Source organism: Leptinotarsa decemlineata, unplaced genomic scaffold (assembly GCF_025532065.1).
Source record: "Leptinotarsa decemlineata unplaced genomic scaffold, Ldec_3_MD MMD2_tig00002974_RagTag_RagTag, whole genome shotgun sequence".
Lineage (NCBI taxonomy): Eukaryota > Metazoa > Arthropoda > Insecta > Coleoptera > Chrysomelidae > Leptinotarsa > Leptinotarsa decemlineata.
Window position 1 is genome coordinate 12,278,310 of NW_027412578.1, and position 72,089 is coordinate 12,350,398.

Here is a 72,089-nt window from a genome sequence, read left to right on the forward strand (position 1 = left end):
GCGACTGCGGTAGACTAAGATGTTGGAGACACCATCCTGGCAAGCCATGATGAACCCCTCAGTTTCCGACTTCAGCCCACTCGACCTGAGAAAAGCGAACGTCAGGCGCTTTGATAAGCCAAGGTCTCCAATGTTATTGAAGAAGACCCCATGCATTGGCTTATCCTTGTGTCTCCGCAGAAGTAAGGTGATATCTGCGGCTTTTATCTGAGCTTTTTGCTGAACGGGTTCCAACTCGGTGACAGAGTTGTAGTCACTTCGCTCAGAGTCGAAAACTACACCGAGTTCATCAGCTGCTCGGGCAGCTACCCTAAGGAGAAATGCTCCAATTCCTGCTCTCTCATGGTCACGGACCATGCAAAGAAGGGGATCCGAACCCCTGACGACTTTACAGGCTGTATCCAGTACCATTCTGTCATGTAGACACTCCAAACTCAAAAGTCCACGGCCTCCCTGTTGTCGGGGGAAGTACATCCGTGGAACGGACGATTTGGGATGCAAACTACTATAGAGATGCATCATTTTTCGGGTCTTTACGTCGAGTTGATACAGCTCCTCCCGAGTCCACTTCACTACTCCAAACGAGTAGAGTAAGATTGAAACGGCAAGCATATTTGTTGCAGCAACTTTGTTCTTCTCCGACAGTTCCGATGACCAGATCTGTCGAAGTTTGTGCTGATACTTGCTGCGGAGAGATTTTTTCACTGCAGTTACCTCTTGTGAGTGGCGTTGTTCCACCCCGAGGTAAGTATACGTCTCTCCGGCATCCGGATGGTGTAGGATGCTTCCATCTACGAGCTGCATATCCTCTCCGTAGTCCCCATATTATTATTATTATCATTATTATTATTAAATGGGTTAAGATATGCAACCTCCTGTTGCTGGTGAAAATGTGCATCCGCAACCAATGTCCCGGAATCCAGATGGAATCAGATTTTTGTAAATCAAAATAATTATTCATACCATTTCCATCGACTAGACCTCATCTCTATTCATTTTTCCAAGATATGATTGGACTGTATACTCGAAAATGTTTCTCTCGAAATTCGCAGCGCTCGCAGGAGTTCCAGGAATGACTATTTCTCTTATCGGACAATTTTACGATACTGTTTCGTTCATAAACGAGTGTTCATAGCGAAGCCGGTCAATTTTCCTGAAATATTATGTTCATTTTTATATGCATGTTGCTGTAATGTTTATTGCATCTTGAAAATTGGTATCTGTTACCTCGAGGTATGCGGTTATGGAAAAACTCAATGCGGTGTGGAAGATAGGGTTATCACTTTTATACTTACTGAGTGTTCCAGGTAGACATCAACCACTAGTTCGTCAATTATTTTTAGATTTGCAGTCACGAGCACTCGTATCTTATCAGAAAAGTGTTGTTTGTGGTCAATAATGGACCGTACACCAGAATATATGTGCCCATAATTCATAGTCACAGCTTGTCCATGAAGAAAATTTCCGTTTTCACCTAAAATACTTGCTTGTGAATATATGAGAGCTAGACATTTCGCCCTATATGCAGGGTGTTTCCTAACCACGGTACGAAACTTCTGAGGGTGATTCGTTAGGTCGTTTTGAGAAAAAAGTTCCCATGAAAGTAAGTCCGGAGTTACTTTGTTTCTGAGATACAGGGCGTTAAAGTTTGAAAACGGTATTTATGAAATATCTAAATATCCTTACACCGATTCGGTTGAAATTTGCTACAGTTATTTAAAGTAATGAGCCGTAATAATTTAGCCCTAACTGGAACAGCCAAGTACACGCTACTGACTTGCTGTTGTAGTTTTCAATTTTTTTTTATGTTGATCAACTGAAAATACAACTTTTTTGTCTCCTATATTTTCTTCATATCTAGGTTTGTTTTCGAGAAAAAATTGAATAATTTGATGGATGGAAATGCGAAAGAACGGACAGACAGGACAGATATTTCAACAGAGTAATTTCATGTGCGTAAACATGCAAGATAATGTGAAACTTTGAGTTTTAATGAAAATGCAGTTGGTGGAAGACCAGAAACTGTAACGAAGCCTGAAGCTATACTTGATGCAATAGAAAAAAGTCCTTCAAATAGTACCAAGAAGATTGCACTGCAGCTACATAAGTCAGCACAAAACCATATGGAGGGTTCTAAAAAGAAAGCTCCCATACCCATATCACATAGAGCGGCTCCAAGCTCTACTGTCTCAGGATTTCCACCCTAGATTAATGTTCTGCAGGTGGTTGATTCATAGAATAGCATACAATAATACTTTTTCACCAAATATTTCATTTATCATGCTATCATGAACTTTCACAATGACTATTTTTGGGCCGACGAAAATCCCCACGTTATCAGGGAAAGTCATTTTCAACAACAACATTTGCTGAACGTTTGGGTAAGAATTATGGTGACTATCTAATTGGCCCATTTTTGCTACCAGCAAGATTTACAGGTGAATCCTACACGAACTTTGTTCGAGATCATTCACCCATTTTGTTAGAAGAAGTACCGGTTCTTATATGAGGCAACATGTGGTTCATGCACGACGGAGATCCAGCTCATTCTATTTTGGTTTTTATTTTATGTTGTCCATGGATAGTTTTCAGAAATGATTTTTTTCTCTCGAAAACGAAGCTTGGTATGAAGAAAACACAAGCGACGAAAAAGTTGTATTTTTAGTTCCTCAATCTAACTACCAAAGGAGTCGGTGGCGTTTTTTTTCTCAATATTGTTGGTTGTGGTGCCAAATGAGACGCCACTGGACCTAATAATTTCAATCTAGTTCAGGCTAAATAAGCGCCTCATTACGTTCAATAACTGTAGCAAATTTCAACCAAATCGGTGTATGCATATTTATGATATTTTATAAATAAAATACCGTTTTTCTAAACTTCAATGCCCTGTATGTCAGAAACGAATCAACTCCTGACATATGATCATAGGAACTTTTTTTCTTGAAATAACTAAAAGAATCATCCTCAGAAGTTTAGTACCGTAATTAGGAAACACCATGTGGAGTTCTAGAACAAACAAGACACTCAAGAGTGCTCGAAAGAATTCGACATGTGTTGTGTTCCATCCATGAAAAGTTTTCTGTTTTAACTTGCGAAACGTGCTTTTGCAAATATAAGTGCTGGAATGTTCACTTCATGGAAATGTCTAGAATACTCCAGAATGTTGGAGCGTTCTAGACATTTCGTTGAGAGAATTTCACAACATTTTCGAATATCCGGAACACTCTTGAATAGTCGGAAATAGTCCGGTATTTTCCGGAACGAACAGCTCACATATTGTGGTGCCTTCTATCCCCCATCCAAGAAGAAGGTTTCGGTAATCAGTTTGTCATCAATTCATTCGTGATCAAGATCATGGGCTGAAGTGATGCCAAACTGAGCGTGTAACACCCGTCATAGTGCTTGCCGTTGAAAGTAATGGCCTGGCCAACGTTGTTCTCGAAGAAATATGGACCGATGACGCAGCCAGCCCAAAATCCACACCAAACAGTGACTTTTTGAGGATGCATTGGACGGTCTTGGATCCCATGTGGATTGGCATCGGCCCAAATTCGACAATGTTGTTTGGTCACATACCCATTCATCCGGAAATGGGCCCCATCGCTTACGATGATTTTTCGATGAAAATTAGAGCCAACTGCTTCAGAGCCCATTTAGCGAACACGCGTCATTGTCTATGGTCGTTTATCTTCAGTTCTTGGGTCAGTAGAATTCTATATGGGTGCAGGCCCAAGTCACGACGCAAAATTGACCAAGTTGTGGTCTGCGAAAGGCCGAGTTAATGTTAGCGAAGCGAAATCGACTGCCTCGGTTTCTCCTGCACACTCCCACAGGGCGGGTTGGCTGTCCTTGTTCATCTTTCACTGCCTGAACCACTGTGCATGCTGTTTTTGGCGAGTGCATTAGCTTGGGATGTGGGGGTTGAGCAAACCGGCCATCGGATGCCTGCTTCCACGTAGCCCCGCTGGATTCGGGAATGACAGAATCACTTGTGGTTCTGTTATTCCCTAACTGAATGGCATCCCAACGATAGCTTAATCCTAAGGTGTGGGTATCCGTGCTGAAAGGATGAATGACACTAAGGCTATCAGCTCTCTCTACGGAACCTTCGAGATACCGGGCGCCCTCCGTCGTAGCATCGCCTTGTCACGGTAATGCGGGGCTCCGCCGTGATTGACCTTCTTTCCCTAGCTACTCGTGGAACTTTTATGGACAGAGTAAACTTAAAAATTCTTTTTGACGCTGAGTCTATAGAGAAGATGGATGTCGAGCTTACCACTCCAACTGACCTCCCTGTAAATTTAGTTCAGGAGCGAGAGCTTCTTAATTCCCCAACTCCTGATCCAATTACTTTACCTGAAAAAAGGTTTGGTGATGCAGCCAGAAAATGACTGAGCCGTCTCCTCAAAAGCGGGGTAGCTCTTGCACCTCCTTGCACAAAATTCTTGAGCAGCGTACTCAGAATCTGTCTCCGGTGGAGGAACAAACCTCTCATGAGCAGGTTAGCAAACGTTTGCGTCCAAGTGATGATTCAACAAAACCAGAGGCGAAAAAGCTCATGCTCGATTGTATCTAAGGCATCGTCAGGTGTAGCTGACGTGCAAAAACCCTCATATGGGAAGGTTGTTGCGGGTATCAACCTGGGAATATTGCACTTGACTATCCGACTTCCTCATTAATAATTAAACAGCAGAGCATATACTTTGTGCCTGCTCCCTTGGGAACCGAATCAGGTTTTTAGAGTTCGGCAGAGCCGTATTCTTACCATTTGACCTGAAAGACCACTCACCATACAAACTAATCGGCTTCGTTAAGAAGCTGGGTTTATTTGGTCGAGTGTGAATAGGTGTGAGCCACAATACACCCTTGCGGGTTGCGGTGGAGGGTCGAATAGACCCACTTCCTTTGGACCTAACCTAACCTATGACTCTCACTGACATCAGCGATGTTTTTCAGAAAATCTTGCGTTTCGTCGACGTATGGGTGTACGAATAATCCTCTTGGTTGGACGATAATGGTGACCGTGAAATGGGATATGTCCATCCATGGTGATTTGGCAGAGCAGACTAAATAAATGGCAACTAATTTGACAGATGTAGCTTCAACAAGATGGAGATGGCCGTTATCAATTGTCAAAGTTCGGAAGTTACTGTGGGAAAGACCCCCTATACAAAAGCTATTTGTAGGTTAGACCCTTTAGAAATGATTATGAAACGTAGCAGGCAGTTAATCTACAGAATATTGCTTGCAATATCGAAGATTGGTTGCCTAAAGATCATAATCTGATTTTTATCCTGCTGGTGATATATGATGGTCTTCGTGAAATTGTTTCGCTTCCAGATAAATTACCATCTTCATCCACAACTTTTTTGGTGCCTATGTGTAGCGTGAATATACATAAATATATTTCATCCATATAAATAATAGGTCGATATTATTTTCTATAGGTCCGCATTTTCTTCAATGTTTCTATCCTAAGTAATCCATCAATATTTTTATGTTACTTTTCACCTTTCTCCAGCTGAATTCAAGGTTTCAAGGTTATTAATTTTTTCCTCAGACAATGCTACCTCGAATGATAGTTTCATGAATTTTCCTAAGCGTAGGAATATCATCCATCACAATTCTATTATTTTTGATACACCTCTTTTTATTCAGAGCTGAAAATGTTTTTCTCGCCATTTCCTATTTTTTCATCACTGATTTGATTTTTCGTACAATTCGCACGTAAACCCCTGTGGCCTCAGCTAAACGTTCTTGGTTTCAATTTTACTCATCATCACAATCACTAATTAACTTCTCGAAGGAAATTCTTATTCCGTCTACCGTTGCTTCCGCTTGCATAAATTTCAATACGTTGTTCACAGTTCCTCTGCTTTATCCACTAACCTTGTTTTTCAGTTTACCGTTCAATGGCATCTTAAAGATGACAAATAACCCACAGTTCCGCACCCAGAAAATTTCTCCACTCACTCTATCAACACGATGTTCACTACACGAGTTCATCGATGATAATGAGCTCTCGAACAACTCCGCCTCCACACCATAATATATTCCACATTTCCTGGTCTATTTCTATTGTGCAGCAAACGAAAAGAGCGTCGAGAATACGCCACAGGCAATTGAATACAGGTATACGCGCAATCCGAGCAGAATTAACACAGGTTAAAAATGTGCAAGCAAAGCGAGAATGGCTGCCACTTAATGCTCTAAGAGAGAGTGCGAACAAACGTTTAAACTCCGGCATCATAAATATATTATGGAACTAATTTGAAAGTCCTGAAGTAATTTTGAATGCCCACCTTCGGAATATAAATTCAAACACGAAGAAAACACGTACGTTGAGCCAAGTTTATCCGGATGTTTGCAGAAAGTTTGCACGTTTTCTCAAATTACTGTTGGAATAAGTTAGATCTGAGTTTTAATTACGGTGCTTGTTACATACGACTTTTACTGAAGCGATTCTTTATCGCCATCAATTAGATGTTGAGGTGATAATTGCACCCTGGGAAAACTCGTCTCTTTCTCAAAAGGAACTTATAACAATGTCGATTTCTGAAATTCGGACTTAGATTTTCATCACCACTTTTCTGTCTAGTACTTGTTTGTTGATAGAAATCCAATTAGCCGTTCTCAAGTAATTAGCAGTTTCGTTTGTTTGAAGGTGGTTGACAATGTTTCGTGGTGTATTTAGTAGAACGTTTCGAAGAAATAAGAAGAGAGACCTTGGAAGAGGATCATGGACCCAACTTTTCCAAGATTGAAAGCACTTGCTTGAAGATCCGACAAGACATGGAGAATACCCACAACAGAAAGTGGGGAAAGTTAGTAAGGAAACAATGCCCAAATGCAGAACGAGAACAGGACAACTATGAAGCCGCCACGTCATCAACATGAGTTCCCGCCCGCTCACGGACATAGAGAAATCATTGTTGAGAAAAGGTCTAAAGTTCGCCACTGCAACAACATCTGTGCCACTTTGGAAATAATAATAACTGCAGTAGAATCCACCAGTTCCCTTATTGATCAGATCGAGGCAGAAGAGTTCAGATAGAAAATCAGAGAACAGCTAGATCGAGAACCAGTTCCAACTTCTAACATCAGCAATGATGAACGAAGAGCTCTGAACTGGCTACGGAGAGACAACACCATCAAGATCTTACCTGCAGATAAGGGAAACGCTACTGTTGTGATGGATACTGATCTCTACGAACAGAAGATCGAAGAGGTGCTTCAGAAAGGAAAATACACGAAGATCGTAAGAGACCCTACTGCATCAATTGAAAGGAAGTTGTACCAGACTTTGAAAAAACACGAAGTCTATTTTAAGGAAAGAGAGAGATCATTGCTAACACCGCACCACAGTAAGCTCCCTCACCTGTATAGACTACCCAAAATCCACAAAAAGGATGTTCCGCTCATACCGATCATTAGCTCCAGAGATTCAGCCACTCATAAATTGTCCAGATTTTTACTATCAATAATTAAACCACTACAGGGTGAAACATCATCATTTGTGAAAAATTCAAGGCATTTCGTTGAACTACTAGGGGAAATCGAAGTCAAAAAGCAGGATCAACTGATCAGTTTCGACGTGGAAAGCCTCTACACCAACGTTCCTGTCGAAGAAGCACTTCAAATCATCCAGAAGAAGCTATCTGAACATGAGGCCTGAAAGATAGAACAAACTTACCGATACAAGTAATCATGGAATTACTAGGATGCTGTATTCGAAACTGCTACTTTCAACTGAAGGACGAATTCTTTACGCAAGGGACTGCCAATGGGATCGCCATTTTCACCTGTTATAGCCAATATATATATATATATATATATATATATATATATATATATATGTTGTTTTTCCGGGTGTTCATCCGTTGTGTACTATTCGATAGTTGACGTTTCGCCATCATCTCAGATGACATTATCAAGACGAGTCACTGCTTCGCTTCGAGAGGTGTGACTGATGTTAGGTTCTTCTTGTGGTGTTTTTATATGGTTTCACTTGCGTAAGTTGTATGGATTTGTTACCTGTTTTTCCACCTGAGGGTTGTTAATAAACATAAATATGAACGAAACAACTATTACAACAACGGTTTAAAGTGACGACACCCAACAGTGATGCAAGCTTCTGCTCTCCTCATCAAAGAATTCCGCACCCGTTGAAAAATGCCCGGAGTGTTTCTTATCGTTCCGCAGCAAGCTATGATGCGATCCCTCAACATTTCCTCGTTTTCAATGGGGCTAGCATAAACTAGTGATTTTAGGTGTCCCCAAAAGAAAAAATTGACGGGATTGAGGTCCGGTGACCTCGGGGGCCAATGCTCAAGTGCCTCCTCTTCCTATCCATCGTTGGGGATATGCTACATCTAAAAAATTTCTTGCTATCACACTAAAATGAGCAGGAGATCCATCGTGCATAAACCAAAAGTGATTTCGGAGACCAATGGGAACATCTTCCATGAGTTGGGGAAGCTCGTATTCCAAAAAATGTAGGTAAGCATCTCCATTCAAACGTAAAGGAAGAAAATAGGGCCCAAATAAATATGTCTTGGAAATGAGTTTGCGCTATCGCATGTGGGTTATCTTCTGCCCAGATGTGGTTGTTATGGAAGTTCATGATGCCATTTCTTGCTTGAAAAATTAGCCTCATCTGTGAAAAGAATTTTCGATAAAATTTGCGAATGTTGTTCGACTCTTCTTTGAAGCCATTGAGCAAATTCGATACGTGGTTGGAAATCACGTAGCGTAAGTGCCTGGACACGCTAAATATGATAAGGATATACTGTTCCTTTAACATTCTGTAAACTGTCATGTGACTCACATTTAAAGTTTGACTAATTTTTCTTGTACTTGTCTCTGTATGTTCACTAATTTCTTCGAGAACCGCCTCCTCCAATACTACGTTTCTTATAGTCCGTGGCCGTCCTACTGCAGAATTTGTTTCAGAACTTCCAGATTCGGAAAGTCGCCGGAAAGATTCGCAAATGTCGCTGCACAAGGAGTCACGCGTTGGGGATACCTTTCCTGATAGATGCGTCTGGCCTCGCTTGAATTTCCGTCAGCCAAGCCGTATGCAAAAACCATATCAGCCATTTCAGCATTCGTAAAGTCGGGCATGGTACCAAAAAATCACTTTATTAACTCCGAACTGTGAATTTGTCAATTAATAGTTAAAAATGTGAACTTCTATTTTTATAAACAAACTTTCATAGCCTACTCGATTTAATTAACTTAATTTGCAAGCGTTATCGAAAACGATCACCTCCAGCGTTGTTGAAGAGGTGTACCTTTTTTACTTGGAAAAGATGTGGGAATTAGGTTTTTTCTTGAAAAGTACCAAAAGTGTACTGTCAAAAAAGTTAGGGCAATTTGAAATAAATAATGAAATAAATACGCAGCGCCCTCTAGATGTTACATGAAAATCAATACGAAATTATGATTTCCCACGTCAAAAAAACCCCGATACCAAATTTCGTGCAAATAACTTATTTTTTGCAAGAGTTATTTTCAGAATGCGAACAAAAAAATTGAATTTCAACACCCCGTACACAAGTTCATATAGACTTTTTTTCTCAAAATTGTCTCAGGAATACGTCACTTGAATATTTAAACGTACTTATGTTTCCCCCTGTATATAGATTGCGGCAGATTGCAGAAATCAGTCTTGTTTCATTTTCATTAACCAATCCTTTTTAAGCTTTTCAGGTTTGCTGGTACTATATTTTCTCTTTCGAAGTTTTGAAATCCGTCTTTACGAGTCTTCCGAATTCCCGCATAAAGTCGAGCACTTTGAGGGGCTCGAGTATTCGCAAAATCTTCCTAGAACCGCCGACAACAAAGACCACACACGTCCCAACGTTGACCGTATCGCCAAACTCCGAAATGAGATTGTGGCGAGTCAGAAAAATTCCATCGAACGGAATGAAACTTTTCCGAATTCATTTAATTTAAAGGGTATCCGCGATAAGTTGGAAGTTTCTTTATTCGATTGAAATACCCGGAGCCTAGCTAAATTAAACAGAAGTTCTACCTCGAGTTTCACGGACCGTTTCCGTGTAACTTTTCGATGTTTTCCATTTGATGTCGACGTCAAAGTTCGTAGTTCGAAGCGAAAATATATTATTTTCGGTTCGGGACGTGATGTTTTCATCGCATACGACGAGACGTTTAGTTTAATTAAATTCTGATTATTGTCGAGAAAGCATTGGGTACAGGAAGAGATGCCACAATTGTTGGTCGTCAGTTGTATAGCTTGGCAAATCTAGCTGTGCCTCTAAGGTACAGGAACGATAAAGAGAGATGGTAACTGTCCACTAAAAACTTTTATCAAGAAGTACAATCGGGAAAAAAGTTTTGGCTTGAATGAATTCGGCAAGTGTTGACAACTACACATATACCACTAGGGAACGGGAACCCCAATTATTCCTTATGTGCAGCTGGAAAAAGATTGAAAGATCAGTGATATATAAATGTAAATACACACATCGGAAAAGTCTAGGGATATTTTTATAACATACTAAATATCATAAAAATAAATGCATGAGGTCGTTTAATTTCGATTAAATTGGTACACTCGACCACCCTGTAGATTTCTATGGGTTGAACAAAGCATACAAAAACGGTAACTGATCTTTTATCAAGTTTTTCACAAACTGTAGGTTTTCGGCTAAAATGAATAATCTGAAAGTGTCGAGTTTGTACATTCTATGCAGTTCTTGCTCAGCAATCAAACTGGAAGTATTGTGCTTTAACATGGAACGCCATCACTTACCATTGGCTGAGATGAATAGAGCTGTAGGGCTTCTTCAAGGGTGCATGCGACAAAATGATGTAGCTCTTCGTTTGGGGGTCTCCCAAAGTGGTATCAGTCGATTGTGGCGGCGTTTCCGTGAAACTAGCAGTCCAGCCGAACAACATCCAGGGCGAGGACGCGCTACAACTGCAGTTGGAAACCGATTGTTGGTCTTAACCGCAAGAAGACAACCGACAATCACAGCACCTGAGTTGGTTAACGTGTTGCAGCAGACACACCAGGTAACCATTGGTCGTGATACTGTCAGAAATCGACTGCATGAAGCAGATCTCCACAACAGAAGGCCACTTAGATGTCCACCTTTGTCGAGAGGCAATCGCGGTAGAAGATTAGAGTGGTGTCAAGAACATCAAAACTGGGATGCAAATGATTGGGCCACAGTTTTGTTTACAGACGAATCCAGATTTGGATTTCATCCAGATTCTCGTCGAGTAAGACTGTGGAGACGACCTGGAAATAATGAACGTTTGAGACACGTCCAGGAAGTCCACAGATACAGAGGTGGTACAGTAATGATATGGGGCGGAATCATGATCGGCGGCAGAACCGATCTTGTTTTTCCAAATCGCTTCCTCACAGCTCGACAGTACCTCGACACAATTCTTCTACCTATCGTCCGCCCGTTTGCTGGTGCTGTTGGTGAAAACCTCCACCTAATGCACGATAATGCTCGTCCACATGTCGCGCGTCTAGTGACTGACTGGCTCACCAACGAAGGAGTTGATGTATTGCCATGGCCAGCACAATCACCGGACCTGAATCCCATCGAGCATGTGTGGGACATGCTTCAACGAAGAATTACTCCTCATATGGGGAACATTCACAAAACCTTTCAATTGAGAGAGCTTTTAATCGCTGAATGGGCAAATGTACCTCAACAAGACATTGACAATCTCATTTTGTCGATGCACGATAGATGTAGGGCCGTAATAAACCAGCGTGGAGGCCACACTTTGTACTGATTCCAATTTTTTTTGTATTATGATTTTTTTTCGGGGTGCCAAAGAAGAGCAATATTTTTTTTTAGTTTTGCTTATATGCGCACTCAGTATTTTTGACCATTTAATAAATTTTGTTGTAAGTTACATTCGTTTAATAATCACCCGTCAACTTTTTTTTCCCTAAAGCGATCTAAAAAAAAAAATATTGCCATTTTTTAAAATATCCCTAGACTTTTCCGATGTGTATACATAATACTGCTACCCATCAAATATACGAAACACGAATAAAAAGTAAGATATTTATTGTACAACAATATACTCACAAAAATCATCACACATATCTGCCAAAAAAACTTAACTTTTCATATAACCTAACCAGCATCGCAGCACAAATCTGTTATTCGCCGTCACCTAAAAATTTCCTTTCATATGATTTTCTTGCAAAGGCTTTAAAGAGACGGTCCCTTTATAGACTTCAGCAGTAATCCGCCATCATGTGAGTGTCCCATCTCCCCTGATACCTCTCTTCCATCGTTTTGATATCTTGGTAAAAACGTTCCCCTTGTTCCTCAATAAGGTCATCAAGATTTTCTGGGAAACGGTCAAGTGGCTGTGGAGGTATGAATTTTAATACTCATATGACAACCGTGTTAAAATTGTTGAGCATTTCTTCCACTAAATCCCGGTAATTTTCCGATTTATTGTTTCCAAGAAAAATTTCCAAAACTTTCACAAAAGAGCACCATGCATTACACTCAATTTCAGTCATCGATTCTGTAAAATGCGAATCTTTTATAAGTTGTCGTATCTGAGGCCCATCAAATATTCCGGCTTTCAATTTTTATTTACTAAGTGCAGGGAATTTGCTGGACAAGTATTCAAAACAAGGACGATTCTGGTATAGGCCTTTACAAATTGTTTCATCAGCCCTAGTTTAATATGTAACGGAGGTAATATTATTTTCTCTCTGTCGACCAATTATTCGTTAACTACGTTAGCTTCTCCTTGAACTAAAGCATCTCTAGAACGCTATTTCTTCTACTACAGTGTTGGTCCTAAGCCCTGCTATCCCATAGACACAGGAAAAAAGGATATTTTGTATAGCCACCTTGTTGTCCCAGGAGAAAGTTTACAATCTCAAAATCAACACAGATCTTCCACTCTTGTTAGTCGTACTTGATGTTTTTAGCACCAGCGATATTGTTTCATATTCTTCTTTCAGTCAATTGGTGTACTTCCATATTTGTTGCCATTATGTAGAAGGAAACACTTTAAACTTCGTTTGGAAATGTCGATAAAAAGGCGCTAGTGATCTGGCGTATACTCCGATACACCCATTTTTTCTAACAGTGTTACAAAAAACCGTATCATCTTGCTGAGAAAAAAAAGGCAAAAGATCTTTTCTCTATTATGGTAGTATGTTATTTTAGTGTCTGGGTGAAGAAGTTTCGTTTCCTACAGTCTGGAGGCAAGCAACTCGGAAGAATCCTCTGGAAGGTTCAAATCTCTAATAAGATCGCTTAGCTCTTCCTGAGTAAAGCGCTCAGGACGTGTTGAATCCCCTTCAAAATCACTGTCGTCTTCCTCAACCCTATTAGTATGTAGTTCGCCAGATAACGTTTCGACATTATCCTCTGGTAACGTAGGTAGGCTGCTAAATATTGGAATGGGTATCTGCTCAAGCTGATGTGGAAGTGGTCTTATTGCTGGATCCAGGTTAGGATATGTCCGGGTATGTCGATTGTTACGATTAATGTCCTTTATATTCACAAGACAGAAATAGCAATCGTCAAAATGATTTTTTGGTTCCCTCCATACCATAGGAACACCAAACTTTAAACATTTTCGTTGTCCTTTCGTCCACTGTCGCAAGTTTTCAAGACAAGTTTTGCACACTACATATGGAGCCCAGGATTTATCTTGATCTCCTAAATGTACAGCAAAATTGGCTTGATAGGCCCTTTTTATAGAATCACAAACTTGTTTTCTACTTTCCTTCACAAGATACTCGCCACATATGTAGCAAAAACTTTCGGGTTATTCACATAACAACGCCTGCTTGTAGAAGCCATGGATTTCAGTTGTCACAAACTCTTGCAACGAAACTCAAGTTCAAACTAAATTTTACAATGAAATGCAGTCGACTTTATAGGAATTTATTAAGGCCATTTCCGAGAAAATATTATTCACTTATCGGACAATAGGTAAGAAGCAATTAGGGCTAATTTCATGTTATGGACATTTCCAATAAGTAGGTACACTTCAATTAGAAGTCATTAGTATGCATTTGTCTTAGAATTTGTTGTCTGTTTATAAACATATTGCAATTATAGTGGTGGAATATACAGAAATGTAAGAATATTCAAGTATTTGATAAGTATGTTTTATCTCGAAAACTAGAGCTGATACAAAGAAAGGAATCAGCACAGATGAATTAACCAAAATCAGTGGATTTTTTTCCGACAGCAAGACAAAAATTTTTTTTGGTGGGCTGTGTAATAGATACGTAGTCACTATTTTTCGGGTTCAAAGGCCGTCGACTTTTAGAATTTCTTCCTGACGTTTTGCTGGCGTGAATAGCTAGCTTTGTCAGACTTTTAAAAATATAGTAACAACGAAAACCTGGCCGGGAAAGGCTTAACCATTTTCTCAATATCCTCATTAGTGATGAATTAATTAAGAAAAAATGAATAAACTTACAAGCAATAATTGATAGACAATTGAATGCATAGTCACTATACATTCAATTATCTATCAAAAAAGTCCAAGAGCGTTGTAAGCGGGTGTGAGTTTGGATAGCATTGAAAGAATAGCTCATGAAATGAAAACAATTGAAAATGGCTATAATTGACCATCAATAAAAAACCAACTCTTATTGCTACTTGCGGCGAGGACTGTACTCACAGGCCATTCTGAAACCCAAATAGGCGCACTAAGTCGCACAGTAGATTTCATCCTTTTCTATCCTAATGCGTTCTCTGTCAGTAGTGTATGCAGGTGGTGATATGTAACAAGTCGTTTCCTAGATTGACAAGTTGTACTTACAAAAATGAAACTGATAATATAAAATTGAACTTACTTTTATGAAAGTGGATTTTTTCAAAAGTCATTATTGTTAGTTACTAGCTTTATCACCTAAATTCACTCAGGTAGTTGATTTTCTATGTGGTAGTCGGAAAAAAATATTAACTTTAAATTATTTGAGGTTGACGGATCCTGCTTTTTATATAGTCCAAGGGGCATAAAATCCTCTCAAATGTTTTATAAAAGCACGTCATTCATGTGAAAACCCCTCCATGTAACTGCCTCAATCGTTTCACAATGATCTGGAATGTTCAGGACTATTTTCGAAGATTCCAGAATGTTCAGAAATGTTCTCGAATACTTTCGAATGTTCTAGACTATTCTAGAGATTTATAGAAAGCGAAAGTTGTAGCCCCTGTGTCTGCAAAAGCATATATTTCATATAAAACATTGAAACCTTTTTCATGTATGGGATATAATGATCTGGGATGTTCCTGAATCTTCCAGATTATTCTCGAACATTCCACCACATTTCGAAATGTTCTGAAATGTTGCAGAATGCAGACGAATACTCTTGAATGTTCTGGACTGTTCTAGAACTTTTTAGAGGGCAAAACTTCAAAAGTACCTTCTACAGGTACAGAATAGAAACTTACATTAAATGAATTCAAACACTTTGGCTTCTGCTCACTGGATGTCTTCTGTAAAATTATTGATAATTATGAATTTCTGTTATTATTTTTACCCTTGGAAGATTACAGTGGAGAAATTTATTGAGAAGTCGTAATCGTTGTAAATCAATCGCATCAATTAATTGATAATAATAATAAATATACTTTATTGTCCAAAGTAATACAACCTCATTGACAAAGCTTGAAAATAATTGCCGAACTTTCAGGAAGACACGAGAATTTTCATCATGGATGGGGATAGAGGGTCTGAGTTGTGATATTGTGAGAGAGTAAGAAAATTATTGGCCCCAGGATTGAACCTTGCGCTACCCCAACATCAGCTATATAATTTGTCCGATATTTCCATATAACCATGTCCAATATTTCTAAATCGCCTGGAATAGTAACCTGATTCAATCAAGAACTTGCGTGCGTTCCAAAGCAATTTCATGTCTGGCCTCTGAGAAAGCGTGTTCTGCCACAGCCGATTTATCTGTTTTGCCATAGCGGCAACTTTTTTAATACTCAGTAAAACGTATTTAAACGTTTCTTATTCATGGTTCCGATGTAGAACGAACCACAACTACATGGTATTTGGTATATTCCTGGGATAGTTGGATTCCTCGGTGGACAGCACAATGAGAGACTCGCCCAATATATTGACTTTTAATGCACGATTGAAAGCCTATTTCATAAAAAAAAACTGCTATACCATCAATGAACTTTTTTCAAATCAATAATTCCATTTTTCTTCACTCTAGCCGGACAGCTATTATTGAACAATCTACCCTTTCATATGTATGTTAGACTATAAATGTTTTAAATTTGTATTGTATTATTTTTTAATTTGTATTGTATTATTTTTCAATTTGTATTGTATTATTTTTTTAATTTGTATTGTATTATGTTCATTGTGTTTTACACCCTATGGACGTCTTCCTTGTTACTGTGTACTATTTTGTGAAAGGAATTTTATACTTTTCAACAAGAGAAGTTAATGAACATTATTATTATTATTTTGCTGACCTGAGACTAAGACAAGTGTCATATTCCGAAACATCGATGTTCGCCATTGAGGACGACAGTGTGCAATATAAGTGAAATATTACTTCTTCCATTTACCATACTGTGTAGCAATACTGTGAATGATATCTGATTCAATTCCATAACAAATGTTTGGAGTACAAACTGAATAGGAAAAATTGTGTTTCCTTCGCGTAATTCAATGTTTATAAGAAAGTAGTTGTTTGAGAGGGCCTTTTTTTCAGTTTGTGTTTAAAAGTAACTTCTTTGCAGGATCTACGTATCTTTGCAGAGTTCATTTTGAAATTAAATTCTATATTACTTTCTTTGGAAGATTCCCACATTTGTTTGCATAAAGATAGGGGAGTAGAAAGGCCAAACCGTTCTTTCCCACAGTAACCTCCTTATATTATGTGCTCATGTGCCAGCCATTTCATAAAAGATTCATTTTCCTCTAAATTTTCAGGATATAGAATGAAATCACTTGCTTAGTACTTTTAGATTATTGTAAAGCCTTTGACGCTATAGATCACCAAGCATTATGTAAGAAGCTCTTATACTTCGGAATTGATAAAAAAAAAAGCACTTTGACTTTCAAAAAATTTCCCGCCCTATTTCAACCAATGTTCAAACCTTGATAGCTTTAGAACAAGTACGGTATGCAACAAGGCTCCATATTTGGTCCAACTCTTTTCAGGATGTACACATCAGATTTTCATCAAAGTATCTGCGTGTATGAACCGATATACTGCAATGGATCGGTCCGAATTTCTGAAATATTAAATATAAAGAGATTTTCAAAACTGCTCAGACAGTCCTACAACTGTTGGGGACCTGAAAGACAGGGTGACGGGAAAGCAAGTCTGTGATTAACCAAACGTACTGTGAGGATTGCAATCAAAAGAATGTTGGTCAAACTAAACGAACTATAGTAATGCGTTTCAAAGAACATGTTTCACATATTTGCTTTCATGGACCAGAGAAGTCTGGAGTCGCCCAACATGCCTTAGAGAGTGAGAAATACATGAAATTGTTGAGACAGGTATTTGACAAAAGGTTCCTAGATGCTATAAAGCAATGAAGGTTCCATTCCAAACAGTCTGTTGTACTCTCTTACATAAGTAAAAATATAAACCAAATGAATATAATGCATACAACACGTAGTCACTAGCTGTAAATTAGTAATCGAGATATTATTACAATACAATACCGGGAATTAATTGATTTAATGAACCTCATTTGTGACCATGATTACATGTGGGAATGATATACAGATAGGCCTACCTTAGATGTAAAATTCAATTACATCATTTCCTCTTGAAGCTAATCCGGTGAGAGAAAAGCGTTTCCTTCAGGAAGAAAATTACCTAAAACTTTCACCACAAAAATGAAAAAAAACTTCCTGCATTACATACGATTTTTTTAATAAAAATCATACAGTCTGTATAATTATTTTGATTTAAATAATATATAATAACCTTACGACTCCTAGAACGTGGATCGAGCCCGGTGGATTCGTCACCACGCGACACAAGAGACACAAAATCCATCTAATAGTCACATCCAACTATCATCTCAACATCAATGTTATGTGCTTACACATACAACTTATACATTAATAATAAAAAATTATCAATAAAAGCTTTTATATGTACAAAATTGTACATAACAACAAACTATGTACACGTACGACGTCGCCGAACAACCGGCAATCACTATATGCCTGCCCCCCAGATTGCCTTCTACACGCCTATACAGTTTATATACAATAACCGCTCTGTCGAATTCACATCCTGCCATCAGATCTTCTGATGGAATCGAAGCCACGAGCCATGATCCTCGGTTGGAGGGGGATCTCACATGACCCATCATTCGAGCTTTCGGCTTGCGTCGAAGACATGTCCGTCGTGTCGCCCCCGTCTTTGGAGAGCCCCCCGTCGCTAGAGTCAGGGGTGCTGTGCAGCGATAGCGGAATGTTGTTGGTGTGCTTCTCCACGTAGGAATTCACTTCGGGAATGTCAAACATTTCCGGGGGAGGTTCGCTCAGCGAACTACACATCTCACCTCCCAGCGTGAAGCGGCTCTCCTCCTCGAGAAAGGAGCCGTCTGAGTTGATGTCGTCCGAGTGCCTCGATTCTCTCTCCTTTCGCTCTCTGCCATGCTTCTTGGAGAGCTGCAGCGGTTGCTGAAAAAGACGCAGATCATCAGTTACTATTGGTAATGGTTCATAAAAGTCAATTTGAAAAATCACGTCATTTTCCTTTTTTTTCAGAATCCACTCATTTTATAGATGTGAAATCAGTTTATTAATTTAATAAGATTTGTCTATAAAATAAAACAATTTCATAAGTATTTTTATAAAAACGATAATAAAAACAAGCCAGTTATAAAACCGTGGCAAATTGGTTAATTTATTTCCTATAATAAATTTCATGAACATTTATGTCAAGTACATGTATAAAATTATTTGGAAAATATATTTTATCTTGCATAGATTCAAATTTCTCAAAATGAAATGTTTTCTCAAATTATGAATCATGATTTCATGAAAAATACTGGGTTTTATAAACTCCAAATCATGTCATAAAACTGCATTTTCAACATTTTTATAAATCTATAAATATGTATGTTATTAAAATTCCGTGTTTGAAACTCGACCATTTCCTCTCACAACTTTCATACTATTTTTTGAACACCATAATGGGGAATGTTATTCCTGGGAATTTAACTGGTGAGGTCTACCTGAACATGCTTGAAGATACAATTGATCCTCTCATAACAGAAATAATTGAAAATGACCTAAATCATAATGATGATCGGCTTCATTTCCAGCAAGATGGAGCACCTCCTCACATGTTGCTCCGGTAAGAGAGTTTTTAGATGACCGGTTTCATGGACGGTGGATTGGAAGGAGAGGCCCCATCGAATGGCCTGCCGGGTCACCTGATTTATCGCCTTTAGACTTTTTCCTTTGGAGACACTTGAAAAATTAATGTTTTGCTATGCAGCCCGAGTCCATAGAAGATCTTCGCCAACGAATTACAGCGGAGTGCAGAAGTATAACACCTGATATGCTACAGAATGTTAGGAATAGATTTGAACAAAATCTGTATTATTGTATAGAAGCAAATGGGTCACATTTTCAGCACTTGCTGAAGTAGGATTCTACCAAGTCAATTACACATTTCAAAGTACTGGGTTGTAGTTGTTTTTCTTCATAATACCTACATGTTTGAGTGAAATACAACAAATTAGGTATCATTGGAAAGATAATTTTGTGCCCTTTCATGATATATCAATCGACTCCACTTTGCATTTAAAATTTTAGGGTTGTTACTCACCCTCTCTAGGGGGTTGAAGGCACAGGTAGAAAAATACATCTAAAATGTGTCCCCCTCAAAAGCAAAATTGACCTGTCCGAGCATTTTTGCGTTAAGTTACAAAAAAAGGAGAAAAGCTAGGTGCATAATTTTCGTTGGACCACTCTGTATAAATTGTTAAAACCTAAAATATTAATGTTTTTCCATTGTGATTTAATATGTGTCATTGTTCTAAATTGTGTAAACAAGCTCCACATTTCTATTACAGCTTTTCAAGTTGGTAGTATGTTTAACAACCAGACCAAAAATGTACCTTTTTATAAAAACGTGTGTATTTTTATAAAATCAGTCGTTTTATACTATGAAAAGAGTTTAAGTAACATCCACTAATCAACAAACATTCTCAACCTTATTTATAAATATCAAACCTCAGCATCTTTCACATTTCTTTTTACTGAAATATCTACGAAATCAACATTTGACGTTTTTATAAAACGTGTGTCAGTTTATAAGTGTCACAATGTTTCTAACATCATTTTCATAAAATCTCAGTATTATCTATTAAAAAATCAACGCACCTGTGGCGGCTCTTCGATATCATCATTAAGCAAAGGCATGCTGCTGTTGAACGGTTTGTGGGTCATGTCGACTCCCTCGTCGAGCGTCGGCAGGCTGTAGCTATACCCGGGACTGGTCAATCCCACAGAAGAGCCCCCCTCCGACATCGGTAGGCTCAGCTCGAGGTTGGCGTGCAGTTCGTTCGGCATCAACGAAGCCACCTGTTGATTAGCCACGGTCTGCGCGATATTCGGGTCGGTTATAGTTATCGGGAGGTCTACGTTCTTCGGCACTTGCGACAAGATGTCCGCCTCGTCGGACACCTTCTTCGCGTTGGTGGAGGCGACCTCCAGGGGCGTCATTATCGGCGAGTTCAAAGTGATGGTTTCCAGAACGTTACCGACGTTCATGGGATAAAGGGCGGCGCTGGGGCTGAGCTGGGCGGCGATCTTAGGCTGCGCGGTGAAGACGTCGGTATCAGCCAAGGCGGCGGCCAGGATGTCGGTGTTTTTGTTGGGCTGCGTCGCGAAGATCGGGTTGCCACCCCCTTCGGTGTTCTCGCTCGCGTTCACGTTGTCGTTGTTAACGGAGAGCAGCATCTGGTTGTCTGCATTCGTGTTGATCAGGATCTGCTGGCCGTCCGCTTGGATGAGGATGCTCTTGCCCTCGGCGTTCGCTAATATGTTCGCCAGGTCAGTTGTACCTATAGCAATCAATATTCTTGGTGAAAATATTGAAATATCAGAAGAAATTGAATATTTAGTCATTGTTCGAGCTCCCAAACTTGCAATTTGTAGTTACCGAAACTAAAATGGAAGTAGCAAATCTATTCAACGAGTTTTTTGTGGACATTATCAAAACTATCTCTGATTCGTTTACTTCAGAGACTGAAAGGATTATTATCCGGTCAAATTAGACTAAAAAAATAAGAGTGAAGGTACAAAAATTTACAACAAGCTGCAAATGCGTGTGAATTTTCAAAACATAGTTGCCTGGAAAAAAATTTATTCGAGGTGAAAGGTCAAAAATCTCGAAAAAAATTGGTTTTTCGCGATTTTCAGGAAAACGGTAAGTTTTATCATAAAATAACCTCAGATAAAAACTGTAGATCATAAAATTCTCTACAATAAATGTATCTATACTTTTTTCTTAGAGCCACCGTTTCTGAGATACGACGAGTCAAAAAATTGTAAAAGTTGTAATCGTCAATATATGCATAAGTATGCCACGTATATACATCTCTGAAGATGAATTGGCTCCCTACCCTTTATCGTTGTTTGATGACTTTGGGATGTATAAAACACAGAAGTCTGCCATTTACGATTGTTTCCAACAGGTCAATATTAAAATTAACAATACTAATATGACATACATCACTGATGGTGGATACTTACTACATCGTGTTGTGTGGGATAGTGAATAAACGTTTAGCATTATTTTAGATAAATACGTTCAGTATGTACGTAGACATTTTGGTGCCAGAATTACGGTCGTATTTGATGGCTATGAGGATTGCACGAGAAATATTAAAGCTGCAGAACAACGTTGTCGAACTTTAGCAACATCTTCATCTTCTGATATTCTATTTGATGAACTTATGACAGTTCCTACCAGTCAACAGAAATTTCTTGCAAATACTCACAATAAATCTCGGTTCATTTCAATGTTGAAGGATAAGTTTATTGGCGAAAATATATTGGTTAAACAGGGTAATAACGATACCGACGTACTGATTATTGAAACAGCTATAGAGCAATTTAATTTGACAAATACAACTATTGTTGTAGGTGAAGATGTAGACTTACTCGTACTTCTTACTGCTCGAACTCCACCTGAAAAAACTATTTTCTTTCTAAAGCCAGAAAAAGCTCAAAGTCAAACCAAAATATATTCTTCAAAAAGTTTATCTACTTTTGCAAAGAGTCAAAATCATGTACTATTTTTACACGCAATAACTGGCTGTGATACGACGTCTGCATTTTACAGGAGAGGTAAAGCAACAGTCTTTAAAAATGTTTGGAAAACAAGATTTAGTTCAATGTGCTGAAGTTTTCAAAAAAAGTAATTCGACTCAACAAGAAATTATGACCAATGGGATTCATTTTCTTCTTTTTATGTTCAAAGCTCCGAAAAAAACCACCTGCTTAGATAAGTATTGATATGCATGTTTTGTAAAAAACACTAAAAATAAGAAACAGGTGCAATTAGCTTGTCTTCCTCCAACCGCAGTTGCTGCTCATCAACATCTTTTCCGGGTATATTACCAAGTTCAAGTGTGGCTTGGTTATCAGCTAGACCCAAAAGACTGGGGTTGGAAGTTGGTCGACAATGCATTAGAACCTATTCAGACTTTACTCCCACCTGCGCCGGAAAAACTGCTGAACACAATTTTTTGCAACTGTAAAAAGGGATGCAGCGCTAAATATGGTTGTAAAAAAGTTGGACTGTTGTGTTCTCTGGCATGTACACATTGTCAAGGCCAGTCATGTTCTACTGTTGAATCACCAATAGTGGAGGATTCATTTGATACCAACGAGGAAACGTGCGATACATCACTCTTGACGCAGTTTACCTACACCCAGGATGAAAATCAAGAAGATCAAGAAGAAGAAGACCAAGAAGAAGAACGACAAGAAGAAGTATTTGAAGGTTATGACTCAGATGAATAAATTTTTACATTTTTTTAATTTCAATTGCTTTTATAATTTCCAACCCTTCCTAATTATACAAGTTTTCAATTTGACAGAATCACAACAGATATGTGGAGTAGGCTTACTGGGGAAACCACTTAAAAAAAAACGTGCTAAGTACACTACTTCATAGGTGGCGTGGAAACGTGTGCATATAACTTTATACAACTTTTACAACTTTTTGACTCGTCGTATCTCAGAAACAGTGGCCCTAAGAAAGAAAGTATCGATACAATTTTTGTAGAGAATTCTATGATCTACAATTTTTATCCGAGATTATTTTATGATAAAACTTACCGATTTCCTGAAAATCGCGATAAAGCAATTTTTTTCGAGATTTTTGACCTTTGACCTTGAATAATTTTTTTCCAGGCATCGCAATTATTCGGAATTTTGAAATCTTACTTTTAACTATGTTTTGAACAATTACACGCGTTTGCAGCTTGTTGTGAATTTATGTACCTTCCTATGTCTAGATTGACCGGATTACTATCAATATTTCAAATTAATAGATTGTAACTTCGAAAGTTTTGAAAATTATGGCTCGAAGAAGTTTTTGGCTTTCTGCTTCTCTATCTGAAAGTTACTTCTTTGCATGAGCTAAACATTTTTGTATAGTTACTTTTTTGGAATTGCTTGTTTCCTATCTTTCTTTGGAAGATTCCCACATTTTTTTGTATCAAGATCGGAGTAGTAGAAAGCCAAAAACTTTCTTTCCAAAAAATTAACCTCTCCCAAAAATAATACCATTTCTATTGAAATTATTTTGTAATTCGTATTCACCAGATTTGGCCCTCTGCGACTTTTTCTGTTATCCAAGTTTGGAGAGACCCATGAAAAGACGGTGTTTTACAACGATTGTGGAGATGAAAATTAATAGCTAAGAGACATACAAAGACATACAAAAAAGTGCAAACGGAACTGCTTCCAGGATTGGAAAAAACGCTGACAAGAGTTTATTGTATCTGAGGAGACTAGTTTGAAGGAGAGAAAATAGAAATTGATAAATATTTTTAAGAAAAATGAAAATTCCCCCTATTTTTTTAACAGACCCCGTAAACATGCTTCTGACTCATTCAAAGTTATCTTTAAATTATCTGACAAAATAAATATTACAAAATAAATATTATTTTTGTTATCAGTACCTTCAGTCAGCGACTCGAGGAATTTCTGCGTCGCTATCGGGTCTCCGGTGACGATCAGCTGCTGTCCGCTGCCTGGTTCACCATTGGAGCTCGGTACCATGGGCTGCATGCCGACCGGCGTCTCCGGTATCGAGAGTACGTTCTGAGGGGGTGCCCCCCGAGGGTCTATCACAGTTTCTTGGAGAGTCGTACTGGCGACGGGGATGGTTACTGGAGCGTTGGCGACTGGGATGTCGATTTTCGAAGTACCTAACAAGAGTTTTATGTTTCAATGAAGAATTAATGGACGTTGCCGTTACTACGTGGTAGAAGACCACCATGAAAAGTAAGAAATAAAACTTTCCAGGTTTCTTTACCACTTGTATTGTGTATAAAACAGAGAAAGTTTTATTTCTCATTCTTCATGAAGAATTGAGGGTTATAATTATATACTTGAATCTTCATGAAATGTATTCCATAAATAATTCCTGTATTTATGCAGCTGAAATATATAACAGTCTTCCTGTTGATATTACAAAACACCAGAATTATTGACATTTTCTGAAAAACTTTTGGAATTTTTCTCTCACAAGAAGCATCCTATTTTGTTCAAGAATCAACATGTCAGTCTGCTTTGAGGTGAATTATTTACATTCAATTATTGTTGGTGTCTCGTTAATACTACATAATATAATAATATAATGGGGAATGTTCCTCAATTTGGGTTATTACAGCAAATGCAAGTTTGAACAGAATAAAGTTGAGTTTAATTCATGATTTTTTCAAATTCACTTCGAAAAGTATTCAAATTGATGTTTCAAATGTTGGGTTTTAATTTTTAAAGGGATTTGTTTCTAATTCACATATTGGCAACAACGCCTATATCAACTTGAAGTAATCTATACATACCTAGATATTCTAGTTTGAAAATGGAAAATTATCTTTATAAATCAACAATTAGGCAAAATATAGATTATAGTTCAATACCACCTCCACAAGCCACATAAACAACAGTTGTTTTGTTATTTATTTATGAATAGGAAGATAGGTTAGGTGCACAAAATGTCATATGTCACATATCATATGTCCGGAACTCGGAACGTAAGTAAACAGAACAGCACGCCTTTGAAATATGTCATCTTTGTTTGTCTCATACAGGTAACAGATTCATTGTCCTTTATTAGCTATAACCGATGTTGCCAAATGGTGAAATAGAAATGAATCCCTTTAAATGTTGAATGCATTATTTCATTCCTCTTTTTTAAGTATTTAAATATTTTTTTAAAGAAAAAGGTTGAAATGATAAGTTTAAAATGCATTGTTTTAGAGCTCTTTTATGAAAACTACTTGATTTTCGTCAGGAGGAACATTCCCCATTGTCTACATTTTATTTACCCTCTTCCTTGAACTTACATATGTGTACATGTTCAATATATTACACATATTTGTTGTATTTTTTAATGAATCTCTTAAAAATGATTGTCCAAAACACTTCTCAATTCAGGGAATACATTTATTTAATTCTGATAGATATGATAATGAAATAAATATAGTTTTGAAAAACTAAAAAACACGCTTTTAAAAGACATCGAACAAAAAAGTTGAAAATATTTACTAATACTAATAATACTAGTATTATTGTAAAAAACACGACGGGCGTTTGATATACAAAAAATAAGGCACAAAGCGCCCACGCTTTTTTCACAATACTAGTATTTTTTCGTTCGTTATTGTTTTAAGCTTATTAAAAAAAAAAATTACTCTCAACTTTTTAGTTCGATGTTCTTTAAAAGCGTGTTTTCTAAAATATATTTATTTTCCATTTTTTAGTTTCGTATGCTATAAAAGCGTGTTTTTTAGTCTTTTTTAAACTATATTTATTTTATCTAAACTTTGGGATCAATCAGCCCTATATTGTTTAAAAAAATGACCATTGATATTTTCCGATTCCGGAGAGGAAGGCTGAAAATCAGCTACAAAGCCCAAGGAAGGCAGCAGGAGCGCAAAGGAGGGCAGCAGGCGCGCGTGTTAGTGTAATACTTTTTTCAAATGAAGAAACACATGTAAAGTGAGTTCAAATTATATCAAGGTTACGTAAGCGCCATCTCCCCGCGAATAGATCAAGCAATAATATCGATAATTCTGTCAAGTACAGATCCCAAGCATTCAAACGGGAATAAATATTAAATTAAAAGGAGAGTTACAAACAAACAAACATACATACATACATACGTACGTACAGGTGAAGCTAATAAAAGCGTGATAAAATAATAATAAAAAAATGAAATAAAGAAATACATGTAAAGTGAGTTGGAATTATATCAAAGAAGTTACGTACAGCGCCATCTGCCTGCGAATAGGTAGATCAAGCAATAATATCGATAATTCTGGAGTTACAAACAAACAAACATACATACATAAAGGTGAAGCTAATAAAAGCATGATAATGATAAAAAAATATACTTTTTTCAAATGAAGAAATACATGTAAAGTGAGTTCGAATTATATCAAGTTACGTACAGCGCCATCTCCCCGCGAATAGATCAAGCAATAATGTCGTTAATTCTGGAGTTATAAACATACATACACACATACATGAGCTATAAACAAATCAATCTCTTACCCGCCCTCAAAGCCTCTCCGGGGTTGCTCAACTTGACAGTTGCCGACTGGGCTAGCGGCATCGCCTGCGTAGTCCCGCTAGCCATAGCTCCCTGGTCGATCTGCAACACCATATTGCTGAGGTCCCCGCCAAGACCGAGATTGGGATCGAGCGACAGCAGCGCCTCATTGTTGAGAGGCGTCAAATTGCCGGTCTCGTCGAGGGTGACCAGCATATACGACTGAGGGTGGCCCCCGACCGTCTCGCTGGGCAGCGCCAAGATCTGACCTTCCGTTATGGTGGTTTGATTGCCGACGGCGTCTTGGATCACCAGTTGATTGAGAGGCCTGTCGGGGTGGAGTTTCGGTTCGTCCGGTAATAATTTTCTCGTTTCGCCTGGCTGGATGGGGGAAACCTGAGGAGGGGAAATCTTGTGTGAAACTAATCTCCGAATTTTTACAACACAGGCATAATTTTTATTTACTAGGAAAGAGTCACTTTATTAAGATTTGATAATAAAACATCACGACAGAAAGTCAAACGCTTTTAAAAGGCCATAATAAACATCAAACATACTGTTTGTTATCAAAACCACAATTAGAAGTAGATGAAAGTTTATTTATTACAAGAATTTCAGATTAGTTTTAGAGAGAACCATATTGGGTATTTGTAAAAATGTTATTAGAGCTTAGCTTAAACTCCAAACAAGTAGGAAGGGTATTTACTAGCAGAGTTTTAGAATGAAATGGAGAATTGATGAAAAGAACCTCATTATTTATTGATATTTTTTATATCTATATCTCTGTGAGGTCTAAACCTTTTATCTGATTACCAATCGAATATTTTTAAATGTTATCAAAGAATTATATCATGCTTTGATATCATCTGAATATTACCTTACTGATACTCTTTGTATTTGTAACACTGCATTCATTCCTTTCATTTGTTTCATTTTCTTCTCAAAGATTCAAAAGTCAACCCTTTTTTAGACAATTAAAATTCAAAATGGATCTCTCACAAAGACTCACAAAAAGTTGTATAGACAACATACTTACAAATTATACAGGAACAGGAGGCAAAAGTTATAGACATTCACATTTCTGATCACAAAGCTCAAATATTAACATGGGAAATGGCAAATGAAAAGATACATCATCATACTTTAAAAAGAATTTTCTCCAAAGATAAGATAAATGAATTTAGTAACAAACTCAATACATTAACTTGGGATGAGCTGTTGGCGATACAACTGCCGCAATAGATTTTCAATTATTGGAACACGCAGACCGGTTTCGGGCTGTTTGGCCACTCGTCAGTACAAGGTAGTGTATATCATCAACATAAAGTCGATGATTTCCGATAATTGAAAATTGAATTCCGTCAGAGTATCATTCCTCGAACTAAGCTGAAGCATACAACAAACAACAGGTTTGTCATCGCCCCATCTGCCTGTGAACGAGGTAACCTGCCTTTCGTGGTATTAGCCAGGGGAGTAGTTGTTTTCTGATAAGTGTCAGTCCATTAACCTACTATGTAGGGAGTTGAGTCCGCCTGTGAACGAATTGTTCTTAGATAATTTGATTTATAGCCAATCTTCAAGTATGCCCACTGACTATATGTCAAAGTTTTCTTTCCCTTATATGAAGAATTGGGCAAATTTCGGATATGCAGTTGGTTAGTTATAGATGTACTTGACAATGTGGTAAGAAAGTGGGGTAATCAAAAATAAACACTGAAAACATCAAGGGTCCTAATTAAAACATTAAAATAATTGTGAAATAAACAAAATTAATGCTGAAACTAATGAAGAGAAAAAGTTGAATCGATAAATAGTGAAATCCAAAAATCAGGCAACCTTTACTTGCTACAGAGCTGAAACAAACTGTAACAGACATACTAAAGATCAGTTTTTATCATCTAGCCAAAGCTAAGAAGGTTTGAAGTATACCTCAAAACCCACATTGCTATCAGCAGTGTGAAAAATCATACAAATCATTATGCGAAATATAAAATCATAACGCACAACTGGTAAAATAAGTGCTGATCTGAAAAATTTCTCGTTTTTCAGCACAGGACCACTAACCTTTGCCATTAATGTTTATCAGAAAAAGAAATCAATCCAGAAAATTTTTAAAATTGAAACAAACATAAAGGCAGTATCAGAACCCGAATTGAGAACTTCAGGTTCATTATCATTTCCAGTGTTTTTGCAAATAATCATCAAAATGGGTGTCAAACTGAATATTCTCTTCTTCCAATTCAATAATTTGATATAGGTAAATAATTTTTGATCAAGACATAACTGAAGTTCTCTATAACAGTGCCATTAAGCTTTGTTCTTGGGACTTTAGCTTTATTCTGGGACCCGTGTTTCCTATAATTAGTTATTAATTTCACAGGACTGTCTGTAATACTAGTAGAGGGCACTTTTGTACAATAATAAGTCACCTTTTTGGAACTTATGATGCACTGTTTGGACCCTTTGGTGTAGTAATGAGTATTACTGGAATTTTTCCCAACACCAAATCGTTATTTTTAACACCTCGACACGTGTTTCGATCACCAAGTGATCATTTTCAAAGAGGAAGATTAAAACAGTACTGGCAGTTTTAATCTTCCTCTTTGAAGATGATCACTTGGTGATCGAAACACGTGTCGAGGTGTTAAAAATAACGATTCAGTGTTGGGAAAAAACTCCAGTTATATTCATCTTTTTTGAGACTGAGAAATTTTAAAATTATCAAATGGTCCTAAGAAACAAGTGTGATACAGTTATGTTTATGTCATCATGTATGAACTTCAAGAATGGATAAGAATATACATGTAATCACTTATTTATTACCTTCCTAGAAGGCGTAGATGTCACCACCAGTGGAGGTGGGTTGCCCAAAGTCTCCGTCTTAGGAGCCTGCTGCACTGCCCCAAATAACGGACCTGCCTTCCCCTCTGTTCTACTTTTTTGGAGTAGGATCGCCTCGAAGGGACCTTGTGGACCGGCTTGCAAGCGGTCGAGATCGCAGGATCTATTGTCGGTTTTGGTTGAGAAGCAAGCTTCATCCCAGACCTAGCTTTGATAGCTTCCAGCTGTTCAGCTACTTGTTTCTCAATGTCATCTTCAGTGGTTGTGATCTTCTTGACGGTGTGTCCTTGCTTGGAGGTTATGAGGATGGTCTTAGGTGTCTTGCCGATAGTCGTTGGTTTTTTCTGGGGAATCTGAGGCTTGGGGGTGGTTTTTATTACTTTTCCTGTTCCAACTAAAACCTACAAACATCAAATGTTTTTTGAATACAGACGTTGAGGTGGTACATCTTTTCACTAATTGAAAAATCATATTACTTTCACAAGTGATGTAACAAGTGAATGAGAAAATCTGTCTATTGAACAGACAGCTTTTCACTCTACCTTGTATTTTGTATCGCACTATTTCTTGTACAAGTAACCTTGAAAAGTAAGTTATAGTTTAGATCAATAGTGCTTTGGCGCTAAGTACATCGTAGTTACCTGGTGTGTCTAAAATTGATCATAAGGGGGCGACTCCTGGTTAACGGAAAACCAAATTTGAACATATAAATCTATTTGATATGCATACTTATTATTTGAGAAAGACTATGTCCTGATGTTTTTGGGCTTTTAATCTTCCACAACAATTTAAAAAGTAAGTAAATCTACATCAACAAGGCATCTGCATCAGTACAATAAAGGACAAACTGAGGAACTAAAGAGTCCAAGAGTCAGTAACTGGTCTTCTTTCTTATCAAATGAAATGAATCAATGGAAATGATAGACATATATTATAAGAAAACTACAAATTTTCAAACAATGTGATTTTTATGAAAAATTTTGGATTTTGACAAAGAAAAGAGACTACTTTCTGAAACATCAGCCATGTGGAATTTATTAGATTTGATTGATTGATTGATTTGTTTATTGTTTAAGAATGAAATTCCTGTTACAAACACAACATCATAAATAAATATCAATATAAACATGAAGTATAAGATGTGAAGTATAAGTGAATAAAATATAAATGATTAAAATTAAATATAAACTATCTGTTTAAAAAAATCACATCTAAATTACAGGGCATCGTCAAAATATTCTTGTAGGTCATAATAGGCTTTATCACTTAATAGTTTCGTACATTTCTTTCTAAATATGATGAAAGGAGTCTCTTTCATTTCATTGGGAAGTTTATTATATTGCTAATCGAATGTACATGGCCCTCGTAATTTTAACATTCACCTTATTTTTTGAACAGACCTCGAACATCAGACTCATATGAACTATACTCAAATCCACTCACCTGACTCGTTGTCGCCATCAAATTCTGCGCAGAACTCGTACTGATGATCAACTTCTGTCCGACCAAACTGGGAATCTTCGACGTCCCCGCCTCGACCTTCGAAACGGGCGTCGTCTTCGGAAGAATATTCCCTTTAATGAACGTTTTGGGTAATTTCGCCCCCTGGTTCTGGTAGCCGAGCATCTTCTGCTGCGCCGGCGTCAACAGCAACCTTTGCTGCTGCCCCTGCTGATTCGTCACGATCATAATCTTATTCCCGCTCGGTTCCGGCGCCAAATTCACCGGCTTGGCAGCTATACCCGTCCCCACGGTCGGAGTGGTGGTTTTTTTCACGACTGCTTTCTTGGTGACGAGCTTTGTCGAGGACGGGGCTTGAGGAACCGCGCCCTGAGGCACTAGGATGAATTTGCCTGATTTGGGAGTGGCAGGCAACAAAGGGGAAACCTTAGAGGTCTTGCTGGTGGAAACGCTCTGTAGTATCCGAGGCCTGGAGAGACAGATGGTTCATTAAATCTTCACAGTTCATTTTCATGACATGAGATAATAATAATATGCTTTGTTATCATAAGACATAATCTTGTAGACAAAGAGAAACTAGACAGCAGACTGATTGGTCTATGATTATCAATTACTAGAGGATCACCCTTTTTAAATAGAGGAATAACAATTGCCGTTTTCAGTCTAGTTGGATATGTTCCGTATTTCAAGGATTCATTCAATATGTACATTTTACAATGTACACACAATCAATCAATCAATCAATCACTGTACTTTATTGTCTAAGAAAAAAATCTTATTGACAAAGCATATGAAAACAATACTATTACACAAAATAACATACACATATATATACATACACATATATAACACATATATGCACATATATACACTCACATATATATATGAAATACAAGTTATCAAGTAATTATAAAGAAAAATAAAAATAACATAACATAAATATATAATATAACATAAAAATATAATAGTCGAAGTTATGTAAAATTTCCAGAACTGTGAAAAGTTCAAAAAATAAAAGCTAAATCAGAAGCTGGTCTCAAAGCCTGTCTTCAAAATATTCGACCAAGCTGTAATACGCTTTTAAGAGCAAAAGTTCTTTTACACAGTTACGGAATACCTTGTAGTTCACTATACTTTTCATTTCGGTAGGTAAATGGTTGAAAATCTTCCGACTCTCAAACAAAACAGAATGTTTTGTTAACGTTGTTATTGGAATAGGCAGAGGTATGTCGTGAATTTGACGGGTAAAGTAGGTACTTTCTGATCTATAGCATTCTCTTCTTTTAAATATGAGACTTACTGTTTCCAAGATAAAAATGCAGTGTACAGTCAGTAATTTATTATTGATAAATAGGGGTTTGCAATGGTCCCTAATATTGGCTTTGTAGATGAATTTCACTGCTCTTTTTTGCAAAACGAAAACAGACTGTAGTAACTGTTTGCTACAAAACCCCCAGAAGGCGACACCATATCTCAAGTGAGATTCGATTGAAGCGTAGTACGCAGTTTTACCAGCAGTTGCTCCCAGTTCTTTAGTGATAACTCTAATGGCATAACAGCTAGATGAAAGTTTTTTGTTCAGATATTTTATATGATCTTCAAATTTCAGAAAGTTATCAATCCAAATTCCCAAGAATTTAGCAGATTGTTTATTTTCTATCATATGAGTTTGAAGGCAGAAATTTCCATGCACAAATTTAAATGATAGAATGTTAGTTTTGCTGAAGTTAAAACATAGTGAGTTTGAGTCACACCAATACTTTTTCTAAATCAGCTTTAATGGAACTCTTCAAGGAAACACTGATTTTTTTCAGTAGTACATTGCTAATGTTATTTTCCCCTGATGAATATTTATTTTTAAGGCTATTTATAATGTCTAATACTTCGATTTCTGTAACTTCTGATAAGTAAATTGAGTTTAAAATTTCTGGCACATTTGCCAAGTCCAAACTACATGGAGTATTACCAACATTTTTTACGGCTGCCGTGACGAAAAAGTCATTCATCAGATTACTAACCTCTTGTGGGGTGATTATCAGTCTGTCTTCGATTTTTATTCCTTTGAAAGAATTTTCCGAAATGACTTGCCTGCCTTTCTCAGTGTTGACAATACTCCAAATCGTCCTTGACTTATTGTCAGAAAGTGCATTTTTTCTCCATAGTATTTTTTCTTTTCTGTCAAAAGCAAGTTTGAATAAAATAGTTTGAACTCAGAAATTACTTTTTTCTCAATTCTATTGTGTTGGTATAGTTCTGAAAGTTTAATGTGTTTTGTGCTTCTAAGATAGTTTCAGTTATCCATTGTGGTTTTATATGAGTGTTTATTTTCGTTTGTTTTATAGGAAATGCCTTGTTAAAATGTGTGGAGAGTAACGTAATAAAATTATTATACATGTTGTCTACTGATACTTCCTCATATACCTTTAGCCAGGTTTCTTTTGTAAGTAATTTGTAAAAAATCTCAAAAATACTAGTATTTTTCGTTCATTATTGTTTCAAGCTCATTTTAAAAAATGGATTTTTAATTTTTTAGTTCAATGTTCTTTAGAAGCATGTTTTTTAGTTCCTCAAAACTATATTTATTTTTTACTTTTTAGTTTCATATGCTATAAAAGCGTGTTTCTTAATTATCTTAAACTACATTTATTTTTCACTTTTTAGTCCGATTTATTGTCAAAAATAAAATTTTTTTTCAAGTTCTAGTCAGTAGTATTATAAATTTTCAACAGACGGCGCACGATTGTAAAATTCCTCTCAAATAACATAAAAGTTTGAGGTCTTAAATTCTATAGTAATACTGAGATGCAGGTAGTTTAGTAAGTCTCCAACAGAGGGCGGACAGTTGTAAAATTTGTTTTGAAGTAAAGAGAAAATTTGCAGAAATAATTTCAAAAAACAATTCAGTCTTGAGTTTTCTCAGTGAATAATTTTATTTTTTAAATCAATCTTTTGACTTGATATGTATGTCAAGCACCTTAATTCTAATTTTTCGATTTTTTTGAAATATTTAAGTAACTGAATTTTTCAGGTGTACGATTTACAATAACGTTTTCAATGTTGAAATCTACAGTCTGTGTTAGGAATCACACGTTAAAAGGTAAGACCTCGTTAATCCTTGGCTCGCACAAGTTTCTACTTGTACTCGTACGACAGCCTGGTTAATGGGAAAAACCTATTTTAAACAGTTTTTTTAAACAGATTTTAAAATGTATCTTTCGTTTCTTTCAGTTCTTTTTTCTGTAATAAATCACGGGTAATTTAAAATATTTAAATATCAGAATAGTTCATCTGTAGTACAACATTTCGCTAACACTTGCAATTCTTAAAATCAATCTTTTATTTTGAGTTTCTTTTGAACAACCTATCAAGGAGATTACATACAACGCCATCTGCCCGCGAATAGATCAAGCAATAATTATGTCTATAATTCTGTCAATACAGATCCCAAGCAAACAAACATACATACATACATACACAGGTGACGTTAATATAAAGCGTGTAAAAAATAGGACAAATATGGACAGATAGGTATTCAATTGAACACATACAGACAAATATACACTTGGGGCAATAAAAGTAATATAAAAATGATTGTCAAAGTCGACAATTTTGATTAGTTTGATATGAATCTTGCACCCGATTGGGGATTGCTCAGACCATTATTATTTCTACTCTAAGTTATTGAACGAACCAATAAGATGAAAGAGGGTCAAATTTTCATGTATGTCAATAACACAACCATCATTACAACGTCCCGAGATCTCAATTTAATCGAAAACAAACGAGTAAAAAATTATCTCGAAAATTGATGCAGAAACAATCATCTGATAAGTAATGAAAACAAAAAACATTTGTTCAATTTTCAATCAAATATCACTGCTCTATCCAAATGAGTCTTGGGTTAGAAATGAACAGAATATATAAAATTTCTTGAAACACAACTGGACAACTAATGGTCTTTCCATGATCATATTGAATATTTATGCATATATTTGAAGAGAAAAAAGTTTTTTACTGTTTCATATCGGACTGATCACAAAATGTAAGCAATGTCGACTAGACAGGTGCAAACGTTTTACGTTTCTTTTCACAGATTTAATTATTCATATGACTGCTTCAATTCCCAGAACTCTTTGATTGGCTAACTGTTTAAATAACCTTCCAATCTTTAATATATTAGTTTCCCGCTTTAAAAACCATATCCCCCACTTAGCCATCTGATACTCTCTGCTTCTGTTGTTGTATTGTGTCTAGTGTTAGCTGCCTGCAAGAATTATATTAGTTCATATTGTTATACATTTTAATTTTTTCTTAAATAATGTGCTTGTTATCTTACTTCGGAATTGTATTATTCTTATAATTTACTTTTAATCCACTGTATTGCATCAAATACTACATAGCACTGTACTACTTATATCTGAATTGGGTTTGCCCGTGTATATACACACATCGGAAAAGTCTAGGGATATTTTTAAAAATGGCAATAATTTTTTTTTAGATCGCTTTAGGGAAAAAAAAGTTGACGGGTGATTATTAAACGAATGTAACTTACAACAAAATTTATTGAATGGTCAAAAATACTGAGTGCGCATATAAGCAAAATTAAAAAAAAATATGGCTCTTCTTTGGCACCCCGAAAAAAAATCATAATACAAAAAAAATTGGAATCAGTACAAAGTATGGCCTCCACGCTGGTTTATTACGGCCCTACATCTATCGTGCATCGACAAAATGAGATTGTCAATGTCTTGTTGAGGTACATTTGCCCATTCAGCGATTAAAAGCTCTCTCAATTGAAACGTCGTGTGAATGTTCCCCATATGCGGAGTAATTCTTCGTTGAAGCATGTCCCACACATGCTCGATGGGATTCAGATCCGGTGATTGTGCTGGCCATGGCAATACATCAACTCCTTCGTTGGTGAGCCAGTCAGTCACTAGACGCGCGACATGTGGACGAGCATTATCGTCCATTAGGTGGAAGTTTTCACCAACAGCACCAGCAAACGGACGGACGATAGGTAGAAGAATGGTGTCGAGGTACTGTCGAGCTGTGAGGGAGCGATTTGGAAAAACGAGATCGGTTCTGCCGCCGATCATGATTCCGCCCCATAGCATAACTGTACCACCTCTGTATGTGTGGACTTCCTGGACGTGTCTCAAACGTTCATTATTTCCAGGTCGTCTCCATAGTCTTACTCGACGAGAATCTGGATGAAATCCAAATCTGGATTCGTCTGTAAACAAAACTGTGGCCCAATCATTTGCACATCCCAGTTTTGATGTTCTTGACACCACTCTAATCTTCTACCGCGATTGCCTCTCGACAAAGGTGGACATCTAAGTGGCCTTCTGTTGTGAAGATCTGCTTCATGCAGTCGATTTCTGACAGTATCACGACCAATGGTTACCTGGTGCGTCTGCTGCAACACGTTAACCAACTCAGGTGCTGTGATTGTCGGTTGTCTTCTTGCGGTTAAGACCAAAAATCGGTCTTGAACTGCAGTTGTAGCGCGTCCTCGCTCTGGATGTTGTTCGGCTGGACTGCCAGTTTCACGGAAACGCCGCCACAATCGACTGATAACACTTCAGGAGACCCCCAAACGAAGAGCTACATCATTTTGTCGCATGCCACCTTGAAGAAGCCCTACAGCTCTATTCATCTCAGCCAATGGTAAGTGATGGTGTTCCATGTTAAGGCACAATATTTCCAGTTTAATTGCTGAGCAAGAACTGCATAGAATGTACAAACTCGACACTTTCAAATTATTCATTTTAGCAGAAAACCTACAGTTTGTAAAAAACTTGATAAAAGATTAGTTACCGTTTTTGCAGGCTTTGTTCAACCCATAGAAATCTACAGGGTGGTCGAGTGTACCAATTTAATCGAAATTAAACGACCTCATGCATTTATTTTTATGATATTTAGTATGTTATAAAAATATCCCTAGACTTTTCCGATGTGTGTATATATATATAAATAAATATATATAATTGCCAACGACTCTCTTCAATGTGGCAAGTTCAAGGTATTATCCAAACACAACCTCTTCCTTATTAAACACAAACTAAAACATGTATATATAAAAGGACGCTATTCAAAAGTAACAGTTTCATTGCGAATTTTTATAATGATGCATGTGTAATATTACGTTGTGTTCCAAGTACACATCTCTCATTCAATCCCTTTCTTTGGAATATATCATTTAAAGTGAACTAAGAAATTATCAAATACCTTACCTGGATATCTTGGAAGCTGTGTTGGGCGCTCTGGTTGTCAAGAGAGTGGGCGTGGCCGTAACTACAGATTTTATCACCATAGACTGCTTCGCAGGAGTATCTTTCTCCTGTTGGCTCCTCTTGCTCGAGGAAGCATCATTATCAATCACAATTGGCATGTTTTCAATGCTCTCTGGAGTCAATATCTGGTCCGAGAGAACTATCGGCATGGAGTTGATGTCGAAAATGTTGTCGTCTTGCGTAACCGAGGGCTTTGGAGAAGCCATCGGCTTCAAAGTCGACGGTTTCACCAAGAGAGTGGGTGGCTGCGGCTTCAAGGACAGCGGAATCGTGGAGGAAACGCTGCTGGCGGGAGCAGGGGCGATCCTGCTCGCCAAAGGACTCATCGCGCTTGCCTTCACTGTTATTGACTTGACGGGTGTTTGTTTCGCGCCGCGTTTTTTTGCACTGCTGATTATCTCTCCCTCGGGCGTTATTATAGTCTGTTGGAGGATGTTGGCTTTGCCGGCCTTCTTCCTGGAAGCTCTACTGGACCTCAAACTCAAATCGGGCTCCGCTTCCTCTTCCACAATGTGCTTTTTCATGTCTTTGGGTATGACGAACGCTTCGACGCCTTCGATGTCGTTCAACATGTTGGGTTTCTCCTCTGGCTTGACGACTTCAGCAGCCGGTTTGATTATCTGCTCGGATATGATTATCGGCTTAGTCCTCAAAGTGATTGGTTTGAACGTCTTTGGTATCAGCGACTTGCCAGCGATGTCCTTGGCAGCGCTCTCCATGGTTGTTTTGGCTTCAGTTTTGAATAGGTCTCCGGATTTGCTTTCAGACAGCCTCTCCAACAACTTGGAAGTGGTGGATATGATGGAGCTGTTATGGGGCCTTTCTTTTTTCTTGATTTCGTCCTGAAGCTCGTCCATGTCCTGTCGGAACTTGCTGGAGCAGACAATTTGCGACGGAATGTGCTCCTCAAAGTCGCACATGTCGGCATCAAACGGCTTCTGCGGGGCGTGATACTCCGACTTCCTCTCCATATCCGAATTTCCCTCCAGGATGTCCAGCAACTCGTACCTCTCGTAAGTATTTGGCTTTTTTATGTCGCTCTTGGGTTTCAGTTCCTTTGTAATGGCTCTTGCGTTGAACTCCGTGCCTTTGGATTCGAATTCGGGAAACTTGGGAATGATGTCGCTGTTAGTGCTTGTGCTGTCGTTGGTCGAGTCGGAAAAGTCCATAGAAAAGGTCGATAAAGTCGTGGGTTTCTTGGAACTGATAACCTTTTCCGATGTTATTTCCACTTGCCCGTCGGCCAAATCCTTCTCGGACACAACGGTCAAGTTTCCTTCGATAGCTACCAGTTCTGGCTCCGAAAGTTTTTCGGGGTAGGGTAAAATTTGTTTCGGAAGCACTTCCTCGGAAGTATTACTGTCACTGTTTTCAAAGTCAGTCTTTATTTCCGCCAATGTGGCCAAAGCTATAGCCGATATTTCTTCTCGACTAGAGAGGTTGGACAAATTTGTTTGGATCGAGAATTTGAACTCGTCTTCAGTATCGCTCACGCATTTTACTTCTAGCTTGTTACTTTCCAAAATCTCGGCCATGGGTTCATCTGTCAACTTTTCAGGAAGTTTACTTGCTTCTTCTGCTGGTTTTTCTGGCTTAAGCTGCGGTAGAACTTGGTTGATTTGCTCTTCTGCAGCACTAACAATCGTTTCGAAATCATCTCTTACTTCTGTGTCTACCTTGGAATAATCAGTCTTTTCCGGCTGATCCATTTCCGCGATGACCTCCGGAGTTTTATTTGCTTCCAAAGCAACTCCTTGTTCGATGACGTTTCCATCATTTATCAACCTATCAACAACCACGCCTTGGAGATTGGTTGGCATGGCATCCACTTCTGGATGAATTTCTTCCGTCACAGTTTCTTCTGCTACAATATCATCCTGCAACTTATCAAGAATCGGTATCTCACTATCATTTTCAGTTGATTCTACTTCGTCCATTTTCTCCGGCTCCGAATCAGCAATGACCGGAAATATTCGATCATCGTCTCTGTCATCACTCTTTTCAATTTCAAAAGTTTCATTTCTGATAATTTCTTCGGCATTACTGATATGATCGATTTCTGTTATCTCTTCTGTTTCGATATTGACTTCTTGAACTACTTCTTGTTCCAACAAGTTAATCTCGCTGTCAGTCTTACTCTGTACGGACTCAAAACTTTCGTTCCCTCTTTCAGAACTACCAACTTCAACCTCTTCAATGACTTCAGAGCAATCTTGGTGGAAGATAACTTCGCCTGAATCCTGACGGAAACTTTCAACTTGGTCTGGAACTTCAGATTGCAATTTTGTTTCTGCAAAATCGAAGTTTTCAGTGTCCTTCACTTGTTCTGTAATGTTATGGACACTACCATCTGCATTTTGATCAGCCTCGGTTTTTTTGACAATTTCTTTGACGACTGTATCGTCAATTCCTTCATTAATTTGATCATAATTGATTTTTGATGGTCCAGTGCTAGTGTCAAACTCTTGTTTCCTTAAACTTTCAATCTCAATCAATGAAGATTTTTCCTCAGAGGGTATCAACTCATCTCGCTTTTCAAACAATCCTTCAATTAGATCATCAATTACTACTCCTTCTTCGATTGTCTCTTCTTCATTGAACATTTGCTCTACTATGTGTTTCTCCTGAAGTACTTCTTGATGTGAACTTTCAAATGCTTCATTTGCAAAGGGCTCATGGTGTTCCTGCAGTAATTTTTGTGCATCATCCGTGGAATTCTCTTTACATTCAGCCACAGTACCATCAAAACTACCACCTGCAACTGTTTCAACTATTTCCTCAGTAAGTAACTCTTCGCAAGATTTCCCTAAAACTGTTGTTTTTGGGTGAGCATCACTTTTGTTGTCTTCATGTATATCATTTGACACTTCTTCAATGGTAACAGGAGCATCATCTAATGAAAATTCCTGTGAAGTAGGATCCTGGCTAAAACAGTCTTTCATGACCACATTTTCAGTATCGTAAGCACCGTCGCAAGTAGAATTCTCACCAGAAACCACTTTTTCAGTCACGTGCTCGGCAATATGATTTCCAACATCATCGGAAGATTTTACTAAATCGCCATACTGGATTTGGTTTGACATTTCCTCTGGTCTTTGGCCGTCAACTTCAGACGAGTTTGTGGAAACTACATCAGGTGATTTTGTAGAATTTTCTTCATCAATTAAAGCAACATCATTAGCAGATGAAACTTCAGTGAAAGTCCCCTGTGAAGCTGGTGACTCATTATTCTCAACTGACATATCAACACAACCCTCAGCAGAACCCTCGTTGAACTGTTCCAATCCAGTTGAAGACCCAACAGAAATCTCGGCAACAGCTGATTGTTCAACAGAACTCTCAGAAACACCCCGTTTATCAACAGCTACTAAAAATCGTTCTGGAAGAGCAACAACAGAAAGATCGATTGAACATTTTACACTAGTCGAACCTCTGTCTACAGCAGAGATTTTTTCTGCCAAAGACACGTAATCTGTAGAAGCTTCACTAACAGTTGAATGATCAACTGGACTATCAGTTGCAACTGGACCGATTGACCGTTGTCTTTCAGCTGGACTGTTCAGAGAAAATTTTGACATGGCGGATTCATCATCAGTAGCATCATCAGCAACGGCAGAACCTTCTAAAGGACTTTCTACTACAGCTGGACTATCAATGGGACTGTAAGGAAACATCGAGTTGTCGATAGAGCTCTTCTCTGCTGTTGAATCAGAAATCTCAGTCACAGGTGTAGTGTCCACTACACTGTCAACAGCCACTGAACTGTCTACGGGACTTTGATGTCCGGCAGGACTTTCAACAAAGGCTTCAGTCACAGCTGAATTATCGATCACAGTTTCAGTCCCAGCTGAACTGTCGATGGGTTTGTCATCTTCGAGTTTATCGAAAGTAGTGTCAGTCACTGCTGAATTAACTGAAGTTTCAGTTGCAGCAGAATTGTCAACACAACTGTCATCTGGATCAGTACTGTCGACTAAAGTCTCCACTGTAGCTGCAAGACTCCCAACAATTTCTTTAGCTATAGCTGAATTGTCAACGTGACCATCACCTGGAGTGGGATTGTCAATCGGAGTTTCAGTCGCAGTTTCAGTCGCATCGTCTTCTACGATGGGACTCTCAATTGAAGCTTCATTTATAGCGAAATGGTCAACATGACTCTCAGCCGCAGGAGTGTCAAAAACAACATTAGTTGTATCTGAAACAGGACCCTTTTCCTCAATGGGATTCTCAACCGAAGCTTCAGTTAAAGCTAAATTGTCAAGTTGACTATCATGCGGAGCAAAATTATCATCCAGAATTTGAGTTGTAGCTGCATTGTCATTGGCACTTTGATCCGCGACAGTACTTTCATCTACCGCACAACTTTCATCTACCAAATGACTTTCAACTGTTTTAGGGCTTTTGTTCACCACAAGACTTTCATCAACAATAGAACTATCGTTCAGAGCAGAAGTTTCATCCACGACAGATCTTTCATCCACGAATGGACTGGTAACTAGGCTTTCATCTACAGTCACAGTAGCAACCGAGCTGTCTTGTACGACTGTTTGGTCTTCGAGATTCTCAGAACTGTCAACAGGGAGCTCAACTGCTACTGGTTCGGCAGTTTGTTTTTTTGTGTCAGTTATACTACCACAGGATTGTCCTATTGCTGTTGAAAATTCGGTAGCAGATGAATCAACGGGTTTCTCAGCAACAGATTCATCTGTCTCGAACTCCCAAGAATGTTTTCTCCTCCGCTTGGATTTGGAGGATTTATGTCTCGATTTTTTCCTTTTATTGGACTTTTTCGGGGGCGAGCAAATTGCGTCATCAGGTAGAATTCTGCTGGCGTTTCCGATCGGAGAAAAGTCGTCTCTTTCGGACGTTGATAAACCAAACGGGAAATGCTCCTCTTCCGAGGCACACTCTTTTCGTGAGTTGCGAATGTTTTCGCAAATTTCGACGATTTCTTTATTTTGATCTTCATCTGCGTGTTTAGGAGATTCACATGAAGTAGCGGTTTCCGCGGAAGGGCCCTCAAATGGTTTAGGTGATGGTTGTACCGTAACGGTCTCCATTTTATTGCCAACAGCAGGAAAGTTTTCGTTAATATTCGAATCTTCCTCGTTGCTGGACTCCAGAGTCTCCAGTAGCTCTTCTATTCTAGAAGCTTTGCTGGCAGCTGGACTATCATCTGAAGTTGTTCGAGAATGGCCAGTCTGCCCCGTTGCTTGCAAAGTATCTTTGTCCGCTTCGAGCGATCTTTGGTGAATATCGGAGGTGACGCTCTCGTTTCTTGTAGTCCCATCGTCCAGCTGGAAGAACTGCCTTTCTTTTTTAGGGTGACTCCTTCTCCTGGTCCATTTTTCTTTCTTTGGAGGGACGACCGATCTTGTATCTTCTCTGGCCTCCTCTGGCATCAGTCTCTTTTTGGCATCATCGCTGAGTCGCGAATCTGTATCTATGGAAGAAGAATCTTCGTCCCTGCTTTTGTCGTGCAAGTAAGACTCCAACATTTTGCTTCTCGGCGATTGGTGCTTTTTTTGCATGTTTGATATGATTTTAGATCGAGACTCTTCGTTAATGTTGGCCTCTTCCATTATACTGGACATTATTTTCGTCTTCAACGAGCCGTAGTCCAGGAGGCTGTCGTCGTCTTCTTCGATCTCGGGAGACTTGCTCAAAGGACCAAAAATAGTTTCCAGCTGCTTTTCTATGTTCTGGTCCGGTTTGGTAACGACAACCTGATCAGAACTGGCCGTCTGGCTTTCCCGCTTTTTCGCCGCTTCCTTACGTCTAGCTTCTTGCTCTTGTTCCTCCTTGCGTCTGAGCTCGTTTTGCATGAGCTCAAAGTCCTCAAAGCACTTGACGAAGCGTTTCTTCGGATTCGTCAGCTTCGTTGCTACCTCCTGATCGGGTTTTTCGCCCGTTTTGGAGGACAGTTCGGATTTGCAAGACTGCTCGCCCGAATCGTCTGTGTGCATTTCTGTTGGTGGAGTTTTATCCGGAAACTTTATAGTCTTGACACTGTGAAAATTTTGCTCACACTTGAGCGTGTTGTGCACCTGGGGTAGCTCCGGAACTTCAGTCGCATGCATTAGCTCCTTGAATGCGTTGTCGATATCTTCGCTGGACAGCTGTTCTTCTCCCTTCTTTTCGCTGCTCTTCGATACGTCTTCCTTGTCCTGAACGACGATGACCTCATCCAGCATCTCGGACTTCCTCTTCTCCGTAGGTGGAATCACTCTGGGTATCTTCCTGCCAACGATAGCGGTGGTATTGATGATAGCATGCTCATCCTCCTCATCCTCATCAAAGTCGAAGCAAGACTTGATGGCCTCTTGGGTCTCCTTGTCCATTTTCGGCTTAGGGGATGCTCTCCGCTTCGTCAGCGGAGTCTCTTCATCTTCTATTATCTCTATAACTTCGTCGCTTTCCTGGATGGAATCGTCCACAACAACGGTTTCCTTAACGACGGAGTTGTCTGCAGATTTATCCTCGCTGTCCGCCGTTTCCTCCATAAGCGAACTTTCAGTCTCTATAGTCCTGTTCAATATCAAGCTCTCGTTTTGCGAGCTGTGATCCTGCAAGCTCTCGTCTTGCAAGCTCTCGTTTTGCAAGCTCTCGTTCTGCAAGCTCTCGTTTTGCGAGCTGCGATCCTGCAAGCTCTCGCTCATAGTTTCGTCCTCGCTGACCTCCCACTCGGCTAGCAAGTCGCTACGGAAATCGGCGGGACGTTTCGGTTCTTCCTCTTCAGCCTTGCATTCTTCTTCCTTTTTCTTCGCGGGGGACGATTTCGTCTTCCTCTTCTTCACTTTTGGCGCTTCGGTGTCGCTCGAGCTGGAGTCCGTCGAATCCATCGATCTTTTTGGTTTCTTAACCTTTTCCTTCTTCTTCGGTCTACTGACAGTTGCCTTTTTGTATTTTCTGGGGCTGTATGTGCCGTATATGTGAGATTTCGTGTGGAGTACCATCACTTCTAGACGTTTCGTTGCAAAGCCACACGAGTAGCAGTTATACTCTTCCTCTGGTTCCTTATTAATGCGGATGACCTCGTCGTCATCGCGATCTCCAGGAATTCGGTCTTTGCCGGGATACTGTATACAGATGTACGCTTTGTAATCGTCCAAGCCGATGAACCTCCTGTGGGTTATGTGCGTTGTATCTTTTTTGCTTTCTGAAATATCCAAGGGAAAACAATACTAGCAGCTTACTGAACATATGCAAAACATGCACAATAAATACAAGGTCTTTCGGAACTTATTAGAAAAACAACAACGAGAATATTTGCTGAAGTAGTACTGCTGCTGGAAACAATGTCTGTCGTGATATTAGCCTGAGTTATCTCCGATGACTGATTCTATCGAATGACTCTCATCGGAAATAACTCATGATGAATAAACCTCTGAAGAAGCTAGCCACGCACCAGCGAAACTTCAGGAAGGTAATCCAAAAATCTACAGCCTTCAAACCCGAAAAAAGTGACCCTGAAAACCTCGGCCGCAAAAGCCTCAACCATTTTGTCAGATACCTCTTCACTTAAATTTTGTCCGACCTAGATATCTTTTCTGTCCAAGAATTGAAAGAGGGAGAAAGTTTTTACGTCCACACCGTATATAGATAAAAAAAATTCAGAATTAGCATGTTGAAATTCTTCAAGAAGACAGAGTGTTCAAAAAGTATCAGACTGAAATTCAATGAATTTTTTGAGACCCAGAAAGTTCAAAGTAAGTGTTTCAATTTATATTGGTAGTTGCGAACATCTCAGATTTCTGAGGGTATTTGTGAATAACTTTAGCGCATTGAGAATGAACAGAGTTCGAAGGGGCATTATATAATGAAGTTTGCAATAACTTCAAACAAAAATATCAAGAAATTTTTTTTTCCAATATGCTCTTCTGCAAGTCAAATGTTAATTTTACAGACGTCAAATCTCATGACATCGCTTCTCATAGACCTAAACATTCTATGAGTAAGTTGAATTTTGATTTGTTTTCAAGGTTCATTGGTTTGTATACGCCTTCAATTTGGAAATGAGTACGACTCTCGCCGCACGTTTCGTTAACCGAGTTAGCTTCATCAGGAAACGATTGAAACTGGTTCATTTCATATCTTGATGATGCTTACTTGGTTAGCAGTCGAGAATCGGTACGTTTTTTTGGTGTTGAAAAAGTGTTCTCAATATATGACATCTGATCACTATCATGAGAGTTTCAGAGAAGCTATTATCATCACAATCATTTTTAAACAATGCAACGAAGCAGTTCCGATTTATTGAGTTTTTAATTTTGCAGTGAAACAGCTTAATCTACACCTGAACATTCTCATGGAACAATTTGAATAAGTTCTGAAACACCCTGTATATGTTTATATAACAAAACTTACTGCTGTTCCTTTTTTTGTCTTTGAGACTCTTTGGTTTCGGACTTGGCGTTCCAAAAATGTCTGCGACATAATTTCTCTTCTTCTCGGGTAAGAAAATTGACTCGCTGAGAATATTTGGGTTTCCCCCAACTTTAACTTCTGCATTTGTAACATCCTTCGGAAACTTTTCCATGTGGGGAGTTTTGGCGCGGAAAGCAGCTTGAAAGGTAAGCAAATTATCAGGGTTAAGTGTGAAATTCGAGATGGTCAATTATCCTCCCAGAATTTTGGGAGTTACATACTTACTCATGCCTTTTTTTATGAAATCTTTTTTCTTTTCACAGTTGTATGGATGTACGTTTGCCCAACTCTTGACAAATTCACTGAAACAAAATTTAATTGCTAATTGCATTCTAACATAGTCAATAAATGATGAATCAATTTATTGTATAAAGTTGCTGCACTCAAAATATTATATCCTAATAACTAGTAGTCCGATAGCTGTGCAATTTCTACATGTGTCTTTTAAAGGTTAGGGTTTACTAAAAAATATATGGATTTAATACAAGTGGCGCCATCTGTGTGTTAGCCTACGAACTTTTGAGCCTATCTAGTAGTTCTTATTGTGATACCAAAATAGTGAAGTTTATAACAGTAAATGAAATTTTCTCAAGACCTGTGTATACTTATTCAAATATAACAGCCTTCATACAGATATACATATAAATAAATGTCTATATATACCCTTGCGTAAGTTATAAAATCGCATCACAGTAGAATTTTATAGTAAAATTTCTAAAACATTTAGTACACATATTTTCAGAACTTTTTTTTAAATCTTCCTCGATCCTTAAAATGAGGTGACATTTTTAAATTTCAAGGAAATGTGGCTTCAATTCGTACTTTCACAGAGAAGTAAATATTTTGTTAACCTCAAAGATTACATTTCAAACAAATTGGGCAAATAGATTGCAGAAAATAAAATTATCTACACTATTATCGTGGTCGGTCTTTGCATAATTAACTTAAAGCTCAAAGTGAAGAATCCCAAACATGTAATTGTGAAAATCTGAATACATAACTTCCTGATATTTGGTTAGAGCTATTATATCAATAAACAGTCTTTCATCTATGAATAAACATAATAAATGTGCATATCTCATTCTACAAAAAGCTAATCATTTCAGAGGCAACCAACACTGTCAAATTATTGTTCCACTCTGCTTTATCTTTTAGATAAAAACAATATACAGAAGTTACAGAAACTGCAAAATAGAGGTTGAAGAATCATCTTAAAATGTAATAGATACACTCCCATTCAATCATGCTCAAGTATGATATTTATTTATAAATTAACCAGGAATTTATTACCAAAATGTTTTGATTCCTTCATTACCTACAATAATCAAATTCATGACTAGAACACAAGAACCACCAATCAATTCCACATTTCCAGGACAAGAACAAAGCAATCTATGAAATCGTTGTTTTTCAGAATATTGAATGATTTCAACCAATCTGAAGTAAGATACCTCCTGATCGATTTTTGTCAATAGGTGGTTGTAAACCCTTATTCCATTGGAAATAGGCCATACTGGCATATATTTAACTGATTTTGGGGTGTGTATAGATGATGACTGAATCTTGTTGCGTAATTATGGATTTCATTATGACAGGGAATTTTGTTTCTGTTTTTATGTATATAACGGGAAACTTCCAATATATATATATATATATATATATATATATATATATATATATATATATATATATATATATATATATATATATATATATATATATATATATATATATGCAGAAAAGTAGGATTATATTCAATTTTTTAAAAAGAGGTTTGCATGATTCTCTCCGATTTTTATTTAACATTGCACGTATGCATTTTTTTGTACTAGGACTAGTTTTTGTGCTGAAGACGACGTGCCCCATAACAAAATTCCATATGATAGTCGGGATTGTATTTCCGCAAAATAATAATTTCTAAGAACATTTATATTAATTACTCTCTGAAGACATCTGATCTGGTAAAGCTTACTATTCAATTGCTTTATTGTTCCACTTATGTGAGATTCCCAATCAAGTGTATCACTCAGTTACACCTAGAAATTTAATGGTGTGGCACTTCTCTAGAGTCGTTTCCCCTAAATTGGCCTAAATGAATTCCTATATTTTCAGCCTTTCCCTATTTTGTGTGGTAAATAATAAACTGTGTCTTGCTAGCATTGATATAAAGACTATTAATGGAGAGCCATAGAATGATTTTTTCAATGAGATCATTGCAAGCTTGTTGATTGAGATCGTGAGATTTTTGTGATACTAATATGGAGAGATCATCAGCGTATAATGTTAATTTAAAATGTGAGAGGTATTTTACAATGTCTGCTGTGTAGATTGAAAATAGAGCTGGAGCAAGAACACTTCCCTGAGGAACTCCAACTTCCACAGGTGCAAAATGAGAGTGGTGAATTGTGTTTGGACCGCTATTCTCTATTCTTTCGACTTTATCACTCAAGGCTCAGTTGAAAATACATATTACATCAGGTACTCTATGAATTTTATGATTTTTTTTTTATTTTTAGGTTTCAAATCATTGAATTGTTTTATTGGTAGGAGCCTTATGTGTTCTGTATACATTGTGTTACATCATGATACATTGTGATATGTTAAACATTTCATTACCTACCCACTTGAACAATCGGTTGTAATATGGAACTAACTATTCTGAGTACTTCTGATTTGTTCAGTGTTACGGGAAAATATTCTCAGGAACAAATTTTCATTTTTAGCTTTTTAGCTTCTTGTATTTATATATTATTTCAACGTATTTTATTGTTAGAAGAATTTTTATACTATTTTAATATTTTTTATATACTACTTTTACCTTTTTGGACCTGTATTTATATTAGGATTTCCTATTTTTCAAATAAATAAAAAATAATGAAAAGGTGATTAGGATCATTTTTAAATATTGGAGGAAATATAATTAGTATCACTCTGTTGAGATCGCAGATGTTCTTTCTATGTCAGAGAAGGATAGCGATGTGGTTTGCGAAATCACCACTTTTTCTTGAATTACCATTCAGATATATGAAAAAAGGATAAAGCACAATACAGATTGGGCGACTCCCCAGAAAATGGGTACATTCCGATAGTGTTTATACAAAAGATCTACACAACCAAAGGCATCTGTAAAAACCAAGAATTCTGCAATACTTTCCCAAGAAGGAAAAAATTATACTTTTTGGATTCTGAATATTTGCTCAATATTTTGTGAGAGATAAAAAAGAAAATTCCTTTTTTAATAATTTCGTAATTACCTTGAAGAGTTCTCATAGTACTAAATAAGGAATTAGTTTTTCTAAAATAGATTTCATCATTTCTCTCTAACATAGTAACAATTTTTTGTAATGTAGCCAGTATGGGACTCCGTGGCTTGAAAAAAATGAGATCAAATAAAGCCTTGGACTCTGATTTGTTAGTATCAAAGTTTTTACAGTAGATATCCACTCTGGTTTCTCTTCAGTGCGAATAAATCTTTCGCCTTTTACTAAAGTAGGTTTCCACAATGTAATAATGGGGGGGCGACAGCTGATTAACGGAAAAACAGATTTTCAACAGACTTTTTTTAAAATATACAAGAAACAATATTGTTAACGTTCGAGATGAGTCTCATCAAGTTCTTAACCATTGATTTTGTCAAATATATACTTTTTTAATGAATAAACAGTGGTGTTTTCAGAAATCAATCTCCAGACACTAGGTGGTTTCGTCATAAGCCCATCAAAAGTAAATTCTGTGCTTATCAGAAAACAAAATTTTTTTTCCATCATAATAATTACACAATTTCCACAAACATTATTTGATGTTATTAATTTTCATCAAGTAACGAGGCAGTCCATTCATAACAAAATTCTTTGCCATTGTTATAAATCATAAACACATGCAGGGATTGATAAGATTATGTGCAGGTGGTAAAATCGATAATTGCCCATAGAAATGGTCTATAATAATATAAATAAGTTCATTAAAAGTGATGTTTAATAATGGTGAAGTATAAATAAATCACTAGGACTGATGAGTAATGGAATAAATTGCCAAACATAAGAAATGGTCGAATTTTCTCATTTAATGAACTGTGAAACTACAAAGTCTTGTTTGGGTTTGTTTCACAAGTTTTGTCCTTTTAATGTTATGCGTTTTTGTAGCGGAAGAACTGAGCGTCAGCTCCCATGCGGATTTTGATGGTTTGAAACATATTGGAAAAGTTAAATAGCTCGAAAAGTGGGTGCCCTACGATTCGAATGATTGACAGAAATCATCAAGTTGCTTTTGCTCAATGTGTGATGAAAAGTCAACCATCTACTATTCTCAGTACAATTCCCTAGATATTCGAAAACATTCTGGCAGATTACCTTACCTATAATTGCTCTGGCATTATAACTGAACAACAATATGGTTTTCGTGCTGGGAAATCGACTGAATTAAACCTAGTTACCTATTCCCACTTCCTGTCGGGATCTTTGGAGAAGAGCTGCCAGATAAATTCTGTGTACAGTGACTTCTCTAAAGTATTTGGCAGGGTTAACCATAACCTCTTACTCCAAAAGCTCAACAGATATGATGTAGGTGGGGTACTAATGGAATGGATTAGTAGTTACCTTACGAATAGGATTCAAATGATTAGAGCAAATTATCACTACTCCACGTTACTCAAAGTAACCTCTAGTGTTCCTCAGGGGTCACACCTCGGTACCTTATTATTCAATTTATTCATTAACGACATTATTCACTGCTTCTGGCACGCCAAAGCATTATTATTTGAAGATGATTTGAAACTTTTCCTGGTTATTAAAACCTCAATGGATGCCCATAGCTTCAGTCTGACCTTGACAATCTATCAAACTAGTGCTCCTTAAATGGCATGCACTTGAATGCCACAAAGTGACATGTCATGCGCTTTTATCAATCCCATGTACCTCCTACCACTTTTGATTACACTTTAAGTGGTCATGTCTTGGAGTCTGTTAATCAAATAAAAGACCTTGGCGTTGTTCTTGATCCCACCTTTAGCTTCAATCTACATATACCCACGCTATCCATGAAGCCATGAAAATGGTAGGGTTTATCAAACGGCTAACCCACGAATTAACTGACCTAACTGCTATTACAGCCCTTTATTTTTCACTGGTCCGTCCACACCTGGAGTAATGTTCTTCTGTCTGGTCCCCTCATTGTATAACTTATATTAAGAACATCGAAAATGTCCAACACAACTTCCTCAGATACATAGCATATAAATCGGGTGTTTGTTGCAAGTATGAATTGCTACTGCAATCTCTGAGCATGTCATCCCTGGAAACTAGGAGAAAACAGAGACCTGACACTAGTTTTTAATATTATTAACGGCAAATTCAGGAAATCTATCATACTCTGGTATACTTTAAAATGCTAAGCAAAGACATAATTCTTCATCCCCTAATCAGCACCATTTTAGATGAAGTTACATGACGAAGCACTCATTTCTTTAATAAAATTAAGACTTATGTGACCTGAAGAGACAATTCTACTCTAAGTGAAATCATTTATAAGGTTAGATAATTTGATCCCAGCCAATATTTTCGAACAAGAACTCATGACTTTCACCGTGACTGATCGTTCAATGCAGAAAATAGATGATTCTACTGAAAGATTAGAAAATACCAAAAAACCAGTAATAAAGGATCAAACTGAAAAATTGTAGCAAAAAAATATTCCAATAAAATTATAACAGATACAAACGAAAAAAACATTTTAAAGTCAGAAACTATCGGAAAGTTGAAAACGAAATGAGTAAATTCGATACAGAAAAATGTAGCAGTCATGCGACAATTGGTTGAGTAGTAGCAGTGAGGAAGATGAGATTTACGAGAAAAATACAGGGTATACAATAGATTTTTCAAACATACATATACTTGTCCCCTTCACAAACAAAACGTGTTGTATAACACGATGATCCAAACTTCAAAGTAGACCATATTTTTCTACCTATTCTGGAGCCATGCGCTGAAAATCTTTCAGTCCTTATGAAATAATGAAGGTCTGGTTTGAGTCGACAAACTTCATTCCCGAGAAGAATGGCCAGATTTCTCACTGTTTCAATAATATACCCAGACATTGTCGTTGGTTTTGTTAGCACTGCATTTATTTTCAGAAATCCTACCTACAGAATTCTCTGTAAACTTGGTTAATATTTTTTTTTTGGGAAAACGTTTTTTGATTTTCCACTCATCAATCATAAAACAAAGTTGTGGGAAACTTTGATAAGGAGGTGCTTTTTCCCTAAAAAAGGTAATATTTTCTAAAAACATTTTCTTTTTAATTTGAATAGTCAATATTATTATACCTTTAGTAACAATGTGCTTCAAATGGACCTATGAAAGATGATTTACTTACTTGAAATTGAGGCTGTGTTGAAATATCAATTTGCGGAAATCATTTTATTTATATATTTTTGTGATCATCCTGTGATACATATTTTTTTAATCATGGTCGTGTTATGTAAAGTTGTCGTTGAATTTCTTATCAATAACAGGTATACACTTTCTGTAAGTCAGGAATTTACACCAAATATTTATAATGTTAATGAAGTACAAACAAATTTAGGTACATTCTTGATTATATCAGAAACACACATTTGCAGAGAAATAATTAAAGAATCTGACAGTTCCTTCAACTTCAAAACAGTCATTTGTCTCACCATCAACTCGAGAAATATTTTTTATCAAATTGCAAGGGAACTGTGACTTCATTAAAAGTTTTTAACTTACTAGGTGTCTTCGTCAAAAAATTTCACTATGACAAGTGGTGGTTTCTTGAAATCGTCAATATCGGGCGGTAATTTTTCAGGATCTTTCACTTCTCCTGGCCACCAACTGGGCCCCAATTTGACCCACACAATGTCCCCATCTTTGTAGTCTGTCACAAACTCCTCACTCATGTTGAATAACTATAAGCAGTGAATAACTTCACACTATTAATCTAAAACACAATTGTTTATGAGTTATAACAGTTCATCCAATCGTCATCAACAACTAGTTAGTTCATTTGCAATTGTTAATCGAACACGGATTTCAAGAAAAAATTCTGGAGATTTGATCAACAATGATCATACACAACATACGCAATAGGGAAGGAACACATTAACACGAAGACTCCCATAATATTAATAACAACGGAAAAGTTAGTCTGGATATACAATTCAAGGATATATATTATTCTGTTACATACCCTGTTTGTTGCCTTTGAAATTATCGGGAATTTTACTTGTCATACAAGTACATAATTATCCTCCTCTGTTTGGCGTCGCCATGTTGCCAACATATTTCAAGATGGAGTAGCAATTACTACTGAATTATCTTCAGAAGCTCTAAGTAGGTTTATTGTTGATAGCACTCAACACTCATTATTTTTGAACCATTCAGGAAAAAAATTGAATATCTCTCAATGGTATTGTGAAGTTACTGTTGTAATAACTCGATTTTTTATTTTGAATTGGTAGCATTGAATACTGCAGTCAGCAGCAGGAGCGATTATATTTGCAAATCATATTTGACGGATCACGGGATTGGTGGAAAACAATGAAGTTGGGAGTAACCATTTCTGAGCGGAATATTTAAAATATAGTTGAATACCGGCATAATTATAACTTCCTTTAATAAATTACTGGATAGTTTTCAAACAGTTTGAATCAAACTACACTCACAAAATTGAAGAACAAGTTGTTCTTCAACGTTCTTATCAATCAATCATTATAAAATTTTAATCAATTTGTAGTCTGTTTTTATTGAACGAGGAAATTAATATATTCGAAGGCTTCGAAAAACCTGTAGGTTACATCAGTGACATCCAAACCAGAGACAACGGATTCTTGTCAACTGTCGACTGACGGTGGGGGATAATTGAACTTACATAAATATCCACAAAGATTGTATTTGCTATTCAACACGCGTTATTTAAAATTTCATTTGACAGAAGGCAAAGCATTTGGTATTGTGTTGTTGGCAACACTATTTCAACGACATATGTCAAACATTGGATTTTGTTCTCATTTTCAATTATAGCAAATTATCAAAGGAAATATGAACAAACTTGTTGGATTTCTGTAAATGTGGATTTTTAATCAATAATATTTTTTAAGTGGTGAATAATGACAAAATTGATTTATTTGACAGGTCGGCATAAGTGCCATCAATGCATTTTCTTTGTTGGGTCGATTGCAGTCTTTCCAAGTCGAAAATAAGTTATTCATTCTTTCATCAGGGCAAATTAGAAAATAGGATGTTTATTTGTTGTGATTATGGTATTATCATCATTTTACAATCGATATTATAATTCCAACGGTACTTTCCAGAAGTGGTGATTTCACGAATTCTCAAATATAAGTTTCATGGCACAAGGATAAGTTTGGACGGTTGCTAATTTTCATTATTCGTAGTTTGGTAAAACTGTCTGCTCTTAGTGTCTTACGAACGTCTCACGACAGTTGAAACTTGGCTCTCGTGGTTTGGTGTGGATACATCTCAATTTTACTTTCAGTGAGGTACTTTGCAAATCCCATTCCGACTTTCTAACGAAATTTTCAAGATAATTGTTGGAAAAACAGAAATCGAACTTCAAATCTATTGACAATACTTTTCCCACATCAAAAAAATACTGTCTCCCGATGAGGGATTTGCGCAAGTCAGAATCATCAGGAAATAACTACAACAATCTTCATATCCTCTCGTATAACTGCTAACGATAATGATAAAAACAATTCAGATTAGAAAATAGCTCAACAGAGTTTCCTTTTCCAAATCAGGGGAGCCTTGTTGAAACTGTCTAGTTAGCATTTCCTTGACTTATATGATTTAGGATGGTTAAAAAAAAGTAACTCTTGTAGGGAAAGTCAGTTAAAAAAATGACTTTCAGATCAGGTCAGTAATATTATACCACAAAGAAGCGACAGTAACGGCGAATCTTTTGATGTTCTGTGTCTCAAACCGATGAAATGATGAAAAAATTAAAGGTTAGGTCAATTTGCTTCACGACCGCACTTTTAACAAATCATCGTCCGAAAAATAAACGAATTAAGTTTCGAAGTTCTGTCTTACTCTGCCATACTCCCCAAACCCCTCATCAACCGAGTACAAACTTCTCAAGCTCTCCGATAACTTTCTCACGGCCTTCATCGATTTCATCGAATCCCCAGTTCACAATTCTTATGCTGACGATATTAATCAACTTGTGTTACGTTGGCAAAAGTACACCATTTCAATTAAGTTGAATAAGTATTCACTGGGATATTACAGTTTGAAATAGGCTCATGAAAACGGACAACGGAAACAACCTAATATTTAGCAAATGCTTATTGAAAGTGTTTTCAATGTGACAACACTGGTCGGTCCCAGTAGGTCTAAATCTGGCCTCCATACCTTTGGCCTCCGAAATAGAAAATGGCGCATGATGCGAAATCAGGTGATTTAGCAGGCTACCGATTGAATCCACTTTTCCAATTCAACGCATATTTTTGTGTTTCAAGTGAATTTGAATACTTCAAACATTCATTGTGATAAATTGATAATTACTCAAGAACGGCTTATCCGATTTCAAAAAATAAAACAGTTTTGCATAGAGAATGGAAATACACATCGATACCAATACTCTTTCTATTTGAAAAAGTTGGTAGCCCCGCCTCGAAGATGCAATTAATGCAACACTAATGCCTTACTCATCGAAAGGAGCTGAAAAATATACCTTTTCACGTGAATTTTATCTGACCTTGACATATCGTTTTCTTTAAATGTTGAGAAGGGGGGGACTTTTTTCGTCCACACTGTATAATAATGCCTCACGGAGGTCAGAGTTAGTCTCACACGTCAAGAATGTTCCATTGTTTTTCGGAAAATACTTATTTCTTTTAATTCATATTCCTGTACCATACCTATTCCATTGTTCGTGTTTTTTTTCAAATATTATATAGTCTGCGTTTGCTTTGAACGCGTGACAGGTGATATATACGAGAACGTGGGTATAAATAGTTTCAGTTGTACGTAATCCACATGCGAAAGTCATCTCGTGGATCTTCATCTTGAGCAATTAGTCATTGTATGTAAAATATGTCATACATATTTCCAGATTCTTGTTGTTTGCTTTGCGATTCAATGCCAGATAACATTTAAGCAGCACATTACAAGGTTTTTCTGTTCTGAATATCGAGCTTGTGCAATATTAGGTAAACTCTTCCTGATTCCAAAGAACTTGATGAAATTTACCAACTGAAAACCAACTTTCGTAAGAAAAAGAAACGTAATAACAAACGACTTCATGGAATTGGAACAAAAGCAAAAGAAAAAATTATTTTATCTCAACAAAATTCTGAATTGGTCTCAAAGATTTTTCGATTTGTCCTCTAAAACATTCTTCGGTTGGGTTGAATATAGATACAGGATTTAAATCTTTAGACAATGTTTGAGGTCTTAAATTCTATAGTAATACTGAGAAGCAGTAATTCTCCAACAGAGGGCGGACAGTTGTAAAATTTGTTTCGAAGTGAAGAGAAAATTTACAGTAATAATTTCAAAAAATAATTCAGTCTTGATGTTTTGATTTGAAGTTTCATTCAAAATATTAATGTAATTTTTTCAGTGAATAATTTTATTTTTCAAATCAATCTTTTGATTTGATATGTATGTCAAGCACCTTAAATTTAATTTTTCGATTTTTTGAAATATTTAAGTACCTAACTGAATTTTTTAGTTGTACAATTTACGATAAAGTTTTCATTGTTGAAATCCACATTCTGGTTTGCTCTCAAATAATCGAATTAGATTTAAAAATATATCTTCCGTTTCGTTCAAAACTTTTTTCTGTTTTAAATCACGGGTAATTGAAAATATTCAAATATCTTAATATTTCATCTGTAGTACAAAATTTCGCTACCACTTATAATTTTTAAAATATGTTTTTTATTTTGATTTTCTTCTAAACAACCTATCAAGGAGGTTAAGTACAGCGCCATCTGCCCGCGAATAGATCAAGAAATATCAAGGAGATAACGTACAATCTGCCTGCGAATAGATTAAGTAATAATGCCGATAATTCTGTCAGTACAGATTCCGAGCTTAAGAATTACAAGCAAACAAACATACATACAAACATACACACATACATACAGGTGAAGCTAATATGAAGCGTGCACGAAAAAAAAAACAGAAGAGAAATGTGGGAATCTAATCGGTATTATTTTCATAGACACTGAATTTGTCAGGATTGTTCAATATCTGCTTTCATGGCGTGCTTTCCTTTTTTGAACCATCTAAAACAACTTATTAATAAAAGTAATGAGTAAAAAGCCTCCGGAGTATTTTGTAACCGCGTTCATATAATTTCGTCCTCGGGAAAGATATCATCAGCAATACTGAGAACCGTAATGGCTCTATCCGAGAAGATTTACCTCCTCATATGGTGATAAATTGCTTAGATATAATAAAGCACGTAATGTTTTCAAATCAAAACTGAAATGAAACATAATATATGGCATTGCGTTTATCGTATCCGCTCGTATAATCATCTCAATTTTGCAACACGAATCTCAGGATCATGTCGTTTGGAATCGAATGTGATCATCCACGATTCAGCATACAGTATCTCTGATGAAAATCTCTGCATCATTTTGTATTCGAAGTTTCGGATATAAACAGAAAAATAACGCAAGGAATGCCTCGTGGTTCTGTTTTAGGGTCGAATCTCTTGATCTTTTATACACAAAGGGGTCATTAGTTGTGTAGCAAGTTCATATCTTACATAGTAAAAGATAATTGAAATTTAATGGAACATACAGGGTGTTTCAGAATAAGATGCTTGGGGGTGGAAATTCTTAGATGATTTTACAAAGAAAAGTTCTAACAAAACTGCCCTACCTCTCAGCTTCAGAACTATAGAGTGTTTAAATCTTAAAAAATGATTTTTCGTCATAACTGCCTGATAGGGTTTATCTATTCCTTTGTAATTTTTTTATACAAAATTATTTGTATAAAAAAATTACATTGGTGAATGAGTTCTTGGTACACAGAGTAAATGTAAAAGTTGATAAATTCACAGTTTCACAACATATATAAAAAAATGTAGAAGTTGTTTTTCATATAATTTTTCTGGATCACTGTATCTTCATAGTTTTTAATGTCACTAAAACGTCATTAAAAATTCAATTTTGATAGATAATCAATCGGGTTTCCGTAAACACTTCTCATGTGAAACAGCATTACAGCTTACAATATGTAATATTAAAACTAACTTGGATAACCAGAAATATTTTATTCCTGTATTTTTAGACTCAAAAACAGCTTTTGAGGCAATTGACAGAGAAATTATGTTGTTGAAATTGGCTCAGTATGGGATTGAAGGAAAGGTGTTAGAATGACTCAGTGATTATTTAAACAATAGAACACAGAAAGTCTATTTTAAAGATGCACTATCAAATGAAAAAGACATTGATGTAGGTGTTCCCCAAGGAAGCGTTCTGGGCCCACTTCTTTTTGTTTTATATTTGAACGATATTGAATTTTTTATTGAATCTGAGTTCATAAACCTATTTGCTGATGACGTTGCTCATGTGTAGCGATATGAATTTAGATAGAGATATTCACCACGAAATATAAATACAGTTCTCTAGATATCAACGGTATAAACCTCAATATCAATAACGAAAAAATTGAAGTTGTGTCATCAATCAAATACGTTGGTTTTCAACTGGATAATTTTTTGAATTTTGACAATCACTTTGAATATATACATAAGAAAATATCGAAAACACTATATTTTTTCAATAGAATAGCACAAAATTTGTCAATGCAGTGCAAAGTAACAGTTTACAATACCATTATTCAACCACACTGTGATTATTGTGCGTCATTATTATTTTTATTTAACCTCAATAAATTAAATATTAAATATGCTAATATGGAATGACACCAGAATATTTTAAAGATTACATCAAATTCAATAAAATCATTCATAATTATAATACAAGAAATTCCAATAATATACATATAAACAGAACGGCATTCGGGAGTACCATGAATTCGTTATTTTTTAAGGGTTTCCACGAGTTCAATGAATTACCGGAAGAAATAAAAAAATATCCATTTTAAAAGATTTTAAAAGAGCACTTGAAAAATTTTAAAAAAAAGCAATAGAATACAAATTGTATAGTTATGTGAAATTATTTGGGACATTATTGGCTATCATTTATTGTTTTTTCATTAATTGTTTTTAATTCTTCACTAGGGTATCTGTAATGAAACCAAATATCACTGTTTTAATAATAATTGAATGTATACATGTACCTATATTTAATTATCTATTTAAATGTTACTTAACATATGATACTGAAATCTTTATAGCTACATGCTAGTTTAAATCTTAAATTGTTTTAATTTAAAATTTTTTGCATACAATTTTTTTTATATTTCATTGTTCTAGTGTTATTATTACACTCATAGATATGTATATTAGGTTTCCTATTTCAATAAAGATTATTATTATTATTATAATGATAAAGTGAAATATAGTATTCAATTATGTTGAAGTAAAGAATATGTAAAAACATTCGTTTAACAGAAGGAATGAAAATAATCTCTTTTTGTGTAACAAACAGAACATACTAATATATATAAAAACTCTGAGAAAGTTATTGCATTTTATAGCTTGGCATATCCAGCTGTGCCTCTGAATATATGATACGCACTAGATCAGCCGGTGGAGTGAAGCAAGAGCTCATTGTCATCGAGGAACTCGTGTAGCGAACATGGTATTGGTACACTAAGTGGAGGAATTATTCTTTCTAAACTAAACAGTAAACCAAACAAGGTTCTCAGTGAACAAAGCAGAGAAATTGTGAACGACGTATCAAGGTTTATGTAGGCGGAAGCAACGACAGATGGAATAAGAACTGTTAACTGCCGGATGAACGAGAAAAGCCTGCAAGACTAGCCTCTGTGAGCAATCTTGCATAAATATCTGTGTGATAATTCAATATCCAGCGTGGTATTAGCCCGAGAAGTAGCTGTTTTACAACAGACGTTTACCACACCCTACTGTAGAGGTAGTTTCAAAATAGTTATTTCCTTATGGAATAAGAATTACTTTTGCGAAGGTAAGGGGTATTAGTAATGATAAAGTAAAATTGTAACCAATATTGTATTTTCACTTTGAAAGTTCGAGAATGAATGGCTGAGGCCACAGGAGTTTGCTTGCGAACTGTAAGAGAAATCAAATCAGACATGAAAAAAATAGAAAATGTTGAAAATATTTTTCACTCCAAACTGAAAGAAATGTGTCAAAACTTTCAAAATTGTCATGGATGATGCTGATTCAGAAATTTCACGTAGATGCATAATACATTTCTATAACAAGACGAAACGAGTTCCTACGCCTAGGAAAATTCATAATATTATCACGATATATAAAGGTAACAAGGAGTCTTTGCCAAAAGAAATTCATAAACTTGTAGATTGTCTGTCTATCTGTGGTGCCAACATCAATAGTTGTATTTGTCAAATTGAATTGCTCTATAGCTGTTGCAATAATCAGTACGTCGGCATCGTTATTACCCTGTTTAACCAATATATTTTCGCCAACATTTATGCATATAATGACGATTACAACTTTTACAACTTTTTGACTGGTCGTATCTCAGAAACGGTGGCTCTAAGATTAAAAGTATCCATACATTTTTGTAGAGAATTTTATGATCTACAATTTTTATCTGGAGTTGTTTTATGATAAAACTTACCGTTTTCCTGAAAATCGCGGAAAACCAATTTTTTTCAAGATTTTTGACCTTTGACCTCGAATAATTTTTTTTCCAGGCATCGCAATCATTCGGAATTTTAAAATCTTATTTTTAACTATGTTTTGAACAATTACACGCGTTTGCAGCTTGTTGTAAATGTCTAGATTGACCGGATTAGTTATCAATACTTGCCGAATTTATTCAAGCCAATTTTTTTTCCCCAATTGTACTTGCTGATAAAAGTTGGTAGTGTACAATTACTAACTCTCTTTATCGTTGGTGCATCTCAGAAACAGCTAGATTTGAGAAGTTGTACTTGAATGTGTTATGGATTTTCATCAAAATTATTGGCAAATTTCATCATGCTCATTATTTTTGAAAATTTTGGAGAATCAGCTGCTATTTCGAAGAAGTTGAAGTTAAGGAGTATTTTTTTAGATGAAATACTGTCACACATTCCAGAAAATTTCTTAAAAATCGACTGTTACTCAAAATATCGATTTACTTGTGGTTCGCACACTACATTCTTTATTTTTGATTGCTTTTGAAAAAAAGTAGTGAAGCGTAAGAACATTTTTTCAATTCAGCAAAACATTTTTATGTTTATCGATAATTTTTTTGTACTTACATTGCCGACAAAAGCATGTTATTAATTTCATAAATATTTATTTCATTTCATCACAATATTTTTCTGTTTCACTTTTTCTCGTAGACATAGAAGAAAAGGTGTAAACATTTTTTATTTCGAAATATTTATTTTCCTATACGTATTTATCTCTCCTCGATACACTCAGACACGGTTTGATCTCTGTTGGAGTATTGGTAACAATATTTCTCTTGAACGAAGGTTTCATACATGCAGCGCGTTGAAATCAATCGAGTCCCAGACACTTTTCTCTTCGGGTCGGATGTTTCCTGCACTGATGAGGGATAATATCTCGAAAACTGGTCTGTCGGATATAATTCAATATCCGGCGCGGTATTAGCTGACATTTTACTTCGAAATATTGATTTTCATTCATAAGATCGTTTCATTCAGTAGGAAATTGTTATTTTCTCGTCAAACGTTGCTTGAAAGAAAAATTACTCACGACTCATCGATTTGATACACTTTGTTCACTTCGCTATCAGAATGTTGTAATCTGCATGTAATTATAGATAATTACACGCCTTCTGACCTCCTGCGCTAGCTCTTTTTGGATATGTTTCCTAAATAAACAACAAATTACGCGATAACATCGCCGAAGAGATTCCCACAATGTTGCTCATGAAAAATGAAGGTGATTTGAAATATGTAATGCGTTTCATTCGCGAAATCTTCAAGGATTTAGAAATATCTTCAGGTGTGTTACAGGATATACGCTTAATGAGCAATGAATCTCCAAAAATCTTAAGTGGTTTGACGGTAACGATGTATGCATCCAACAACACTAAAACACGATTTCGAAAGTACTATTTGACAATTGGATGTTCCGCGAATGATCTTCTTTTCATCAAATTTGTTGAAAATGGGAGCAAAGTACTGAACGTTTTTTTGTCCCACTTTGGTTAATGGACAGTAGGGATTGTGTTTCACGTTTTAGCAATTTACTGGCTGGTTTCTTCAGGTAGGTCTCAAAAACACTTGAAATGTTGACAGTGCCATACGGTAACTGCACTCTGAGTCAGGAAAACGATTACAAACTCTCCACAGAAGGTCGAGAAGATAATGTGAATGACGACGCTCGCCCTAGACGACCTCCAGCACATCAACAACCGATGGAAATGTTGAGGAAAACCCTCGCATGTGCACCGCTCAGTCAATCAATCAATCAATCATTTATTTCCCATAATTGACAACATACATTGTATAGGGATAGTCACAGATACTACACAACTATAAAATTTACAAACTAATGAGTGTATATTACAAATAAGTAAATTACGTACACAAAAATTCGGTCACAGTATAAAAAACTTTGTCCAATAATAATATTTTGAGTTCTTTTTTCAAATTCTATTTCCCTAGTACAATTTCTTACTGACCTTGGCCCAATACAGTTTGGCGAAGAACTGGTAATATTCAATCTGGCTAAAGGTATAGGCAAGTGGTTCTTTTGTCTTGTATTGATGTTGTGTGTGTTATAATTCTTTGGGATTCCTTTCCTGTTTCTAAAGACAATTAAACATATCTCAAAAATAAATAATCCAGTCAGAGGTAAAATGTTCAGTTTTTTGAAAAGATCTCTGCAAGCACCTTATAATCCGGTTAACCTAGACATTGGAAGGTACATAAATTTAAAACAAGCTGCAAACGCATGTAATTATTCAAAACATAGTTAAAAATAAGATTTCAAAATTACGAATGATTGCGATGCCTGGAAAAAAATTAATTCGAGGTCAAAGGTCAAAAATCTCGAAAAAAATTGGTTTTTCGCGATTTTCATGAAAACGGTGAGTTTTATCATAAAATAATTTCAGATAAAAATTGTAGATCATAGAATTCTCTACAAAAATTGTATCAATACTTTTTTCTCTAAGGGCCACTGTTTCTGAGATACGACGAGTCAAAAAGTTGTAAAAGTTGTAATCGTCATTATATGCACACGTTTCCACGCCACCTATGAGGTAGTGTAGGTAGCGAGTTTTTTTTAAAGTGGTTTCTTCAGTAGGCCTATTCCTAGGCCTATGTCTATTGTGATTCTGTCAAATTGAAAACTTCCATAATAAAATATATTAGGAAGGGTTGGAAATTATAAAAGCGATTGAAATTAAAAAAATGTAAAAATTTATTCATCTGAATCATAGCCTTCAAATACTTCTTCTTCTTGGTTTTCTTCTTCTTCTTGATCTTCTTCTTCTTCTTGATGTTCATCCTGAGTGTAGGTAAACTGCGTCAAGAGTGATGTCTCTCATGTTTCCTCGTTGGTATCAAATGAATCCTCCACTATTGGTGATTCAGCATTAGAACATGACTGCCTTGACAATGTGTACATGCCAGAGAACACAACAGTCCAACTTTTTTATAACCACATTTAGCGCTGCATCCTTTTTTACAGTTGCAAAAAATTGTGTTCAGCAGTTTTTCCGGCGCAGGTGGGAGTAAAATCTGAATAGGTTCTAATGCATTGTCGACCAACTTCCAACCCCAGTCTTTTGGGTCTAGCCACACTTGAACTTAGTAATATACCCGGAAAAGATGTTGATGAGCAGCAACTGAGGTTGGAGGAAGACAAGCTAATTGCACCTGTTTCTTATTTTTGTGTTTTTTACGAAACATGCATATCGATACTTATCTAAGCAGGTGTTTTTTTTCGGAGCTTTGTACATAGAAAGAAGAAACTGAATCCTGTTGGTGATAATTTCTCGCTGAGTCGAATATATATATATATATATATATATATATATATATATATATATATATGTATATATATATATATATATATATATATATATATATATATATATATATATATATATATATATATATATATATATACGAATATGAAAGTTATTGAGTGTCTTGATATAGAAACAGAAGTTAGTATCAGACATAGCACTCAAGAAAGTGGCAAACCATAGACACGTGTTTCGGGCTTTTGGCCCATCATTAGTATGGTGCAGCCAAATGTAAGGATGGGCAACACTTGGTTACCAAAAGATAGAAATACAAATGCACGGAGCCACCAGCAGGAGCCAACCGCACCATACTGATGTTGGGATAAAAGCCCGAAACACGTGTCAAAGGTTTCCCACTTTCTTGAGTGCTATGTCCGATATTAACTTCTGTTTCTATATCAAGACACTCAATAACTTTCATATTCGTATAATTTCCTGGACCCGGATGTCACGCAGGTAGCTATAGCTGCCTCCATGGTGATTTTGATAGTTTTCTTGTAAACACAAGATCTATCAACTGAAACCACAAATGTGCGGTTGGCTCCTGCTGGTGGCTCCGTGCATTTGTATTTCTATCTTTTGGTATATATATATATATATATATATATATATATATATATATATATATATATATATATATATATATATATATATATATATATATATATATATATATATATATATATATACCGCGGACACGTGTTTCTGGCTTCTGTTATTGACTCCGTGCGTCTATGTTGTTTCCTGCTTTCGGCAAACAAGTGTTGCCCATCTTTACACTTGGCTGCACCGCGCTGATGAGGCCAATAGCCAGAAACACGTGTCCGCGGTTTGCCCCCCTTTTTGGAGTGTTATGTCCACTATTTGTTGCATTATATTTTTTTTTCAACTAGTTGAATGATCCCTATAAGCAGAATTAGTAATTATTGTAAGAGCTTTTTTCTGCAATATATCGAAACTAGTTATATTTCTCAACTGACGCAATAAAAAAAGAGTTTTAGATAATTTTTTACTCAATTGGTAAATATGACAGGTCCAAGTGAGACTACTATCGACAACTACCCCAAGTAATGTAACGCTGTTTGCACTTGATGTAGCGGCAGAGCTTGCTGAAAACTGTAACTGTTGCATTTTGTTTGTATTCAATTTGAGTCGATTTGTCACGAACTTTCTGTTCCTTATTGACTTCCTTTGATATTCTACATAGTTCAATAGAATTTTTGTCAGAGTGAGTAAACGTACTGTCATCGGTAAACAAAACAGATTTATGTGCATGCATGAAGTTACTAATGTCATTCACGTAAATTATGAATAGAAGTGGTCCTAATACTGATCCTTGGGGAACACTATGTTTAACGAGTTTTAAACTCGGAGCACTGTTCCGAACCACAAAAATTCACAGACCCCAGCAACTTTTGATGCGTTATAAAGCTCAGATCAGACTTTCTTTGGAGTATTGTTTCCATGTATGGAGCTCTACCCCCAAACATTCCCTGAAGCTGCCATCTTGCCTGATGGGAGACGCTAACATCAGGTGCAACCTTGATAGCCTGGAACATCCAAGAAAGGTTTAAGATTTGTCTTTCTTCTATAGATACTTTCACAGAAAGTGTTCAAGTGACTTGTCACATTTGATTCCACCGAGAGCGGTACATATCAGAAATACGCTTGTGTTTTTCCTTGAAAAAATACGCTGCTTGCGAGAAGCAACACGAAAGAAACATCTGGTATTTTGGAAAACAATTCATGGCTTTTACATTACGATAATGCACCTCCATGCTCCATGCACCATAATTGCTTGTTAGTAATTTTTTAACCAAAAACCACACCATAATCATGCTTCAGTCACCGTATTCACCAGATCTGCTTCCGCGACTATTTTCAGAACTGCTTCGAGGATTGGAAAAAGCGCTGGCAAAAGTGTATAATATCTGAGAGGAACTACTTTAAAGGCGATAGAATAGAAATTGATGGAGAAAAAAGAGATTTCGTGTATGTGTGAGTTCCCTCTGAAATACTGTCCATGCCAATGTTGGACACGAAAGCGTAAAATTAGTATGGCATTCGCCTGCAAATAAAGGTCCAAAGGTTTAAAACAATATTTATTTACGTTCTACAGTTGATCAAAGGGGGAACCATTGTTTATTTTGGAAAAAAATGATTTGAATTCTTTGTCGATTCCATAGATGATAGGGATTATACCCATGCTTATTTACAAAGATCTGAGTGTCTCAACTTCCGTACAATTCACAAGGGTTGATGTACTGAATTTGTGAAAGAACAAAATTAGGCAGTATCTCAGATAAACTATGTCACTCGAAAATTGTTGCACAATACATACTAAAAACTCGCTGAAAAATGTACTGGATGAATATCAATTTAATTTCCCATGTGCATCATTATGCCATTATATAATGATGGATATTATATAAATTACGTACACTTTGTTCCGATGTTATGTTTGATGAAGGGGATTATAAAAGTGTGAAATTGCTCAATTAACGTCGAGAAAATCTCAGGCTCCACTTAATACAATTAACGATTTCCAACGGAACAATCATTTGTTATCCTTATTGGGCAAATGTCATTATCACCGCTGTACACTATCATCTGATTAACCATTCGTATAATACGCTAATATTTTGCAAAATTATAGCGTGTGTTTCAAGTAATAGAAATGTTCATTTTATGAGAGTTACTGAAAATGTTCATTAGGTTGTTTCAAATTTTTTTCATGTTTTATAGCACAAGTGTATCATATCTGAGGGGGACTACTTTAAAGGAAACGAGATAAAACTTGATGTATGAATAAAAATTTTTTGAGAAAATAGAAAACTCGTCTTACAGTGGACTGAAGTGTATTTTTTTTCAATCAGATGCCACATAATTTACAGTACCAATATGGAAGAAGCGAATGAAGAATTATTTTTTCATTATTTATATCATCAATGTTAATCAATGTTAGCCTAATACGTCTTTCCAGTATTTCATTCCATAAATCTACATATTTTTCTTTCAGATCAAGTTCTGAATTTCACTAAAGCCAATCCTTATTTTCAAACCTCAGCTAGTTTGAGTAATCATTCAAAAAAGTATTACGTAGCAAAATATCCGATATGTATTTGATTCAGAACAATTTCCTATCTTTCATTGATTACTATTCGATTCGTAAACGCAAAATTTGCAAAAATTCACAGATTTATCTCAAAAAGCAGCTATATATATACGTGGGATTCCATGAATATCTTTACTTATTGGCCATTGAGGAAAGTGGTCAACATGTGGTCAAGTGTCATATTGGGCTTATTTGGTGAGTTTCGATCTTCCTTCAGTATTTAACAGCTATCAAACTTTGTTCTATTGATTTTTGGAAATAAATTTTTTATCGGGGATGAAAAAAACTGAAATACATTAATAGGAAAATTTATTTAATAAAGAGATAGGATAATATGGGACGATATTTTTTTACATGGATTCTCGTTATGACTGGACCAATTTAACGAGTCGTCTGGTTGAATTTCCAGAAGATTTACAGAACTTCCATTTCGTTATAAGTGGAGACAATATAATTGTATCTCATTTCATTCGGTATAGCAGCTTGAAAATTGAACTTAGGTATTCATTGATTTCATATAATGAAAATAATAATGTTTATTTTCAAAAATAGAAAAAATACAGAAAGAAAGAAGGTTATCCAACTTTGAAAATAGACATGAGACATCACTGAAGCTTTAAAGCTTGTGCGTGATATAGATGATAATATGTATACAGGCTGATTCACGGTGGATGGCACATTAGACGTTTCTGGTGAACCAGACAACGGATCACTTTGAAAATTTAATGGAGGGCATATTCAGACATTCTCAGCCAACTAAAATATTTTCGACAATGCGGTGTTGCCGCTTCTATTAGAAAGCAGTAGCAACTTTGATTTTTCAAATGGAACACTCTGTGTATAATATTATTTTTGGAATCTCCAACAATTGCCCGACAACTTTTCTTGATATTTCCCTATACCTATCTGTTGCCGTTTTCGAAATAAAAATTAATTTCAATTTTTTCTTCGAAAATCATGACTTCTAAAAATGCCGATATCTTTTAGTTGAGAAGTACTATGATATCGAAATTTGGTTTGGAGTTAGGTGATACTTGGACACTTCCCACACGTCAGCCTAATCTCCGTTACTTCAATACAGGGTGGTAAAAAAATACAGTTTTTTCGTTTGCTTGAAAAAGTTGCTGAAATTTGATTATTTTAAATGGAACACCCTGTATATTATTAAAAATTCGGAAAGCTGCTGAAATTTGCTTTCTTTCTATGTATCATACCTATACCTAACTAGTCAAGTTTCGGACTTATGAACATTTATTTGTGAAAATGTCCCTTCAGAATGGTATTTCCATTCGGTATTTGGTAAGCAGGCCATGATTACTATTTGACAGTAGCGTTGTGACATTCTCCTAATAATATCGACATTTTCGTCACTTCAGAAGTATAGTATAGGATACAACAGTAATACATATAATTATCATTAATATTAGAACAACAATTATATATTGTGCTAACTGAGTAGAACTTTGTCTTTTGTTATTTCAGCAACTAGCTCTGTAATTTATCTAAATATTTGAATGTAACTACAGCTGGGAAACAATAAAGTCGATTATTATTATCATTATTATTAAAACAGTCTAGCATTAACGAAGAATGAATTTCACTACTTTGGACTACCATTGTCTACTATATATAATGATTTGAAATCCCTGAAACAATTAAAAAAGAATAATTGAAAATGAATAGCCGAAAACAACAATTATATTAAGCAAAATAAACATGAAATGAAATAATAGTGAAATAAACTACAAGTAAAAATATAACAATTGAATAAATACAAATAAAGGAATGAAAAAAGAAAATAATAAAAAGTGTAGAGATTACAAGTCACGTTAGTTCACGACGTTTCGATTGTTAGTATCTACAATCGTCTTCGGGTGATGACTGTACTGATTCCTCCGAGAGATGACTATTTATAGGTCGTTGAAATACTTTCACTTAACCCTGCTTTCCATTTTCCGCTTCACTGGTTTCGTAGGAGATGACCGTTTTGGCGGGAGTTGGCCATTTTTCGCTTGATGATGGGTTTCCATATGTTGCGTATTTCCGCGCTGGCCTGGCTGAATAATACTCCGAAACAGTTCTGTAGGTGATCACTGTATTGATTTCAATGTCTGTCATAGTATCAGCCATGAAAATAATCACTTTTCGACAAGAATTTGCCAGATCTTACCGTGTAGGGACATTGTGAGAGATACATTTGGTAACTTGCTCTGGGATTCTGTTGAAGATTTTAAGACACGAGAAATATATCAAAATTGTTCATTTTAGACTTGTTTTCTTTCCAGTGGGCCTAGCCCTAGCTTCAAACACCCCAGGATGGAAAGATAATACCGAATACGTCTATAAAGTACGCGGTCGCACTCTAACAGCTATCGAAGAAATCTCCAAACATCACTCTGGTATCTTCCTGAAAGCCACCATTAGAATTCAAACAAGACCCGATGGAAAAATTCAAGGAGTCATCTCCGAACCGGAATACAGCCAGATCCACTCGCAGTTGCCCGAGTGCTGGAAAACTCACATCCCCGACTCAGAACTCACCTGGAAACCCCTGGAATTCAGCGGTAAACCTTTCCAGGCCGAGCTGAAGTATGGAGTTATCACCGACCTAATCGTCAGTGAAGACGTTCCTAACTGGGAAGCCAACATCCTCAAGGGTATCATGAGCCAGTTCCAACTGAACACCAAAAAAGCCATCTCCAAATCTTCCCAGTCCAAAAACCGGTTCGAACCAACGGTATTCAGTGTGATGGAAGACACAATCACTGGCAACAGTGACACCTTGTACGAGGTCAAAATTAAACCTAGGTTCATGTTCGAGTCGAGACCTTGGGAAATCCGCATGCTACAGAAGGACGGAGACATTATAGAAATCGTGAAGGACAAGGACTTCAACAATAGCATTGAACTACCCTCGTACTTCTACGGTTTCGCTAGGTTAGACAACTCGAACCCAGCCACCAACCAGATGGGAGAATTCTTCATTAGGCACTCCATCAGTCGTGCTGTTCTCACAGGAAACCCAGACAGATACATGCTCCATAATTCCTACACCGTCAACGAAATCATGGTCAACCCCACTTTGAACGACAATAAAAAAGCTTTTGTAGTAAGTGTGATGAACGTCACCCTGGAGGAAGTTAAATCTCACTTCGAAATTCTTGACGAAGTGGCCGACCCTGTACGTCTCGGCAATTTGGTGTACGCTTACGAAAAACCATTCACACAGTCAGAAGTCCGTGAGAAACGGCCATACAATCTGTTCTCCGATGAACCAGAGTATAGCACTAAAGTTAGGGCACCGACGAGAAGGCTCATCCGTTCCATCTACGAGGACAGCCAGGATTTCTCAGAAGAATCCTACAAACAAGACGAACCCTCCATGAGGCAGCCACCTGAGAGTCCTTTCTTGCCATTCACTACGGGATTCAAAGGAAAGTCGATCAAATACAGGATTGACATCGTCTACAGTGTGCAGGAGTTAGCAAGACAAATTGCCAGGGAAATGGAAGATGTGAAAAAGATGATTGAAAAGAGCTCTACCAGCAAATTCGTCACACTGGCTTCCCTCATTCGTATCATGAACGAAGATGAACTCAAGAAAACTGTTAACGCTTTGTACACCAACGTTGAAGAAGGACTGAAACGTGATACCTGGGTTGTCTTCCTCCATGCCGTAGCAGAAGCAGGAACCGCACCAGCGTTCCTTACTATCCAGAGCTTAATTAAATCTGATAAAATCCAAGGAAGCCAAGCAAGTCATGTTGTGAGCACCATGGGCAAGTCCATTCGTACGCCATCTTCTCAGTATATGAAGGCCTACTTCGAGCTGATTAAGAGCCCAAAAGTTCGGGACCAATCACCATTGAACGCTACAGCAATCTTGAGTTACACCGATTTGGTACGCAAAGTCTACTTCGATGAGACCTACTACAGAAAGCAGTTCCCGCAGAAGAGCTTTGTTGGTTTCCACAATAAAGAAGGTATCCGTTACATCAGGGAGACCGTGATTCCTTATCTAACCAAGCAGTTGCACGAATCCATCGAAAAAGCCGATACCGAGAAGATTCACACTTACATCCGCGCTCTTGGAAACGTAGCAGATCTGAAAATCTTAGAAGCTTTCAAAGACTACCTGGAAGGCAAGAAGCAGGCTTCTCAGTTCCAAAGGCTTTTGATGGTGGTGGCTTTGGACGAGCTGGTGAAACTTCATCCTAAAGAAATTTCCCAAGTCCTTTTCTCGATCTACTCGAATTTGGGGGAGACCAAGGAACTGCGAACCGCTGCAGCTTACCTGATCATTAATCGAGATATCACGGTAGAGGCTCTCGAACATATGGCGGCTTATACAAGGATTGATACCAACGATTATGTGAATGCGGCTGTCAAAGCATCAATCTTGAGAGCGGCTGAACTGAAAGATCCAGAATTCCATAATCTGTAAGTTGATTTTTTCATTATTTCACTATATATATATATATATATATATATATATATATATATATATATATATATATATATATATATATATATATATATATATATATATATATATATATATATATATATATATATATATATATATATATATTGGGCATCGTCAGTACCGGGCAGGCGGTCCTCGATTGAAGACAAAATGAGAAATACCAAGAAAGTACTTGATAAAAATAGCTGCGTAAACGCAAGTGAAACATTTCAGGTTAGCTTCCCAAATTTCTGCTACCGCAGTTGTCGGTTGATTGGTCAAACCACCAACACTGACATAAAAACTTGGCAAGTTGACTTGGCTCTTAAATTGAAATCAATATGGAAATTCATTTTTTGATTTTCATGGAATTAATTTCCAGCAGCTTGACTGCATTAACCTTTCTAGATTTTATATATATATATATATATATATATATATATATATATATATATATATATATATATATATATATATATATATATATATATATATGTGTGTGGATGAAGTTATTTCAGATGCTCTGCCGGTATTAAAGGGAGTGCCACAAGGATCAATCCTTG

The 72,089-nt window shown here is 36.7% G+C and overlaps 2 protein-coding genes across 4 annotated transcripts in view; one reads left to right on the forward strand and one right to left on the reverse strand.

Annotated features, from left to right (window-relative positions):
- Positions 1 to 17,885: 17,885 nt before the first annotated feature.
- Positions 17,886 to 53,317, reverse strand: LOC111506910 (uncharacterized). 3 transcript variants are annotated; one of them, XM_074177487.1, is made up of 11 exons: positions 53,023 to 53,315; positions 52,563 to 52,773; positions 46,045 to 46,121; positions 45,760 to 45,957; positions 37,333 to 44,551; positions 31,076 to 31,562; positions 29,707 to 30,033; positions 26,794 to 27,202; positions 24,192 to 24,440; positions 20,377 to 21,059; positions 17,886 to 18,663 (listed from the first exon to the last, which is right to left on the reverse strand). In XM_074177487.1, the coding sequence occupies exons 2-11, from the start codon at positions 52,730 to 52,732 to the stop codon at positions 18,265 to 18,267; spliced, it is 10,218 nt and encodes a 3,405-aa protein (XP_074033588.1). In that variant the 5' UTR covers positions 52,733 to 52,773; positions 53,023 to 53,315; the 3' UTR covers positions 17,886 to 18,264. The 3 variants fall into 3 exon arrangements, with proteins under 3 accessions (XP_074033588.1, XP_074033587.1, XP_074033586.1); XM_074177486.1 differs by lacking the exons at positions 17,886 to 18,663; positions 20,377 to 21,059; positions 24,192 to 24,440 and having other exon boundaries at positions 27,048 to 27,187; positions 29,615 to 30,033; positions 52,563 to 52,741; positions 53,023 to 53,317; XM_074177485.1 differs by lacking the exons at positions 17,886 to 18,663; positions 20,377 to 21,059; positions 24,192 to 24,440 and having other exon boundaries at positions 27,048 to 27,187; positions 29,615 to 30,033; positions 53,023 to 53,317.
- Positions 53,318 to 67,096: 13,779 nt separating this feature from the next.
- Positions 67,097 to 72,089, forward strand: part of LOC111506909 (vitellogenin) — a 15,418-nt gene continuing 10,425 nt past the window's right edge. Inside the window, exons 1-2 of the mRNA XM_023162129.2 lie at positions 67,097 to 67,256; positions 69,347 to 71,501. Coding sequence (XP_023017897.2) covers positions 67,184 to 67,256; positions 69,347 to 71,501 — 2,228 coding nt within the window. The 5' untranslated portion in view covers positions 67,097 to 67,183. The remainder of the gene's footprint in view (positions 67,257 to 69,346; positions 71,502 to 72,089) is intronic.

What these genes read in the sequence shown, in the direction of transcription:
- LOC111506910 (XM_074177487.1), bottom strand. Translation starts at nt 52,732, where the DNA reads ATGAGTGAGGAGTTTGTGACAGACTACAAAGATGGGGACATTGTGTGG. An exon ending in AGACAAAAAAAGGAACAGCA is followed by an intron (nt 44,552 to 45,759) that starts GTAAGTTTTGTT and finishes TGGATATTTCAG; the next exon opens with AAAGCAAAAAAGATACAACG. An exon ending in CCTCGAGTCGCTGACTGAAG is followed by an intron (nt 21,060 to 24,191) that starts GTACTGATAACA and finishes TGATTGCTATAG; the next exon opens with GTACAACTGACCTGGCGAAC.